At 33.9% G+C, this 60,948-nt stretch overlaps 5 protein-coding genes across 5 annotated transcripts; 4 read left to right on the forward strand and 1 right to left on the reverse strand.

Moving 5' to 3' along the window:
* Positions 1 to 13,108: 13,108 nt before the first annotated feature.
* On the reverse strand, positions 13,109 to 15,914 carry LOC133173885 (heat shock 70 kDa protein 12A-like). Its single transcript, XM_061308954.1, has 5 exons — positions 15,894 to 15,914; positions 15,143 to 15,424; positions 14,810 to 15,049; positions 14,367 to 14,490; positions 13,109 to 14,112 (listed from the first exon to the last, which is right to left on the reverse strand). Exons 1-5 carry the CDS (start codon positions 15,912 to 15,914, stop codon positions 13,109 to 13,111), a joined length of 1,671 nt encoding a protein of 556 aa, XP_061164938.1.
* A 1,765-nt stretch (positions 15,915 to 17,679) lies between these two features.
* On the forward strand, positions 17,680 to 22,390 carry LOC133173886 (mucin-2-like). Its single transcript, XM_061308955.1, has 6 exons — positions 17,680 to 17,716; positions 17,817 to 19,962; positions 21,667 to 21,747; positions 21,854 to 21,982; positions 22,093 to 22,167; positions 22,292 to 22,390. Exons 1-6 carry the CDS (start codon positions 17,680 to 17,682, stop codon positions 22,344 to 22,346), a joined length of 2,523 nt encoding a protein of 840 aa, XP_061164939.1. The 3' UTR covers positions 22,347 to 22,390.
* Positions 22,391 to 23,134: 744 nt separating this feature from the next.
* LOC133173156 (galectin-4-like) lies at positions 23,135 to 33,963 on the forward strand. Its single transcript, XM_061308097.1, has 7 exons — positions 23,135 to 23,239; positions 28,455 to 28,543; positions 28,644 to 28,845; positions 29,047 to 29,238; positions 29,389 to 29,477; positions 31,535 to 31,751; positions 33,623 to 33,963. Exons 1-7 carry the CDS (start codon positions 23,207 to 23,209, stop codon positions 33,737 to 33,739), a joined length of 939 nt encoding a protein of 312 aa, XP_061164081.1. The 5' UTR covers positions 23,135 to 23,206; the 3' UTR covers positions 33,740 to 33,963.
* Positions 33,964 to 42,853: 8,890 nt separating this feature from the next.
* Positions 42,854 to 46,182, forward strand: LOC133173455 (galectin-4-like). The gene is made up of 4 exons (XM_061308443.1): positions 42,854 to 43,390; positions 45,148 to 45,230; positions 45,492 to 45,702; positions 46,069 to 46,182. The coding sequence occupies exons 1-4, from the start codon at positions 43,130 to 43,132 to the stop codon at positions 46,180 to 46,182; spliced, it is 669 nt and encodes a 222-aa protein (XP_061164427.1). The 5' UTR covers positions 42,854 to 43,129.
* A 1,813-nt stretch (positions 46,183 to 47,995) lies between these two features.
* On the forward strand, positions 47,996 to 50,078 carry LOC133173887 (uncharacterized). The gene is made up of 3 exons (XM_061308956.1): positions 47,996 to 48,164; positions 48,563 to 48,750; positions 49,674 to 50,078. The coding sequence occupies exons 1-3, from the start codon at positions 47,996 to 47,998 to the stop codon at positions 50,076 to 50,078; spliced, it is 762 nt and encodes a 253-aa protein (XP_061164940.1).
* The last annotated feature ends 10,870 nt before the right edge of the window (positions 50,079 to 60,948 follow it).

Genomic DNA, 60,948 nt, shown 5'->3' on the forward strand with positions numbered 1-60,948 from the left:
TCTTCTGTCCAAGAGTAATGCCTTGATTATAACTTTCTAGACTTCAATTTAGTTTTTCACCTCAAATTCTCTGCACAGATGCGTTTACACCGACAGACAACGTGATTTAGAGGTGTGTTGACGAGTGTCTATCTGACCCCCTACGGAAAAATCAAAATTAAAAATCTCTCTACCAAGCATAGCCAATGACAGGGAAAATCGTAATCCAACCCAAAAAGTGAAAGAAATTCAATCCTTTGAAAAAGTCTAAATGCTACTTAAAAGATCAAAATGATAAACTTTTCATTCCCGGTGACTTTTCAGATATTTGTATTAATTTATAGCAATATTAACATTCAAATATATAATTATAAAAAAAAAAAGATAAGTTCAGCTTTAGAACGCCAAGCAACTCCACTAAACCCTCGAATGAATCTGAAGAGAGAAATTTTGTAATAATGCAATGGTTTGTCGAGAGAAAGTGATTTGTTAACCCCTGGTTTAACACAATAGTCTCTGTATCCACCGTCGCCAATCACAGGGTGTTGTCTTTCAGGTCTTTCTCTCAATAAAACTTGCATTTGACGCCACTTAAGGAGTCTGATTTCTAAACTCCACATCTGTTCTCCGGGATTGTATCGTAATTCTGTTTTGAAATATTTTTTTTCTTTCAGTCCTTGAGAAGTATAATTTGTTGTATAAATTTTATGAAGTACGAAACAAAGCACTGAACTATAAATATGTACACAATGTGCAGTGGCAAATATGGGGGGGGGGCAATCAGTTGGGGGTGGGGGCCATGGGGCGAAGCCCCCGATAGCTCTCAGGTTTTAGGATTTCTTTGGAACAGTTTTTTGAACAAATTTTAGCTATATTTAAGGTTTATTTAATACAATATCCTACACTAAAAACGATTTATTAATCTTATGTATATTTTTGGTCACAAAAAATGGGGGAGGGGGCAGCCCCCTCTAAATCCGCAAGTTATGTGCAAGCTTCATAAAACTTCAGAGTTTTAAATTGAGGAGGGAATGTTATATGAACATTCATGTCTGCTGTTCAATTCAAATTTGTGTCATAATAAATGAAAGTTTCTTAAATATTTTTAATTAGAATCTTACATAAACCATCTCCCCCTTTTTATAAATAAAATGATGCCAATGGTTTAATTTTGTTCTCTAGATAAATAGCATACATCAATCTTATACACAGGGTATAGGTCAAGCATGTAACCAGTGTATCCTTCACTTCTAATAGCATTGTTACATTATAATTTTTTTTCTCTGATACAAAACAAAATACGTATATGTAAAAGGACTTGGTGAAAGTTTTGAAAGAAAAAATCCGTCACCTTTAAAATAATTTACGATATAAGTAAGAGCTTACCTATGTGTTATATTTATATGTCGTACGGTTAACATACATGCATAGAGCATACAATTTTCAAACAGTTTGTTAGATGTAGTATCGCATGATGGAATTTTGGAAAAAAGAAAATCAACATATATTTTCATTGACATTTATTAAAATAAAATATAATGTATGTTCTTTAGGTAGGAGAATATTAATGTAGAACATTGAACATCAACTACTGCATTATGAAACACTTGTTTTATCATCCCAACCATGAAAAGGGGGTGATGCTTAAGAGGGAGAGGGTCCACGCGTGGGGAACTTGAACGGTTGGAGATTTTACTCGAATTGACTAGAATATAAACCAATTGCCTGAATAGCGACAAACGAACGAAGTGGTTTAGCTGCATGATCACGAGATCTGTTTTCCCGCTGACATCAATGATCAATTTTAAAGGAAATACATTATACTTAAAATCTCTTATAAAGGAAATCACACTTATCAGTGTAAACTAAAGAAATAAACGATCCCAAATACGCCTTCCTACATCCAAAACAAGTATTGATGCGTTACAATATTTACAAGTTGTGTATTTTATAACTTATGTATCACACATTATGTATACATTATGTATATATTGTTGTATGTATAAGTATAGAAATCACATTTTTTTTCCTTTATATGGAAATATACATTATTAGGTAATTATTAATGTAAATATTCATGTAATGGTGATGTGACATTTAAAGAAGAGGAGAATTAAAATACAAATGTAACGGGAAAACAATTTTGGCAGTGTCTGGGTTGGATTATAATAAATAATAATTCATTGGGGGGGAGGGGGAGGGGGCACATATTGTTTTAGTCTGTCTATGCAGGGGAGATCTTGGTTTTATCTAGGCAAAACGATATTAAATAAAAAGCAATTGCAGGTGCTTGCATTAGTGGACATACTTCTCATTGATTTGCAGATATAAAGATATTTGATATGAATTATACATGAAAAACCGAGATGAGTTAGCAATATACATTTTCACAACGGTGAGAATTCTTTAAATATGATAATCGCAGATGAACGAATTAATTTTAATGCTTATTTCAAAACATTTATAAAAGTTCCATTATATAATATTTTTTGTGCTCAAATTACACAAAAATCAAGTGCCTGGTTTAGGGATATAAAGAGGCCATTTACATTCTGCCGACAGGAAAGGAAAGAGAAATTCAGAGAATTCGCAGTACAATGTTACAATTGCTGTTGAGTTGTTTATTATTTCAGTGCTACATATTATATTTGGATATTTTTTTTCCATGCATTTTCAGAAAATCTCATTTACATGGACAGATGATACTCAGCCGGTATTTCTGACCTCTAAATTGAAAGCACGTGAAACATGCATTACGATGAAAATCTTCGGAAGGAAGACCCATGTTATAGTTATTACCTTGTGTGTGAAACATTAGTGCTCTTAGAAAAAAAAAAACGATACGATAAATGCATTAATATTTATAAAATTGATGTAATCTAGAAAGTTAGCAGATTTTTTTCCTCTTACATTTCTGCTTTACAGATGACAGAATATTTCACATTCCAGCATTATTGAAAAAAACTGCAACAAGTTGACAACTTCAAAAGATCTCTTATCTATCCGCTTGTCGTCTGCATCCTAGCAACTCGATCAGAATCGGGGGATTCAATTTCATCTCGCAATAAAATCCTATTTCTTTGTTATGTGTATCGGCATATATGGTCATTTTGTTCTTTTTTATGTTGAATACACAATGGATCTTGCAAAATAGTACAAGAGACTTCACAATCAAATTCGATAAAGCATTTGGAATTAAATAAATGGCTTAGGAGAGCCGGGTCCATGAATAGTATTATCGCTAAATGATGAAATATACATAGAGGGAATTTTAATAAGGCTGTCAATGGGAGGCTCGTTTTCTGGGCAGAGATGAAATTAAGGTGGAAAAATATAGCAGGAAATGAACCATCGAGACAGGTATTCGACATAAAGAAGATAGCGTCAAAGAAACACTTAATTATGACCGTTCTGATGTCTACCCTTCCAATGCAGTCTGTGACATAGAAAACTTTATCTTTAATTTATATACCAGTTGGATCTACTCACTTTACTAGAACACACTGAGCCCCCCCCTCCCCCCCCCCCAAAAAAAAAATCGGACAAGCAAAAGCAAAAAAAAAAAAAAAAAAAAAAAACAACTAATTACATGTAATCAAATTAACTGTCCAAATCCTGGAATTTGCCAGTGCTCGAACTTACAGCATCAAAAAGTGGGGACCTTTAGCAAAATACTGTACTCAGAAAAAAAAAGTGTGATCCCCTGCCCCCCCCCCCCCGCGTTCAACGGGCCTGTAAAAAATAGAGTAGAGAAACTTTTTCACTGTCGCATGCTGGCTCGTAGTATCGGGGGTGGGGAAGAAAGTGGGGGGGGGGGTTCTTCTCCCCCCACTTTTTTTCAAACATAATAAGTTACTGTTAATTTAGTATGGAAATTTTAATTTGAAATGCTCTTCTTTGTACTATAATTGAAATGAAATAATGCACGTAATGTATTCTCAAAGAAAATCTTTGTAGAAAAAGTTGGAACCTAACGCCCCACCCCATCCCATCCCCTCTCAGGGTATTAGAGGTTGAACAGCTTTGAACAACTTTACTTTTTTTGTTTGTCAAATATTTTTCATGCTGACCCCCCACTTTCAAACACGACACTACGTACCTGACATGTGCAAAATATTCATGGATAAAGTAAATATAACACCTCCCCCTCTCTCTATATGCAATGTTTCATGATTAAACATATGACGGATATTAGTTAACTGTGTGAATTTTAGTCTCGCTTCGAAACACTGTTGATATATTTGATGATTGTGGTTTCTAAACTCATTTGTGGTTTGATTTTGGTTACCTCTGGTCACCCTGCATAGTCACCTGTACTAAATTTTGATTTTGGTAACCCCTGGTCACCTCTACTTTGATTTTGATTACTTCTAGTCACCTGTACTTGGGTTGATTTTGGTACCCCCAAACGCTGATCATCTGTACCAAATTTTGATTTTGGTAACCTTGGTTACTTGTACTAAATTAGGATTTTGGCTACCTCTGGTCACTTGCACTAAATTGGGTTATCTCTGATCACTGCAGTAAATTTGGTTACATCTGGTCACTTGCACTAAACTTTGATTTAGGTAACTTCTGGTCACTTGTATTAATTCTTGTATTGGTAACTTCTTGTCACCTGTACTTAATTTATTTTTGGTTACCTCTGGTCACTTGTACTAAATTTTGATTTTGGTTACGCCTGGTCACTTGCACTAAATTTGGTTACGTCTTGTCATTTGCACTAAATTTGGTTACATCTGGTCACTTGCACTAAACTTTGATTTTGGTAACTTCTGGTCACTTATACTAAATTCTTACGTTGGTTACTTCTTGTTACCTGTACTTAATTTTGATTTTCGTTACCTCTGGTCACTGTCACTAAACTTGGTTACCTCTGGTCACCTGTCTAAATTCTGATTTTGGTAACCTCTTGTCACTTGCACTAAGTTTTGGTTACCTGTGGTCATTTGCACTAAATTTTGATTTTGGTTACTTCTGGTTACTTGCACTAAATTTTGAAGGCTGCATCTGGTCACCTGCGCTTAGGTTTGATTTTGGTCACCTCTGGTTTTTTATACTTATAATTTGATTTAGGTTATATCAAGGCAATTGTACTCAATATTGGTTACTCTGGTCATCTTTTAAATAAGGTCTGTGCATAATATTGTTTTGTTTGTTTGTGTTTTTTTTTTTGTTACCTCTGGTTACTTGTAAACGAAACACCCCTTGTCACTTGTAATTATTTTTTGTTTTGGATACCCCTGGTCACTTGTAATTAATTTTTATTTTGGATACCCCTGGTCACTTGTAATTAATTTTGATTTTTGATTCATCTGGTTACCTGTGCTTATGTTTGATTTTGTTTACATTTGGTCAAGTGTAATGTATAGTTATTTAACTAATTATTAAGAATTCATTTTGGATACATGTAGTCCTGGTCATCTGTACTTAATTTTAAGTTGGTTATTTTTTGACACTTTTATTTCATTAATATTGTTACTTCTGGTCATCAATTTCCACCGTTAATGATACAAGAGAATAATACGTGCATTTTGGAGAAAGTTCTATTTTTGGTACCCAAAGTACGATTGTCTTTCTGCGGCGAAGATTGTAGATTTTAGACACTTTCTGTGTACAAAAGGATCCACGACGAAATTGCAGAATGATTGTGATGCCCCTCTGCAAGTAAACGCTATATGGAATAAATGCTGTACTTAACGATTTTCTAACGATAGTTCTGTCAGTCAGAATTTGCTCAAGTATCCTAATCGTTTACCTTTCGCATATATTTGATATATGTAATTTAAACTGTATTACTAAGAAAATAGGAAATGACACAGGATTGAAAGCATTTAAAACCAATGATTCATTCTCCAGAACAGTTTTCCCTAGTTTAACCAAGTTTTATAATAAGAAAAAAAAATAAACATAAAAATAACGGGGCATTGATAAGGGTGCGTGGTATAGGATCACAGCTATGAATTGCCCCCTTTTTATTGTTTAGCTTGAGCGACAGAAGTGATAGACGCTGCATTTCTGAAGCAGAAAGGTGAACGTGGTGCTCTCAGAATTTGACACTTATGTTCTTCCAGCCGTCATGAGGATCCTCGACCTCTGACCCGGGAGATTGTCGAATCGCATTAATTGGATTAAAATGAAAGAAAGATAAGACACATATGATTTTCTCAACAATAAAAGCTTAGTCTCGGTTTCATACTGTATCGGACAAATAAATAAATTCTAATATACTTCCTGTGAACTTGGACAGGAAAACGCTTGGGTGGTTAGATGCCGTATCAGTTGGAAAGTCAGTGTTGATATCGTTTTCTTTTATAGTTTTGATATAGCAAAAGCTGCTAATTGGTATTTGGAACGAGCGGTCATTAAAATTATCAGAGATATGAATAGTATGTGTTGGAATTTCATAAATCATGTTGTTTTCCAAGCGGTAATTCAGATACAGGTGTTTTGTTAAATGTCGCAGAAGAGATAAATGGATAAGACTCTTAATTGCAGTTTTTTTGCTTTTTTATATTAAAAAAGAAACAACTTATATTTGTTTAGAAAGAAATAGAGGTTGAGAGAAAATCGTATTGTATTCCTGGATGATTTATGCAAACATGAACGATATAAGTTACAATGTAAGATAGACAACTCGTCTACTAAAAACTTGGAAATTATCAAATTTGAACCACTATAATGGTCGCTAGAAACTGGAACAAAATAGTGTACTATTTGAATTCTTATGTGACACAAATTTAGCTTTCAAACGTTCCTTCAACAAAACAGTGTTCTGTTTTTTAATTCCCAAAAGCAGTGAAAGAATTGACCTTTTTTTCTTCCAAAATTTAGAAATTTCATTATCTAAAACTATTTTTTATCCACGTATGTTAAAAAGTATGTATACTTAAAAAGCAAGCAATGGCCTACATACTTTTATGAAAGGAGATGGGTGAACAAGGCGCGCAGAATGCCTATAGCTTCAGATATATATTAAAATCATAATCAATTTAATTGTGATATTAGTATTTAGAGTAAAGTTTTCATTATTGACATTAATGAAAATATGATTAAAAAAACTTTTCTGAGGAAAATTTTATAGGCAAAAATTATTCTGTTATTAAAAAAAATAATGTAATATTCGTGGGGTTCGAACCCTAGCAATAAAAATCCTGAGTATCATTTTCCTTTGAGACTAACACGCTTTTTTTTATCTTTTTTTTTTTTGAAACTAACACGCTAACCAATAAGCTACACAACTCTTGAAGAATTGTGGCATTTAAATCATGTTTGTGATATGACCCTTTACTAAATGGGCTTCAAGTATTTCTCGGAAAGATGCGATCGAATGTTCTGTCATAAAAGTGTATTTTTAAGGTATAGTGGGTCTCTGCTCCATGTTTTTGTTGACCAAAAAATGTATATCTTTTGGCTAACTTTGAGGATAAACTTTGAAAAATATGGAGCGAAGACCCACTCATATCGAAAAATTTTGTTTTAGTATGAGAAAATGATCCTTTTTGCCCTCTCTAGTGTGTGTATGCTATTTCATAGGCAAATAATTTCAATCTTAGTGAGATTATTGCAAATTGTGGAGATTTTACATAAAGTATACTTGAATTTTAGATGAAATATCAAAGAAAATTTTGTTATAATTAAGATTTAATTTTTCACCTTCACGTTTGTTGCACTATAGGCATTACGCTCGCCTTGTTCGCCCATCTTTTTTTTCAATTTAGTTCCAAACTATATAAGTAGGAAATAAAGTAAAGGATAGATATCCAGGCCTGGTGCAACGGGGAAGGGGGGTGTACCTTTCTCTAATTTTTCGGTATATTTTTTTTCCAAATGCTGAAATTTGTCAGTGTTAGACCGTACAGAAACGAAACCAAAAAGGGGGGGTAGCTTCCAAATGAAAATTTATATAGTAATACTACATCATTAAAAAAAACTATTCTTAGAAAAAGGGGGCGTGCCCCTCTGTCCCCCCCCCCCCGGCCTCCTATTTTAAAAGAATCATTGTTCATAATTATAACAGAAACAGAAACTGCTGTAACAGAAACATACATTTTCAGTTTATTCTTTAAACTTGTACGAGTATGTTGGGTCATTGGGTCATAATGAAAGGAGCAACCCCCTCCCAACCTCCACCCAAATGACGAAAATTCTGAAAACAAACTTTATTTTAGGCTTAATAAAATGCAGCATAATTACATAAAAATGGGGGGAGGGGTTCAAATAAACATAAAAATATTTCAAGTGCAGTCCAACGTTCGAAGTCTTAATTCATGTTGGTAGCTTTACTTCGCATGTCATGATTTAGCTGGCAAACGGGAGATAACTCAAAGAATTCTAAATTACGTCTCTGATTACACGAATATCCGAAAAACATTTTTTTAATGCCAAAGAAAAATACAATTTTAAAATCCTTTTTATCTTTGAGTGATATACATGTATGTAAATTTTAAAGACATATTTTATAATTTTGCAGCATATGGACAAGATCGGGCCTGACTCTACGTCACGAAGCCTGTCGTCTGCCGTATTTGTACATGTTAAAACAGCTACCCAGCAGGACAAGGAAATCCGACGAGTGGATCACCAGCAAGCCCTTTAGCTAATGTTTCTAAACTAGTTAGTGACATTTTCATACAAAAGGAAAAAAGATATTACATATAATTAGCAGAAAAAGGCACAGCTGGGTGAATGAACTTTGTTCAGCGGTCACGAAAGGTGGAAGACACGTATTATCTCGAGGATCACTCAACTGTACGGCTTTTGGTGTATTAAATGAAATGTAAGTAACTTCATATGATGGACTGAACATATTAATATAGATTAAGCAATGAGATTTTTTCATTCGGCTCGAAGAAGAGCTGGACACAGAAGCGATTTCAGTAAACGCTCTGACAGTTCAACAAAGAGATGTAAACATGGGGAAAACCCGGATCGTGACGTCAGAGGTGAAATCGACATTGTTGAAAATGTGAACACACATAAATATCGACGCCGTTTAAAAGGCACTTGTCGAGAGCACAGATTTCTTTATACATATCTGAGAATGTGTTTTGAGAGAAATCTGGATGATAAAGAGTTAATAAATGATATCATCGTTGAAATTTTCAAATGCGAGGGGAACCTGCAATCTATTTTTAGCATTCTTCTTCCTGGACACGTGATTCGAAACACATGCCGTATAAACAACAATATACACGTGCTTTATCCAGGTTTGAAAGCAAAGGTTAGAAGACAGGGCATATTGGAAGCTTTTGAATTTTATCTTCGGCATATATGTCAATCTTCTGATTTAGTGTGTCAGCCATCCACTGTCGGATTTATTCTGAACCGAGAATTTGATGTGGGTCAATCGTTTACTCCTTTATTAGCAGCAACAATGAGGCGGGATCCTGAGTTGGTTCTTCTGCTTCTGCGGTATGGAGCAGACCCTTTTCACTGTGCGCAAGGGTTTGTCAACCCCTCCTTCTGCGACCCGATAGAAAATTTGATCGATGGACTTAATAGCATAACCATGTTTAAAAACTCAGAGTTTTCCCAGGAGACCAAAGAAGCCCTCTCTGATGAAGAGAATCGAGGGATGCTATGTTTGGAATACCTCTGTCGTGTTGTCCCCCACATTAACATGATGGAGAGTCGGGAATTCCGGCCCCAGGATCATACTGAGGATGAAGAGAATCAGAGCCTAGGGTCTAGGGACAAGGTGTATTACCTCCATCCTAGCCTGGCAAACTGTCTGGATATGACCCAGTTGTCCAGTCCGAGATCTCTACAGCACCTCAGCAGGTGCGTGATTCGCCGATCTCTTCAGGGGAGATGTGCATTCACATCCATCCTACCCGATATCATTTTCTCACTTCCTTTACCGAAACATATCAAACATTATCTAGACTTGTTGTGTGATTAATCACTTACCATATTAAGCTACCATTTTGCGAGATCTACATCTCTTGAAATCCCTTCATCACACTTTATCATTGAAGTCCCTAGACATCTGTATGATATAAATTTAATAATTTGATTAATTTATTAACTATTGATTATTGTATACATTTTTACTTGCTTGTCATCTATATAAATTATTTCATTGTGTAATAGAGATATTTTTACTGTTGATATTTTTACAATCAATATGTTTTAACATTTAATTTATTGGATCCAAATTTGTTTGACATAAATATATTTATTTCAATATCTGTATATGTATTAACAATTTTAAGATATTTACTTTAATTTATTCTTATTTATTCTAATGTCGTTTTTTTTTACCGCATGTGATAACCGCAGGATAGACTTTTGAAGTGAACATGTAAATTGACACCCTCAGTTGATTTGTAATAAACACGAAAGATTGAATTTTTCATATTTACTGTAAGTGCCCGCGTCATGAAGCTTTTGTACACTCTCTCTGGAATAGTTTCAAATATTTTAATATCGTAAAATCTTGATATTTAAATTGCAAAACCAATGTTATAAGAAAATAATTTTGTACTTATGTCTAAAAAAAAACATTATGAAAATACTCTTTAAAAAATTATTCGGAATACTACTTATGTCTGTGTTCATTTTAGAGAAAAAGAACATTTCCACACTTTTTAAAATATAATGAATGCATATAATGTATAAAATTTGTTCCTTTTATAGTCAGTTTCCCGTTTTGAACATGTTGATCGCACTTGAAAATTTACTTCCTCTTAATTTAAAGGAGAACCCTATAAATGTAAACGTATTTCATTTTGCATTGGCAGTTGTTGCTTTAAATACAGTGTATTTCCTATAAAAATAAAGGAATAAAATGTGCATGACTCTGAGGTAGTTTCGGAAAATTTTACCACCAAAAAAAAAATGCAGGTAGGAAAAGAAATTTATTCAACCCCAGATACAGATACATTGAAATGTGGAGATATCAAACAGTGATATTTAATCGTGCTCAGAAGCTAAGTTCAATGAAACGATAAAAATTGAAAGCAGAGGAAACAGAGACCCTAAAAATATCAGAAGTGAGATCAGATGTCACGGAGAAACAAGCATCCCCTTCGACCAATCACCCCAACCGTGAGGTAAGTCCCTTGGTCGTGATCTAGTAAATAGGAGTGAAACGGTTCACCGCGGTATCGATGCACCGCGGTATTTTTTCTCGGTTTGATACACGGTGCAAAATCTCTAATTTTCGGTTCGGTTCATTTTTCGGTCGGGATCGTTATTCAGTCGGGTTTGGCATAAGGTATAACACGTTACCATGGTTACTCAGAATAAATAAGTATAGAAAACGTAAATTTTTGATGACTGATAGCTTGTAAAATAATTTTTGACAGTCAAATAATTTTAATCAATTTCTTCTAGTCAATTTGCAAATAAAATTCGTAAAATATGTGACTAGATTTAGAAAAAGAAAGCATAAAACAACGTAGAATTTGTTTCCTTCTATCAAAATGTATCGTATCGAAAATAACCGAACCGAGACAAAATTATACAATACGTATCGAACCGTGAAGGAGGTGTATCGTTTCACCCCTACTAGTAAACTTAGAAATAGTTAGAAAATTCAGTGTGAAAATAATGGCCTAACAATTTGAATCCTAAAGTCCGTCAACATTCGATTTAACAACAAAAATATACTTGCGAACAAGGTCATTGTATCGACAATAGAGTTTGCGAAATATTGCACTCAAAATAGATATTAATGTCCTTGTATCATCTTGCATATGTAATTGTCAGTAGCCTGCCTCGGTTTAAATATTTTTACCCAAAACATGCTCTTGCGTATCGAATCAAGGAGACAAAAACACTATATGCAGCAGGTGATAGAATACTGGAAATTAAGGTTGGAAAGTGAATGATCACGTTTATCAGAGTTTATTTGTTAGTTTGCCATCAGTGTCTTTCTAGTAAAACATCCAAATATGAAACCGGTGTGTCAGACTCTGTAGTGTCCTTTATTTCGAGTTCAATGGGATCGGATCGGGTGGATCTACTGAATCAACGTATGAATGAAAATGAATATTGTTAATTGACAAAACTCGTCGATATACTAGTATCTACATGTATGTATTGAAATGTATGCCAAAGCAAATTATTTCTTTTCATGCATAGTGAATAAATTCTGCTTCATTGGAATACAAAAAACAAAACAAAACAGTTTTGCTGAAATAATTGAAGGTAAAATTGTTATTTTGCAAAATAGTAGAACTATTGACAAGGATCTCAGATCATTTTTTCGTCTATGAACTGTGAAGTTTTGCATTCAAAACCCGTTTCTCCCATTTCGTAAACAATCGAAACCACAGACATTTTATCTGCTTCATTACCTCGTTCCAAAATAATCTTGATAGTTTGACTTCACGTATTCAATGGTTCAGAATTTTCGCAAATACCCTAGGAAATCCTGTCATGATGTGTAAAGTTGATTTTGTGCATTTGTCAACAGAAGAGTTAATTACATATGTAAATCATCAATAATTTTTAATAACTAATTCATACATGTGACATGTGAACGCAATCGCAATCGCATCTTCTCAGACCTCTCTGAAAAACGGGGAATTATTGTTTTCCGCTTTGAAATAACAGCGAAATTACTGTTGGTGCCCCAAGTTTTATTATTTTTCTTTCACTTTGGATTTCGAGTTATTATGTAATTTTGAATGGCAGTAAATTCGCCTAAACATCTCATTTAACCTCTTAATAAAAAAAATTAAATAAAAAAAAATAATAATAATAAAACTAAAAATAAAAAAAATACTAGTAATTTTACAGAAGTTACAAGGATTTTTCTGTGTAGTGTCAAATGTAAATCATTAACTACAGTGTATAAGGTCATATTTTTGCTCTCGTTTAGATACAACAAGAGAACAAAATACCTTGCGTTCAGTGGCTTGGTTTAACTTTAGTTCAAATAAATCAGATTGGTAACTACATGCCTGTTTGATTTGCTCAAAAAACACAGGCAAATACATGCATTGTATAAAAAAAAATCAGCAAGTGGACCATACAAAATATTTTTTCTAACATAAACAAGAAATGTTTCTGTCCTATTTGGAATTCCTATCATTCAGTGGGGGAAAAACTGTAAAAATAAAAATCTCCAATGCAAAAATTTGAATACCTTCCCATCACATTTACTTTGTTATGGTAATCAAATCAAATAATCAAATACACATTCATCTTGTTTATTATTTTGATTGTCATACAGTTCTCCTTCAAATTCAGTTCCCGCTACTTTGAACCTAACTTTTCCCTTCACCTTCGAGGGCCATTCGCCTCCGGGAGGATACATTTTCATTTCACATAGTTTTTTGCAATATGGGTCATCCGTATACTGAGGGTTTTCTTCTTCAGACGAGAAAATATATATAACTATGGGCTCCTTGCGTTTAACAACCCTATCAGTCCCAAATTCATCAAACACTGGAATTTCCTTATAAGATTTATCGACCGTTACTCTTTCTCCCTTCTGGAACACAACCTTGAAGCAATCTTTCGCCATGGTGACTCCCCCTCTTTGATGTTTCTTTTCAATTTTGTGAGTTTCATCAAATTTTTTAAAAACGGCGAACCCATATGTACATTTACAAACCCTTTCAGTTATGAGAGATTCGTGTTGTCCAAAAAGTACTGCGCCATTTAAAACAGCCAGATCAGGATTGCCTGGGGTTATAATAGTGTATTTCGATTGATATTTCTCAAGCAAGTATCCTTTTACTCGGGCATCAACTGAAAATCCTCCGATGATCACAAGATGAGAAACTTGCTTACATATCTTAATTTTTTCTATTTCCGCAATTATGTTATCAATTTGCTCCAAAACTGGAGCTAAGAAACTTTTGTATTCTTCCTCTGATATTGTAACAGGTTGATCTGTCTCCGATCTACTTAATTTTTTTGAGACGTGTAAAATGAAATTTCCTTCTGACTTGCCATAACTTCTTTTCATAAATTCTATTTTCCTTTGGTGTTTTACATATTTTTTGGGCTCATTCTTGCGAAACATATCAATATTGTTGGCAAACTTTTTTTCTATTGTGTGCGTTAAACATTCATCAAGTGTTGTGCCACCACATGCTACCCCCATAGCTGGAATTAATTGTCGGATTTTGTTGTTCTGCAGCACTTCTTGAACTGTTATGTCAATAGTTCCACCTATAATACGAAATGTATATTAACTGGAATAATTTTACTGCACATATAAACCGAGTTCTGATTACATTAGGTAAACTTTAGAACATGTATATGATAAATTCATTCTTCAATCCTTCATTAAAAGTTCTCTATATATAGAAAATTTAGTTTGGTTAACAATAATATGACGTGAACCTAACCATTTATTGCAGAAAATGCTGTATGCATCGACTTCGAACTATTAGAAATGTGATGTTGCAATTAAAGAAACCCACCTCCTAAATCGACGAGGATAAATTTTGTCCCAGTAGGAACTTCCATTTTATTTTCATTCACAAACCACACAGCAGCCATTTCTGGTTCATATACCAAGGTTAGCTTCTTTCTAGGTATACCAGCCTGAAGTTTAAATGATGTAAATATACATTACATACATCTGCAGAATGACTTTATTTGTTATGTACTGGAGTAAAAAGAACATCACACATTCACCCACCTAACCATCCATATACTCATGTCGTTTACTTATTATTGAATTATTAGAAATTCAAATAATGAGTACACGACAATACTCATTGTTTTAATTTCTAATAATTCAATAATAAGTAATTGTAGCTTAAAAAGATTCAGAAGTTTCTGTTGCAACATGTTTGAACACGATCTATTTTACCATTTTATGAATCTGCATTTCTTTCTTATGTGGTCAAAATATATTAACCTCTTCAGCGGCTTTTCTCATAAAGTTCTTTGCCACATCTGACCAAATTGCAGGTACTGTTAACATCCAAGAAATAGTGCTTTCGTTTATATCGGATTCTCTGTCATTTTCTCTAATGGATGAAAGTGCTTGATTCTTCATATATTCAATGGCTCCTTTGAAAACAATTATTGCATTTACTTTTTTCGTATCTGTATGATCATTCAATTCCCACTGATTCCTTTCTTTCAAAAGCTTTTCCTAAAATTGATAAATTTTAATTAATAGTTTTAGCCAAGGAAAGTTAATTAATGTTTATACAGAGCATTATGAAATAGTTCACGTACCACTCACCTCTTCTTTTTTTAATTTCATTTTAAAACATTTGAAGAAGTACCAGTTTTCATGCTCATCCCTTGACTGGAGGTCTGCATACTTGTCTTCGCTCTTGTAGCCAAATGAATCAAACTCTAGTTTTTCATTGAATAATATGCATGTTGGAGTTTTGTGCCAATCTCTTCCCTCAGATATTATTGGCCATCTATTACACTCTATTTGTGCACCTGGGTAATTTTTTGCAATTGCAAATCCGGAGTAAGTGGTCCCAAAGTCTATGGCGACGACATAGTTTGACTTCTATTGGAGAAATCAATAAAAAGACCTATATTTTGTTTAAATATTCAAGACTAATGATATGCACTTAATCAAGTGTTTTGAGAGGTTCTTGAAAAAGACTTCAAAATAATCTACAACTTGGATTGCAATTTTTTTAACAATCATGTGATGCTGGCGGATGTCAAAATTTCATTACTGTACAAATTGCGTCAATAAATACCTAATAAAAACACTTTCATTACATGACTTAATACAAACGATATATTATATAGATATCTTCGAATTATTCTGTCTCTTTGTAAATGAAGTTATTATGTGGAGGAAATATTTTTTTTAAAAAATGCATGTTATTTTCATATAATTATCAAAATTTAAATTTTGTATTATTTTAACCTAAAAACTTAAAACTTACAGCAAGATAATTCTAATGTTGCAGGCTTAAATGACATTTTTTTGTGTGAATGTAAACTTAAAAAAATCAGGTACTTACTTCACTAAGTGCAAACGCCATTATTACTATTGTTTACTTTTTTAACACGAGGGTATTGCGTGTCATTTTATAGATATCATTCTCTTATCAAACAAAACTACCGGTAGTATTGACACACATAATCATAAATCATTTCAAAATAGGTAATGGAAAAAATGTTCTAGTGTTGCCCCATATGTTTTGTTTCGAGGGTGGTGGTGGTGTTGCTAGGTCTGGGCTCAGTTTGATTATTTCAAGGCCAAGGCAATGGTGCTACTGCATGTGGTACTTGTAATAGTCAATTTTTTATGAAATTATGGATTATATATAATACTCAAAATTGAAATTTCTAAATGTTTCACAACTAGTAAAGTTAGATATGCTCATATTTGATAAGCTAAAAAATACTAGTATTTCATTGCTTCAGAGTTCCAGTGAGATGCTGGACCAGATTTTATTCACAAGAAAATATCAGCTTTGATGCCTTCTTGTGCATTAATTTGATAACCCCGTTGTGCATGTCTAATCGGTTTAATATGCACATTGATTTAAAACAAGATCCATATTTGGTCAAATTAAGACGAGATGAACGAACAATGGGTTCATGCATAAAGGTGTAAGTGGTCTGAAGAACACGGAATAATGCTAGGGGAATCCCCAATTCGGAATTTTTATGGAAGTCTGGATAAAGTTAAAACAATCACAATTTAAGTCTCCTGTAATATGCTTTACATAAAAGATAAGGTGATATCGTTTCCCGTCTCCAGTGTTTAACTGGCGCATAAAAAAGTCACGTCTGTCATTGGCCCGAGTTGACCGTTACACTTACTCCACGGTTACGAGCTGGTGTCAACTACGCACTTCATATGCTTATGTTTAAAGATTTCACTTATAACATGCTATTGCTATGTTGCAATGTTTTTTCCCCAAAAATTTTCTTATACAGGGAAGATTTCACAGGGAAGATACTGTTCCCAACAGAATAACGATATTGATATAATAAGCAAAAGGCTAAAAGAATCAAAGACTGGTTAAGTTTTGATATGCATATGAATAAGAAATAACTTATAATTGTTATCTTGAAAAAAAAATGGCCAAAATAATGCAACAAATTGGATCATTAAAAATGTAAAGCATATAGTGCATTTTACCTGTGCCCCTTTTCAGGATAACACGCGCAAAACGAATTTAAAATAAGAAAGTTTTAACATAATTAATAGAATTGAATTTGACAAAAAATCTAGCTTTCTCTCACTGTTTTTACAGAGAGTACCGGTAAAAAGTTGCCGGATATTTACTACAGTGAAAATTTCAAAAGGAACGAAGAAGATAAAAGATACGATCATGATATATGAAATCTCATTCCCTGAGAGTGATCTTACGTAATGTTTTGTATGTACACTTAATTCATAATAAAAATGTATAAAAAATGGCATTAATATATTTTCCTGTCAAAAAATAATTAATTACAAATAAATTCTAAACTTTATGCGTTATAAGTATTCACAATAAACACTAAATCATCTTATTTATTTAATAGAGATACACATTCATAAAGGAGTTGGCGTAACTAATAAAATTATCTTAAGCGTATAAGCTATTTATACATATAAATACACATTATTCTGTGAAGTTCAAAGAAAACCTCGTAAATGTCAAGAAGGGATGTTGTTTTGTCTGGTCATTCTTGGGGGCTCGGTGGACGAGGGCGACCCTACTGACGTGGTGGCGATCACTGGTTGATGAAAAACTATAAAATAATAGCCTGTACCGAGGTCCAATGCATTCACTGCTTTAGTTTAGCACCATGGCGTGTTGGCTTACAACACTTTGTTTACTCTCTAGTAAGTTTATTTTGACATTTTCCCCATGTCTTTTCTATTTCTTTCTCAAAATTTCACAGTCTTTTTGATTTTGGTATCTTTTCTGTGCCTTCCTTTTCAGGTTTTGCTTGCATTTGGAGCGGTGTAATTCACACTGACTCCGATCTTGAAGTTGGTCACGGTATTACCTTGGACAACGTCGTCGACTCGACGAATGACGGTCTGGTGAATTTTCCTCAGGAAAATGTTACTTTACGAATCTCAGCAGAAACGAATGTTTCATCTACTTCATTAGAATCAGAAATCCATAGAAATGTTTCTGAAAATGTTACAGTTAATGAGAATATTCATGTCATTTCCAATGAAACTGAGGACCCATCTTCAAGTTCAGGATACTCCGATACAGTCAACAAATTAATTGTGTCTGTGAAAAACTTTGAAAATTTGATAGACGTGAACTCTACCGGAAGTGTTTCTATAGCTTCCGAGTCGACAAGAGATAACACCACTCAGACCTCGACAGAAATCAAGTCGACAGAGAAGTTCTCCTCACAAATCCCTTCTGATTCCCCTACACCCACACTAAGTTCAGTGACCAACTCTTCCCTCGTTGTCAAAGAATCGGTGACAGAGGCTGAACGAGTCAATTCGACTACTGCGTCGTCCAATATTGACGTTAACGACACAATTCTTCAGACGGCCCAGCCATCAAATACAGACGTTCAAACCACTGTTTCATCAAACAATTTGCTGATCACAAAAACTGAAGAGAACGGGGTTGTACTAGATGTTATATTGGATAATTTTACAACCACAACTTCTGCTGCAACAGACATTTCATCCTCTTCCTTTATCCAACCAAGCGCTGATTCAGGTCATGTACAAGATTTGAGAATGTTATCGAATTCAACCGATGGTTTTGATTTAATAATGGACAGTACAATTGACTCCTCTGTCGATATCGGTACTGTCAAAATGGAAGTCAATAGCACAGATCCTACTAAAATAACAAACGATATTGTCACTGTGACGAATGTCCTTGATACTGTCTCTATAGATGTCGCGTCTCTCAATTCAGGAACAAGTGGAACTCCACAAACTTCAACAGACAATGGTATAACACCAGTCTCTTCATCAACTGGACAATTCAAAGGTAATTCTCCAGGAATCACTGAGACTGTCACATTCGAAACAGCAAGACGAACAACTTCATCAACAGCCATCCCTTCCATCTCAGTTGAGACAGAAAATAACAGTGTAGGGTCTTCCGTATCAACAGCAATGGAATCTGTGTCAGAGACAACGACATCTATGGACAAAGTTATCAACCCTCAGATTCAAATCACAGAGCAGGTTACTTTACCAGCAGTCACTGCGTCTACAACCACGAGTAATAGTTTACAGGCAACAAACAAACCAACAGTCCTAATCACTGATTCCACACCTGAAACAACAAACAAACCAACAGTCTCAGTCACTGATTCCACACCTGTAATAACAAACAAACCAACAATCTCAGTCACTGATTCCACACCTGAAATATCAACAGAAAGTGTTTTACCTCCCATCCATATTAAATCAGTCTCAACAGAAACTGACGATCAAACTTCTACCCAAAACCAAATAGAGTCAACAAAAAATAGCGACAAAACCACGATGGTTAATGCAGAAACGACATCAGAAGTAGAGGGAACAAACTCCAATTTAAGAGCTACTACAGTAATAAGTCAACACCTGAAGACAACAAACAAAATGCAAGAGCCCCTGGAATCAACGACAGTCCCAAGTGGGTCATCTTTATTGTCTACAATAGAAACAGGGGTCTCGAGTATTGACATCGAAAATTCAACAATTTCTGGCTCTGAAGCAGCCTCTCTAATCGTGGAATCAACGGCAAAAGCAGGTGTAACAGGAGAAACAACAGAGGAAAACACAATACAAATGACAGTACAGTTACCTGGTATAAATACAGAGACAACTAAACCAGTGACAGGTACAATTAGGATGACAACAGCACAATCAACAACAGACAACAAAGTAGAACTATCTAGAGCAATGACAACAAGTAGGGTGACAACCAAGGTCGAGACTACAGTTCCAATGGCAACTGATCCAGTAAAAACAACAACAACAACAACAACGTCAACAACAACTCATGCTCCCTCAACAACAATAGTAAACACTACACCGAGGCCTTGTCCAGAGTACCAGTCAAAGTATAACCGTAACGATCTCATAGTGTCTACTGATCCAGAAGGGTGTGTCATGTGAGTACACACTGTTCATTTAAATATTTTTAAATATCCCTTGCTATATTTGGCAACTATTAGGAATATTTTTTTAATCTATTTCACAAGAATGAGAAAATCACAGTGCTTTATAAAGACCTGCAAGGATTTCACAATGTTCGGGCCATCATTAAAAATATCTTTGTTTCCCCTAACCCGACCCAAAAATCTCAAGTTGGGTCGGTAGGTAGGTAAATTATTTTTTTCCGACAGCAGGTTTGGGAATACATTCTGAAAAATTGAGTAATATCTTTATAAATAAGAAAGAACAAAAGAAACCAATTTTTAAACCGAATATCATACAAATGAAGCAACATGTATGGTAAATTAATTCACAAATATTATTCATTTGAACTTGTAAAATATCTCAGGCCAGCGTAAATTTATTGAAATCGAATATTTACAAAAAACACAAGATTCGCAAATTATGAACCATCGGACATTCGAGTACATTTTTCAAACCTACTATCATCTTCGAGTACTTACAGACAAAATGTCAAGGGCCTCGCGTGGCACAGTAATTCTAGTATTTCGTTTTGGAGTCATGACGTAATTCGGGAGCTAATTCTAAGTCACAGGTCCCGATGTGGGACTTGTAGAACGGTCAGTCGAATAAGACCATAAAAAACTTAGGTCCAGTGTCGGAGTATACATGTTGATGGCACGTAAAAGATCCCTTACTGATGCTTAATGATCAAAGGCCATAAGTGCCGAGTAAAAGTCTAAATTAGGAGCCCTCCACCGGCCCAACAAATTTTAAAGGTATTTTAAAGCAAAGAAACAACCTGTTTGCAAGGGCCTAACTAAAGAAAAATAAACTGGACGTTTCAGGAAGCCGTATCATAAGCACATTTTAAAGATTTCAACACTTTCTGGAAATAGTGTACATGTATAAACAATATATAATTCAACCAAACCATATCTAAAATGATTAAAGTTTCATATATCTAATTTTATAGTCACGGAGTCAATACCCCATAAATAAACGGAATAAAGAAACGACATCTGAATTATATTTATCAAATGAAATAATCATACAAAGACATATTTACAACCCCTATGGTCCTATGTAGTAAAAATAGGATCCTACATGAACTGTTTACTAGATCGAAATGAATCAAATGCAGTGAAATTTATTGATATGTATTCACAAGGAGCGCCCCTCATCTACTCATGAGGCAGGTTTTGCTATGCTTACTACGTACGTTAATTTAAGAAAACACATTTTTAAATACCATCTTAACACTCCTTAGTCATGGAACATTAATTCACGAGATGTCTCAAGAGTGTAGGATTCTAATAAGTTAAAGATATATAAGATTGATACGTCACCATTGTTTTACGAACACGAACTAACCCTCTGTGGCCACATGTTGTCGGCACCAAATGAGAGTAAAACAAAAGCCGCCGTTCTGATAAAAAATGGATTTTCGTGAAATTGTATTTTATAAATTGATAATAAAAAAAAATATTTAAATAATCTTATTAAAAAAACTTTTCAGTCGGCACGATTTAAGTGGGTCGGTCGCGTTAGGGGAAACAAAGGTATTTTTTATTTTGGCCTCATAAACAAAACATTACAACTCATATCTTGACCAATAAAAATGCATCATATAACTTTTCTATCTTGATCTGGCAATTAGTAGAATGAGGAGTATTGTACTGTTTTTGTTTTCTTCCTAGGATTGCCAAGATCGTGGACCTGCGAGGTCGTTTCAGAGGACCTAACAGGATGATCTGGAGGAAAATGCACGCGGGACTTCGGTATTTGTTAAAAACATTTTGAAAAATAATTCATTTTCCTTAGATACGCTCTCTTGATCCATATTTCGCGAGACTGCAATTACACTATTTTTTTTTTAATCTTTAGCGGACTGCGGTACCCAAGTGTCTCCTTTACGTACAGGGGCTCAGAAGACGCGGAGGATAAGTGTCAGATGCCAGTGAAATCTGTGGGACCTTATATTGTAGTGGACACCATTCCGGGACGTTGTCAAATGTAAGACCAACTATATAACAGTTAATTTATATAAAAATATACTTGTTCATTTAAATAATTTAATGAACTTTTCATCTTTCTAATTAATGTCGTATTTTTTCTTTGGACAGGGTGGTTGGTCTGCGGAGCGTGAGAGCACCTGTTAACACACCAGGAAAGAAGGGACAACAACAGCGGAGGTTTAGGTATAATTATACCCGGTACAATATTCTGAGGATTAAATCTATTATTGAAATAAAAGTGTGTGATAAATATAAAATAATGTTATGCGCGAAATGACAAGACTGTGTACATTTTTTCTTTTTCCAGATTTCGGCTAGTCATGCGTCCAGTCCTGGAGTACCTAGAGGGCACTCTACTGTGACAGGGCAGATGGACATTTAGAGGAAGAATATGGGCCTTGTTTTACATACGCATTTTGTTGAAATCCATACAAACAATAAACATTTTAATAATACGTATACTCAGTACTTTATTTTTTCATTTTGAATAATTTGTAAATAACATTAAGCTTAAGATGTGCATGTTCGAGTTCTGTACAAGCATAAAAATAAATAATTAGATGAGTAAAATAAAATTACATGAATAAGACCCCCCCCTCCCCGAAAAAACGTATTTCCTTCAGAGTGCAAAAAAACAAACAAACAAACATTACTAAAAAGGGTACTATATAGAGACAAAATGCATCGATGTCTCTCTTTGCACTAGACAAACTGTTACTTAATAATTAAATCTGTTTGGGGTGTTAAAAATAATTGGGAAAACATAAATGGGTCAAATTTTCTTGGCTGAAGAAACTGTACTCTGAAGGAAAGCCATCCGTTTTCCTCAAATATTTCTTTGGGTACTTGGACAAGACTGAAGTCTTTATTTGTCACAAAAGATGTTGAGTGGGTCAGTGGGTATATCCCCCCCCCCCCCCAAGGATCCACCCATGTGGAGGTGATCGAATTTCAACCGAATCCAAACACACCTCTTAGAATCTGAGTTAGTTGTAGTTAAGATATAGAACGTTCTGCTTCTTTCGTTAAATCGATTTTGTCCGCTGTCCACAGATGAGGACTTTTCCGATGTATATGATAACTCTCGAGACTTTCCGAACACATTAATATGAAATAAAACGAAAGTAGAATCTGTCCCTTTTCAAGGAAAACGTCATAGAATTAGAAAATCTAGGGCAGCTGGAGAAAGAATTGGAATACTGCGTATTTCCCAGTTTACAATATGACACAAACAATAGGAAGAGTTGATAACCCGGTATGTATGAAATCTGTATATTAGATGTCATGCTCTCTTAGCTGTCTAAGTACCTAAACCTCCCAAGAGCTGGTTATTGCGTCGATTAAAGTGATATCGGAGAAGATTCGAGTTTGTTGATATTTTGGCGGGCCATGTTTGAGGATTTTCTAAAATTGTGTTTATAATCTTGTAAATTTTCACATTATTTTCCATTTACTTAAAATAAATTGAATTGAATTGAAAATTTACTTATTTGAATCATTTTTTGAACTTTACAGAATTCAACAGCTGTTAAAAATTTACATGAAAAAAGTAATTTGAATATAGTGGAAAATGAAATACATTTTTTTTTATAGATTAATAGAATATAGATTGTCGTTTCTACAAAGAAAAAAGAATCAAAATTCTAAATGAAGCACAAAAACATAATACAAATTTTAAAAACTTAGATAGTAAACAAAAATATTTTTGGATCATTAGGCCAAAGTAAAAAATAGGTTTGTTTCCCCTAACGTGACCGACCCACTTAAATCGTGCCGACTGAAAAGTTTTTTAATAAGATTATTCAAATATTTATTTTTATTGTTTATCAACTTTATAAAATACAATTTCATCAAAATTCGTTTTTTATCAGAACGGCGGCTTTTGTTTTACTCTCATTTGGCGCCCACTGCATGTGGCCACAGAGGGTTATTTAGTGTTATAAAACAACGGCGATGTATCAATCCTAATACATCTTTAACTTATTAGAATCCTACATTCTTGAAACATTTCGTGAATTAAATATACCATGACTAAGGAGTGTTAAGATGGTATTTACAAATGTGTCTTCTAAAATAAACGTACATAGTAATTTAAGCATGACAAAGCCTACCTCATGAGCAGATGACGGGCCCACTTTGTGTATGCATATCAATAAATTTCACTGCATTTCATTCGTTTCGATCTTAAAAAAAAAAAAAAACGCTTCATGTATGATTCTATTTTTACTATATAGGACCATAGGAGTTGTAAATACATCTTACCAAACTGTATAATTATTTCATCTTAATAAATATAGTTCGGATGTCGTTTCTTCATTCCTTTTATTTATGGGGTAAACTTCGTGACTAAAACATTAGATAAATGAAACTTTAATCATTTTAGATATGGTTTGGTTGAATTCAGTATTGTTTATACAGGTACACTCTTTTCAAATAGTGTTGAAATCTTTAAAGTTGGCTTATGGTACGGCTTCCTGATACGTCCACTGTATTTTTCTTTTCTTTAGTTGGGCCCTTGAAAATAGGTTGTTTCTTTGCTTTAAAATACCTTTAAAATTGCTGGGTCGACAACATTTGAACATCTGCCTGGTAGAGGGCTCCTAATTTAGACTTTTTCTTGGCACTTATGGCCATTGATCATAAAGCATCAGTAAGGAATCTTTTTCATGCCAACATCTACATGTATACTGTGACACTACATGGCCCTACGTTTTTTACGGTCTCATTCGACTGACCAGTTTCCATGCCCCACGTCGGGACCTGTGACTTAATTAGAATAAGCTTCTGAATTACGTCATGACTCCAAAACGAAACACTAGAATTACTGCGCCACGCAAGGCCCTCGTCATTTTATCTGTGTAAGCACTAGAAGATGGTAGGTTTGAAAAAAATATACTCGGAGGGCCAATGATTGGGTATTTGCGAATCTTGTCTTTTTGTATAAAATCAATTTCAATAAATTTACGCTGGCCTGATCAGTTCAAATGAATAATATATGTGAATTAATTTACCATACATGTTGCTTTTAAATTTTATTTGTTTGATATTCGGTTTAAAAATCGATTTCTTTTGTTCTTTCTTATTTATAGAGATATTATTCAATTTTCAGAATGTATTTTCAAAACTGCTGTAAAAAAAAAAAATTATTTATATACCTACCTACTCAACTTGAAATTTTAGGGTCGGGTTAGGGGAAACAAAGATATTTTTAATGATGGCCTTACATGTGAAAATATTAATGTCTTACTTCAACTGCACCTCTGTAATAATTTAATATTTACATAATGTGAAACACAACAACTTGCTTAGTATGTAATTTTACTTTTACACAATTTTATTTTGTCTCCTTATTGATAACTGCCTTTTTATTATATTTCAACAGTGAAATACTGTGATTTATTTATTGAATAAAAGTGATATTCTCTCACAGTGTGAAAGGATACCAAAGTGATATTCTGTCACAGTGTGAAAGGATATCAAAGTAAGTAAAAAATAATTTCTGGCCTGTCATAAGATACAGATAGTAACTAAACTATCTTGATAGAGACTAAAACTGCCAGTTTCTTCCCAATTATGTTGCTAAAAGGAATGTTACAATTTTTTCAATCTCACAACTGCAAAGCTAAGATGTCTCAACCGCTCAACTATGATGTCATGGCCTATGACACTGTGTTAAGAATAGACAGAGGCAAAGGGAAAATCAAAGAAAATGTAATAAACAAAAACATTGAATATCCTATGCATTCATTTCGATCATATTTAGTTTCATTAACTTACAAGCCGAAACTCTATGCATCTTGCTTTTATTCTCATTCCGCTAATAACTCACATGCACTTGTTTTGTATATGGGGTTACCCCCTTCTTTTTCTTTCCACAAGGTACCTAACTCAATTTCAGGCACCCCTGCTTCAAGCTCATATTTTGTTAATATATCAATCATCAACCTACTTTAAAATGACATTGTTCGCTTCGAGAGACTTTTTCCTTGTCAAATAAATTGTTTCAGACATCTCTGGTCAAGCCTCTTTATTGTAAACCACTTACATTAATATCCCTCGAAAATTACCTCGATACATATTATTGTAAGAAAAAGAAAGGGGTGACCCCAATATACGAAACAAGTGCCTGTGTAATAACTTCTTGATTCTTCAACACGTCTTTTTCTTTTTAATGATATTTGTTTTTTGATGTACAGTAATTTTTTTGTAGCTGTAGTAGAAAATTTGATGCAATACATAAATGTAGAAAATTACTAGAACAGATCTGAAGTCAATATACTTGATATGATTGAAAAGATCAAGGTATTGTTATGATGGCTGCTAATATGAATTCGTTTTTTAACGTTAATGGTTACACATCATGAAGTGCATAGTGGACATAACGACTTCTTTTCTTTTCTTTGGTAAAAAAATGCTTGATAATGATAGGAATAGATAGCGGTGTGTAAATGTAAAAGAGGAATTCTTCTGTGTGCAGAGTTTAAGGTGCTTCAGAAGTCTTAATTATACCTTGTACAAAATTATGTACATTGTACATACAAACTTAATTGAGTGAATCTAAGCCTTATGCTATGGTGGCATATTTCTGCCATGTGACTTGTCAGATAATTATGTCAACTTGTCAGATACATATGTTGACTTGTCAGAGAGGGCTGGGACGATATATCGAGATATCTATAATATCGATTATGTGTGAGGACGATACGCATATCAATACGTATGAAGAAATATCGAAATATCGCAAAAAAATCTGAATTATGTTTTTCTTTGTTTACTTAACATTTTGGGTTTAATTTATAAAATAAATATGCTAAATATGAAATGCATTTATAATTAATACCACTTGTGTAAAATAATTTTGTTTTACAACAGATATACAACTTATTTGAATAAATTATTCTTATTTTTGAAGACAGGTTTTGTTCATTTCAATACAAAAAAGACATTTTATGATCAATTCAACATATTGTGATACATATTGTATCGTGGCTCAAATATAGTGATACGTATTGATATAGAAAAAGTTGTATCGTTTCATCCCTATTGTCAGATATTTATGTTCACTTGTCAGATAATGATCTTCATGTCTAGGAACTCTGTACATGTATCTTGATATTTAAGCTTGTTAATGCAACTAACTGATACATGTATCTGACAAGTCAGTATAATTTTCTGATAAGTTGACATAATTATCAGACAAGTTGACTAGTGTCAACTTGTCAGATGATGATGTCAACTTGTTGGATGTTTTGTTAACTTGTCAGTTAAATATGTTGATTTGTTGTATTTAAATGTCAACTTGTCAGATAATTAGGAAGACTTGTCAGATCCTATTGTCGACTTGTCATTAAAATATGATGTCTACTGAATGGCACACACTGGACATGGATACATTTTCATGTTGAGTTTTTAAACAAGTGAATAAATGACAAGTCGACAAAAAGATCTGACAAGTAAACACAATTATCTGACAAGTCGACATAATTATCTGACAAGTCTACATAGTAATCTGACAAGTGGTGGCGGAAATATGCCACCATACTTATGCCAAAACAATTATATGTTTGTTTCCTGTAACATTAAAAAAAAAAAAAAATCAAAGGGTCAGTTGGCAGGGAACTTTTTTTCAAATTTTTTTTTTAATGAAGGAGATCACTCATGAAACACCCAATATTGTCAGAAACGAACTCAAAAATGCATGAAAATATGATAGATGATACAATTTTAAAAATAATGATTATTAGCTTTGCCTTGCCAGGTATAAAATTTACTAATCAGTTATCATCCTGTACCTGGTCACTTAGTGGTGTTCCAATCATTGATTATAATCGAAAATCAGTTGATTGCTGGCATAATCCAAGCACTCGATTACAAAATTTCTATTCTGATTAATCGGGTTATTTATTTTATTTTACAAGCGTAATAGTTTTTAAGCCGAATTTTCCAGCTGCGACTTGTCTATTAACTTATTTGTGCATCGCAATGGCACAGACAAACATACATTTTATTCATACCCGGGTAACAACGCTCATTCCTAGAACGTACTTTGGATTCTACAAAATGAATGATGAACCAGATGGACTAGATAGAACGTTCTATCATTAAAATATATTATCCTAAGGACTAGGGCTTGTCCAGAGATACAGTTAGATTATTCTACCTACAGCTGGACCACCACAAAAAGTAGTTATTCACCCATTCTTTCCATTTAATAAACTAAATGGACAGACTTTGTAAATGTCCGATTATAATTGATAATTAGTTAGTTACAATAGCCTGATCATCGATTATGAAATTCTTACCGATTCCCATCACTATGGTCACTACAAAACTGTGTAACTAATATGTTTCAGCCATATTGTTACACCCCAACCTAAGCCAACAAAACCCTCAAGTTTTAGATCTTTTCTTTACAGCCAACAGAGTGAAGTGACACAGTAACATCTCCAGTTTTACTTTTGTTATTGTAGCTCTTGCCATTTGATGGAGACATACCAGGGGGGCTTCAGTCAGGAAAACAAGTCTTCATTCAAGGAAGTATTCCCTACACAGCTGATGGGTAATTTACCCCCTGTCTTTCAATAACATTAAGCTTATTAAAATTATATTTTTATTTTCTAATTGGATATAACTCTTGACTTGTTTACCTTTTTTGTCAGATTTGCCATTAATTTTAAATGTGGGAGTGGTGACAGTGCAGACATAGCCTTTCACTTCAATCCACGTGTCAGCCAGAACTGTGTTGTACGGAACACATTACAGAATGGCCATTGGCAGAAGGAGGAGAGACATGGCGGAATGCCATTTCAAAAAGAAAAACCATTTGAAATCATCTTTTTGGTTCAGGACAGTCACTTCAAGGTATATTTTATGAAAGGTGCAAGTTGAAATAAAATGTGATATGCACATGAGATGTAAAATTTAAAATAAATAATTTGTAGATTAGGACACAAGGAAACTTTCTGATATTTTTTTTGCATGTTTGCTTTATTTTTTTTTTCACCATTAGTTAAATCATTACACATATCATGTAAGTTTGTAGTAATTGTCATTGAAATAAAGGTAGCAGTGAATGGGAAACATTTCACAGAATATCAACACAGAATCCCATTGCACAGAATACAAAGACTTCAGATTCCACCAGGTGCATCCATTTTCTTCATCAGATATGATGCTCCTTATTCACCACCCAGTTTGAGCTACCCTTCAAATGCCAGCTATCCTTCACAGATGCCAGCTCCTATCTACAACCCCGTGAGTTGTACATTATTTCTTTATAAAATTAATTGATATTTAGCACCACTGTAACTTAGTTCCTTTGGACGATTTTTTATTGTAACTTTATTGTATTTAGATGAATCACTAGAGAATGCTCTATGCTCTAACCATGTTTGTATGTTTCAGCCCATCCCATACCTAGGCCTGATTCCCCCTTGTGGACTTCAAGTGGGCAGACTCATCCTAATTTCTGGAATAACCAGAGCAGTAGACAGGTGCTATATATATGATCTCAGTAGACAGGTGCTATATATATATAAGATCTCAGTAGACAGGTGCTATATATATAAGGTCTTAGTAGACAGGTGCTATATATATAAGATCTTAGTAGACAGGTGCTATATATGTAAGATCTCAGTAGACAGGTGCTATATATATATATGATCTCAGTAGACAGGTGCTATATATATAAGATCTCAGTAGACTGGTGCTATATATGTAAGATCTCAGTAGACAGGTGCTATATATATAAGATCTCAATAGACAGGTGCTATATATGTAAGATCTCAGTAGACAGGTGCTCTATATATAAGATCTCAGTAGACAGGTGCTCTATATATAAGATCTCAGTAGACAGGTGCTATATATATATAAGATCTCAGTAGACAGGTGCTATATATAAGATCTCAGTAGACAGGTGCTATATATATAAGATCTCAGTAGACAGGTGCTCTATATATAAGGTCTTAGTAGACAGGTGCTATATATATCTCAGTAGACAGGTGCTATATATGTAAGATCTCAGTAGACAGGTGCTATATATATAAGATCTCAGTAGACAGGTGCTATAGATATAAGGTCTTAGTAGACAGGTGTTATATATACAAGATCTCTTTCACAGGTGCTCTATATATAAGATCTTAGTAGACAGGTGCTATATATATAAGATCTCAGTACACAGGTGCTCTATATTTAAGATCTCAGTAGACAGGTGCTCTATATATAAGGTCTTAGTAGACAGGTGCTATATATATCTCAGTAGACAGGTGCTATATATATAAGATCTCAGTAGACAGGTGCTATATATATAAGATCTCAGTAGACTGGTGCTATATATATATAAGATCTCAGTAGACAGGTGCTATATATATATAAGATCTCAGTAGACAGGTGCTATATATATATAAGATCTCAGTAGACAGGTGCTATATATGTAAGATCTCAGTAGACAGGTGCTATAGATATAAGGTCTTAGTAGACAGGTGCTATATATGTAAGATCTCAGTAGACAGGTGCTATATATATAAGATCTCAGTAGACTGGTGCTATATATGTAAGATCTCAGTAGACAGGTGCTATATATATAAGATCTCAGTAGACAGGTGCTCTATATATAAGATCTCAGTAGACAGGTGCTCTATATATAAGGTCTTAGTAGACAGGTGCTATATATATCTCAGTAGACAGGTGCTATATATATAAGATCTCAGTAGACTGGTGCTATATATATATAAGATCTCAGTAGACAGGTGCTATATATATAAGATCTCAGTAGACTGGTGCTATATATATATAAGATCTCAGTAGACAGGTGCTATATAATATGTAAGATCTCAGTAGACAGGTGCTATAGATATAAGGTCTTAGTAGACAGGTGCTATATATGTAAGATCTCAGTAGACAGGTGCTATATATATAAGATCTCAGTAGACAGGTGCTATATATATAAGATCTCAGTAGACAGGTGCTATATATGTAAGATCTCAGTAGACAGGTGCTATATATATAAGATCTCAGTAGACAGGTGCTATATATGTAAGATCTCAGTAGACAGGTGCTATATATATAAGATCTCAGTAGACAGGTGCTATATATATATGATCTCAGTAGACAGGTGCTATATATATAAGATCTCAGTAGACAGGTGCTATATATATAAGATCTCAGTAGACTGGTGCTATATATATAAGATCTCTATGATAAATTAATTTCTGATCAGGTAAAAAACATGAATGAAACATACTGTTGCTTGACCTCAAAAATGTACATTCATGTATCAGTAGAACAGAACACACAATAGGAGGTACCCAAGTTTAGAAATCTCTACTTTTCTTCCATTAGAGATGTAATTAAAATCTTTTGATTCAAGTTTTAGGAAGTAACTGTCCCAAGGGCAAGGGTGTGGTCAGAACAGATGATCAAGGTTTTACTAGGGAATAAATAGGAAAAATCTTTAAAAGTCTAGATCTTTATCTCAAAAACAGCAGGACCATGATTACTTGGGTGAGCATTGCGGCCCAGGAGCCTCTTATTATATGAATTTTTTTGAAAGGTTCACAATAAACATCCAGGAAAGCCCAGCAGGAGCCAGTGACATAGCATTTCACTTTGATGTCAGATTTAACTGCGGAAATTGTGTGAATGAGATTATTCGCAACAGTTTGAGCGGAGGAACCTGGGGGTCAGAGGAGAGACATAAGCCATATTTCCCCTTCAGACCACAGGCCAATTTTGACTTGATGATTCTTTGTGATCCTCATGCATTTAAAGTAAGTCATATTTGCATGTTCTATTGGAAACAGACATTTTGGCTTTAATACCCAGAAGTAGCATAGCGTAGAATGATGTACTTGTCTCTGGTTAAATTTCACTGCATTTTGTATTTTCATGTCTTGGAAAAAACAACGAAGCTAAGTCCAACACTGAACAAGAAGTATTAATTTTAACAAGTTATTTTTTAAAATCAGAAATGCATGCATTTATATTTCTGTTGTCTGTAGTCCATTTTTAAACCACACAGTTTACCTGTACTGTCACCTTTACACTTTGTATGCTGTTAAAAATGTGTAAAAAATAATAAAAAAAAATACACAGGTGCAAATAAAATACATCTGCAGTATAATAAAAAGTAACTTCTACATGTAATACAGTATAGTTTATTTCACAATATTTACATTTCCAAATATTTTTCCTTAAGATTCTTTGCAAATTAGAAAAAGTTCACATGTAATACAGTATAGTTTATTTCACAATATTTACATTTCCAAATATTTTTCCTTAAGATTCTTTGAAAATTAGAAAAAGTTCACGTTCTCATGAACTACCATGGAATATGAGTAAGAATATTTCCATTGTGATGTAATTGGAGTAAAAATATAGTGCAATTTTTTTTTTCAAAAATGATTGTTGAATAACAAAAATATATGGCAAGTCATCAGAAAATAATGTATAAAATATAAGATATGAATTTAATTTTTTGAGAATTCCTGAGGTATATAAACTACAGTGCTTCATGCCTGCATATTTATCATGAAGTGCTAACGAAATATGCCTGTGTGAAGCATCATAGTTCGATCATGTCCTCATGAATTCTCAAAAATCAAATTCACTGATCTGTTTACTCTTACGATTTCGTATTTTGTACAGATTTTGAGTCCAAAATACGTCTCACGTTTTGCTATTATAAAAATACGGAAATTGGAAATCCGTCCGTTTGGATTTTAGCTGTTAATTTTAGTTATGATCTGTCTTAGTTTGACACTTTTTAATCGCTAAAAAATGAGATAGATTTCAAACACTTAAGTGATGTCAGGTTGCCAAATCGCAGTGTTTTCAAAAAATGACAGACACCCTTCGCAAGAAAGCAATTTCTGATGTTTTTCTTTGTTATTAAACCATGTTTTGGTAATCAGAATGCACATATACTTGTTCTCTAGTAATATATGTAAAATCGATGGAAAGTGAAATCTTACGGGCAAATGCCAAATCTCACTGACAAATCTAATAAAAAATACTCAGAGTCAACAAGATGGGTAAACAGGTCTGAATTCATATCGTAAAGAGACACCCTGACGGAAAAATTGACAAAAGTAGAATTTTGCAAGATACATGCAAATTTTATTCGATTCTTGAAAGTGTTAGGTTTCAGAAAATTACAGGTTTCAGAACCTAAAAAATCTATTTTTATGGAGAAAAATAAAAGTAAAAATAATTTTAGTTTGCTCCAACACAAAAATATTGCTTCACCTCTTCCTCTTTAAGGTATGCATGCACAGAAAAGTTGAAGTTATCATGGGGTCAATTCCATAGATGTAAATGTTGGATGACCAAGTATTTTGATATAATCTTCATAAAAGATGATCAGAACTTATTCCTCACTTCTGATTGTTCCAATTCAATGTTGTTTACAAGTTTCATGCTAAAAATAAGACGCATGACCTTGACATTGTTGACAATAACCTCGCCATAGATACATGTACAACTTTTCTTTTTCCGGTACTTACATTTTGCAGTCTTTTCTTGCTTTTACCATGCAGTTGAGATTTCAAAACTCTGCCTTATTCATATTTCTCGTAAATCTTTAGCTTTATATATATATATATATATATATATATATATATATATAGTTAATTATACACAGGTTGCCATAGATGGGAAACACTTCATTGAGTACCAGCACCGTCTGCAGCCTTTAGGGCGTTTTCAGTATCTTGGTATCCTTGGTGATATCAAGGTCACACAGATCCGATTTCAGTGATCAGCAGAAGAGACCTTGCTAATGATCAAGTACAGTCCAAAGAAATGGTGATGAATTCTCCACAAAATCAGTCAAAATTTAGTACATGCTAGTTCATTTTGATTGACAATTTAAGATCATTTTGCAACTTCATTTTAGTCATTTAAATCTAGCAGATTATAATATTGCTTCCTTGTCCTTCTTGCTTTTTCCATGTTTAACCACATTGACCTTTACGTTAATTATACATGTATAATGGTTTATTGGATTTTGTCTGCATGTTAAAAGATTTTTTTGCTTATTTGTATTGTCATTTCTTGCCATGATATAACTCTAACCATTTCTGCCATTGATTACTGTGTAACCTTTTCTTGAACTTTGTATATGGGACCATCATCAAACATAATATCATGTAGCTGTCTCAATGTTATGTTGAAACAAAACTATTATTAAAGTAAGATTTGAAAATATTTTATCAAATTTTAAATATAATGTTTGATTTTTATATATAGTATTATATACATATAAATGTAAGTAGTGAGATACTTTATTGCATTTCTTATGTTTTCTAAAGTAGAAAGGCTGTGACAAAGTGGACATTGTACTTTTATATTAATTTTATTATTAATGGCATTTTATTTCTGCAATGCTAATTAATTTTGTTTTGTATATTCATAAAATACATGAAACACTGGTGTAGAGGCATTCTACTGCGGTAATTGATTATAGAAGTGTTTTTTATCTGTTGGAATACTTTAGCTACATGTAGGTTGTAAGAATTGGATTTTTCTATAGAAAAGCTAATTATGATTTCTTTAAGTTTTATGATAATGAACTTTCATTATTTGCTGTAATGAATCATAGACACGGAGCAGCGTATGCATTGAAACAATGGTCTTCGTCTATTTGTCTAAACAACTTCTCAAAATGCTACTCATCCTAGTTTTTTCTGATTGAGATGAATTTTTAAACTGCAGTGGTCTACTTCATAAAGATACATGTTTTAAATTTCAATTAAAGTTCTTGATGTAGATACTAAAATTAAATAAATAAAATTTAATTTTATCTTTTTAAAATGCTACTCCTTTTGAGGATTTAATTGATTTGAATAAAAATTGTGCAATGTAAATGTACATTCATGTGGATACAATTTTTCTTTACATGCAAATTTGACTGAATTTCAATAAAGCTTATTAACGAGGTTCGCTCCTGAGCTTTTGAGCAGATTTTTATCTTAACCTATATTTCAAAAATTCTGCATAATGTTTTAATTCTTACAATAAATTTGGATTCTACAATGCCAATTTAACTATATTCAGTTAAAACTACACGATTAAATTCCATACCAAAAGCATTAACTGAGGAACTATATTTTGTGGCGGAAGGTTTTCTTAGAAGAAAATGATCATTTTTTCTCTTTCAAAGTATTCAAAGTATGTTAAGTTTGGATTCCTTTTTTTACATGCAGTCTGCACACATAGTTATTTTGTGCAGTGGACTGTTTTATACTGGTCCTAAATTATCTATTAGATAAACTGTCATGAATTCTATCATCATATTTGATAAATATAGCAAATATTTTGTGAAAATGAAGAAAAAAAAATAGTCCTAATTTAAGCTTAAAATTAGCACTATTTTAGTTATATCTAAAAATTAACATCACAGACCCTCACTTTCAATTTTCTTTTCTGAATATATACGATACTTTTAACCATTAATCTTAAATTCAGTAAAATGTCATTACTTTCAGATGATTTTTTTGCTTGTTAAATTTTTAATGCCAGAAAAATGAAAATGTTATAGTGCAAAAAAGTCAAATAATTGAACATGCGGAGTAATTTGAAAATTTCTTCATTGTCACAAATTTTAATGTGTCTATTTCAGATGAAATAAGACTGTTTTTGTTCCCATAATTTATTTGAACAAAAAATATTGGAGGAAAAACTTTAAAAATTGATTTATGTGCAAGACGTATTTACAGTGCAAAAAGGTCAAACTAAATGCTCTGTAGCGCCAAAGGAAGTGCATTGACCCCCATTTTTATACCCCCCGCAAACGAAGTTTAGGGGGGGTATATTGGAATCGGCATGTCCGTCTGTCTGTCCGTCTGTCTGTCCGTCTGTCCGTCTGTCTGTAGACGAGATTTTGTCCGGACCATTTCTTGGAAACTGTTGGAAGGATTTGTCTGAAAATTTGTACACTTATTATTCACCATATGAAGGTGTGCACCTGGTATTTTCATTATGATTGGATAATTATTTTGCATTTTACAGGTGTTTTTTTCATTTTTATTATGAGGTTTTGTCTGGATCTGTTCCCAGAGACTATTGCATAGATTTGTATGAAAATTTGTACACTTATTATTTACCATATGAAGATGTGCACCTGGTATTTTCAACATTATTTGATAATTTTTCTGCATTTTACAGGTGTTTTTTTTTTAATTTTATTTTTATTGACTTAGTCATTTCGGGTTCATGTCTATGGTTTCAGACATAGAATCTAGGACATCTGTACAAAAATGTGAACTACAGCTTAAAACTACTCATTAGAACTAAAAAAAACAAACACAAAGTATTAAAAACAGTTTTTACATTACACAGCAGATAGTGTAAATCCATTTGTCCCTTGGGAGTAATGAGTGGACATGCATCCAGTTAAAGATTAATTAATGAGTTCAGTGTGGGAAGCTGTTAGGGCATCTCTGATCAAGCAGGTCTTATCTATATCTCGGGGGAATTGGGCAGAAAGAAATAAAGATCTCTGTTGTCTAAGTCTCTTAATTGTAATTTATGTCTGTCAAAATACATAGTTACTAAAACCAGCCTTTTATTTTTAAAATGAGTTTGATATAAAGGTATTAAAATCAATTTGATTTTCTATAATTAATTATGATATTTTTTTTCAACAATCAATTTGCAGTGTGTCATGTCTCACGAAGATGGCAGATAGTTGCAAACTTTTTTTTCAATGTAATAAAAAACACTGTAATTATTAGTGTTGATGTTTTATTAGGCTGCACCTTAGTTTCATTCATTTAATAAAGTGCCCCACCACAGCATGATATGCCCATCAAATATTGTTAAATTATCAGAAACAGTTTAGATTCAATTGTTTGAATGACATCTTTGCGAGACAAGGCAGTCTGCAATTTGTTGTAAAGATATAAAAATTCAAATAAAAAATGTACAATATAAAATAATTAGTTTAAATTATATTATACAATATCATATAAGTTTTAATTATTATATACAATATCAAATTAGTTTTAATTACATCAAATTTATCTTGAAAGTAAGACTAGCCAACAAGAACAATTCAATACAACAAAAGCAATTAATTAAGAGACTGATTCCTTTTGCCCATTTCCCAAGAGATGTAGATAACACCTGCTTGATCAGAGATGCTCTGCCAGTTATCTCCTCACACTAAACTCATTAATTTATCTCTAATTTGACATGCAATTTTCTGCTATCAAAATTTTCCTTGACCAGTGCCTGATCATTACACCCATGGGAGAGGTGGAATTTTTGTTGTTACAGATTGCTGTAAAGAACATAATGAAAAAAATAAGACTAGTATTTTCTTGATTTAACACTTTTTTAATAAAGATACTGCAATACTCTGACATCTTTTGGGATTGTGTAATTTAAAAATTAAAAGACATAGTTTTTTGATTCTAAGTCTAATGGTTTTCTAGTTATGATTTTTCCATATTTGGCCATAGTGTCTTTATTAAAAGGTCAGAACGACATGGTTTTAATGTGCGACACACCTACCCTAGATGTATCAGCTGACAAAGTTTGATAATTCTAGGCCTAATAGTATTAAAGTTATGAGCCAGACATGAAAAAGCTAACGGACGGACAAACATGAACGCTATAACATAATACGTCCCGTCGTAAATCATATTTCTCTTAGTGATTTGGTACTTTCTCTGAAAAAATCCAGCGGGGGGTATTTGTCCCTTTTGGACAGTTCTAGTTTGTTTTGATTTTTAATAAAGCTATGTGTATAAATTCTAAAAATATACTTGATAAAAAATTCTCATTACTTTTGATGGCAGGATCCAACCTCCTTAAGCACTTTTGGTAAAATTAGAATTAACTATCAGATTGATTTAAATGCTTCTGATCCTTAATTAGAATATTGTGCCCCCCTTTTTTTTTTTTACATCTTGATACTTGATTCTGTGCATCAGGTGTAATGTTGATGAAAGGCAGTGCTACAATTACTTAAAATATTGACAAAAAATTTCATGTCAAAAGTTCATGTGGGTACTGTTATATGCACTTACTATCTTTTGAGGATCTTTTTAAAGCCTAAACTAGTAGAGTTGCTATTGTAGCCTATATTTTTGATTTTAATGATTAAAGTTACTGCCTATGTTGACTATCATATCTAGCTTTACCTTCGAATACTAGTTTGATAAAATTTGTGTGAAAGTCATTTTTTTTTAAACATATTGTATATATATTACAATCATTTTGAAATACATGATCTGCCATTTTACTGTGCAATTGCAATATGAATCAAAAACCCACTAGAAAAGACTATATATTTTTATCTTCTTTAGTGGAGAAAGTGTAGAAATGTGATGTAAATGGACGATTTTAGTGATGTATTCCTATCATTGTTCACTATTTGTCTCCGTTTTTCTGTCCTTCATATAGACTTTTTAAAAAAAATACAAAGTAGTCGGGGGTTATTGGTGTAACAAATTTATGTCTAGGTACTATGGATTTTGTTTGTGTTTATGCTTCTGAACTAAAATCTTAAATGTTGTAATTTCATCCAAAAGTTTTCAGAGCTTGCTAATACATGTAGTTAAGTGTATTGATTATATTTGTTATATATGTGTTTCCTGGTTTACACAGATAGTGAATTGATTAAACAGATTATAATTTAAGTCTCTTGTTGTGATTTTATTTCCGAGAGTGCAATTCAAAATAAAGGAAATGTTAATGTGAAAAAAGCACTATCGATGGTATAGCAATAAAAAGCAATAAATCAAATTAAATGATTGATTTCTCAAAGGATAAAACATCCCACCTATTCTGCTATCAAAGATTATGATTTAAACAAGAAAGTGAAAAAAAAATATTTGATGAATTTAAATGGAATATGTCAAAATCTTTTAGAGTCGGTTTTGTAGTCGTGCATGCAACTTCATGAAGACATGAGAAGGAACACGGTAACTACAGACGTAGAATAGTGTGTTTACAGAAAAAAAAATATTGTGCAAATATGTGATAAAAACTTGCAGAATCTTAATAATAGATTTTTTTTTTTACCGAGTATTGCAAAATATGCCCGCCCGTGGTCTTTGCGCGGTTCTTCAGGGAACTGTGCTAGGTCCACTGCTATTCCTTGTGTATATCAACGACCTACCTACACAAGTGAAGTTAAAAGCTCGTCTCTTTGCAGATGACTGTCTCCTATATTAGAAGATTCAGGCGCCAGTAGTGCTACAACGGGACATAGATAATCTCCAGGAATGGGAAAGAAATTCGTTAATGGCATTTAACCCTGACATACAATGCAAGGTTATTAATATTCGCAATACACGGAAAAGGAAAATCATCCAGGGAAACTATGTTATCGACAACCAGGTCTTGAATATGACCCGAAAAGCCAAGTACCTGGGTGTAACTATTACCAACAATCTTAGCTGGAATCACCACATAGACCAGGTGTGTAAGAAGCCAAACTCCACCACAGCCCTTCTCAGTAGGAATCTTCCATCATGTCCTCGGAAAACCAAGGATGTGTGCTACACATCAATGGTCAGACCTCAAGTGGAACATGCTTGTTCTTTGTGGAACCCCCATATACAGAGCAACATCAATAAGCTGGAGAGTTAAGCGCAGGGCTTCAAACGACTGTGCTGAATGACTGCCAGACCACCAGAAGTGTCACCACTATGATTCAGCATCTGAGATGGGAATCACAACAACGCAGACAAGCAGCAAAAGCAGTGTTGGTATACAATTAAGATCTTACACTCTCTGGTAGCCATTCAAACTTTACCTTTCTTCCATCCCATTGGCGCTGCTATAAAAGGCCATCAGCATCGACTGCAGATCCCTTTTGCCAAAACAAACGCTTTCAAAGGATCTTTTTTCCCAACACATTGCCACATAGTGTCACAGGAGCCTAGTCCCTTGACTTGTTCAAGTAAGGGTTGGCAAAGATCAGTAAAAATTAGATAACAGTACTTTTAACCAGTCATTAAATTGTAAATACCGGTAGAGAACTTCCCCCTGCGCCTGTGTCCCTTTTAAACCTAGAACTAGTGCGATGATGCCCACAAGGCCCGACAAAGGAAGAAGAGAGCGAACTGACGCTTGTGAGGCCCACATCCGCGCAAAGTGGAGAAAGTGTAGAAATGTGATGTAAATGGACGATTTTAGTGATGTATTCCTATCATTGTTCACTATTTGTCTCCGTTTTTCTGTCCTTCATATAGACTTTTTAAAAAAAATACAAAGTAGTCGGGGGTTATTGGTGTAACAAATTTATGTCTAGGTACTATGGATTTTGTTTGTGTTTATGCTTCTGAACTAAAATCTTAAATGTTGTAATTTCATCCAAAAGTTTTCAGAGCTTGCTAATACATGTAGTTAAGTGTATTGATTATATTTGTTATATATGTGTTTCCTGGTTTACACAGATAGTGAATTGATTAAACAGATTATAATTTAAGTCTCTTGTTGTGATTTTATTTCCGAGAGTGCAATTCAAAATAAAGGAAATGTTAATGTGAAAAAAGCACTATCGATGGTATAGCAATAAAAAGCAATAAATCAAATTAAATGATTGATTTCTCAAAGGATAAAACATCCCACCTATTCTGCTATCAAAGATTATGATTTAAACAAGAAAGTGAAAAAAAAATATTTGATGAATTTAAATGGAATATGTCAAAATCTTTTAGAGTCGGTTTTGTAGTCGTGCATGCAACTTCATGAAGACATGAGAAGGAACACGGTAACTACAGACGTAGAATAGTGTGTTTACAGAAAAAAAAATATTGTGCAAATATGTGATAAAAACTTGCAGAATCTTAATAATAGATTTTTTTTTTTACCGAGTATTGCAAAATATGCCCGCCCGTGGTCTTTGCGCGGTTCTTCAGGGAACTGTGCTAGGTCCACTGCTATTCCTTGTGTATATCAACGACCTACCTACACAAGTGAAGTTAAAAGCTCGTCTCTTTGCAGATGACTGTCTCCTATATTAGAAGATTCAGACGCCAGTAGTGCTACAACGGGACATAGATAATCTCCAGGAATGGGAAAGAAATTCGTTAATGGCATTTAACCCTGACATACAATGCAAGGTTATTAATATTCGCAATACACGGAAAAGGAAAATCATCCAGGGAAACTATGTTATCGACAACCAGGTCTTGAATATGACCCGAAAAGCCAAGTACCTGGGTGTAACTATTACCAACAATCTTAGCTGGAATCACCACATAGACCAGGTGTGTAAGAAGCCAAACTCCACCACAGCCCTTCTCAGTAGGAATCTTCCATCATGTCCTCGGAAAACCAAGGATGTGTGCTACACATCAATGGTCAGACCTCAAGTGGAACATGCTTGTTCTTTGTGGAACCCCCATATACAGAGCAACATCAATAAGCTGGAGAGTTAAGCGCAGGGCTTCAAACGACTGTGCTGAATGACTGCCAGACCACCAGAAGTGTCACCACTATGATTCAGCATCTGAGATGGGAATCACAACAACGCAGACAAGCAGCAAAAGCAGTGTTGGTATACAATTAAGATCTTACACTCTCTGGTAGCCATTCAAACTTTACCTTTCTTCCATCCCATTGGCGCTGCTATAAAAGGCCATCAGCATCGACTGCAGATCCCTTTTGCCAAAACAAACGCTTTCAAAGGATCTTTTTTCCCAACACATTGCCACATAGTGTCACAGGAGCCTAGTCCCTTGACTTGTTCAAGTAAGGGTTGGCAAAGATCAGTAAAAATTAGATAACAGTACTTTTAACCAGTCATTAAATTGTAAATACCGGTAGAGAACTTCCCCCTGCGCCTGTGTCCCTTTTAAACCTAGAACTAGTGCGATGATGCCCACAAGGCCCGACAAAGGAAGAAGAGAGCGAACTGACGCTTGTGAGGCCCACATCCGCGCAAAGACCGAGGACGGACATATTTCCCGATATTCAGTCAGTAACCTTTATTACATATTTTAATGCAAGTACACGTTTTCTACTCTTATTTTCTCTGCATTTCTGGTCATAAACATCCTTATGAGTAAAGGATATTTGTAACGTCAAATTTAACTGTATGTGATGTGATCAATGTGATGGAGAGAGAAAAATATATTGCAATTGCAAACGCAAAAGTAGTCCCCGGGCATTTACATGCACACGTGGGCTGATATGGCTTTGTAAAAGCCCGGGTTATCTCTATATAATATATTGAGAAATATATCAAAATATTTAATGACGTGTTGATCATGTAAATATGAGTATATATGTACATCGTAGTTCTGTTCATAACGTTATGTGGCACAAAATGTGGTCACTCAGAAAGTTTCAACTTTTCATCGGAAAAGTTTCACATTTGTTCCTTTGAACTTTCATATTCATATAAAGTATTCTGCCGATAATAGACCTTTATTTTTTATTTATATATTTTTTTAATGTTACTTCAGACTTCACAGACCTCATTTCGAAAGAAATGAATGTGTATGAGAGAGTGAGAGAGAGAAAAAATTACATCTCAATACTGATGTTACCTACCGGTATTTTCCTAAATATAAGCAATCTACGGGAAATAAAGGAAACTATATATTCCTGTGTATTGTTCTCTGTCGAAATACAGGCAAAAGTAAGGAAAATGGATAGGCCTAATGAAAAAAAAATTAATGTTGCAAATGCACATACATATATAATGCGCTGAGGATTGGAGACTTTTTTTTATCAAAAGATATTGTACATGTTCTTGAAACATATGCAAATTTTACGTTATACAGTACAAAAAGTTCGTTAATAAACTTAATAAATAAAAATCTAAAATCATGATTGTAGTATCAAGATGGGATAAGATACCTTTAAACCGCTAGTTGCACTAAGAAGTTCGATTAACGACCCAACACTATTCATCTTTAAATATCTCCATTCTGTGTCAGTCTTTACAACTTTACAGATGTACATTCATTGGGTATACAAATACAACAATGAGATATCTACGTATTAATAAACTTTACAGTATATAAACATTTAATTTGTCCTACCTTTGAAGCCAGGGACGAGAAGGCATTGATTCAAAACAAAGTGACGAGGCACGCATGTTTAAGTAAATATTCGAGGATACCTTAAAAATGTACAGTGAAGGAATTGAAATGACTCGTCAAATTTCTCCAAAAAGAACAGAATGAAAAAGCAAAAGGTGCACTACCCGGATGGCCCAGAAATTCAGGAATTTGACGATGATCTTCCAGAAAGATGGCAAACGGATGAGGACGGTTCTCCGGAGCTTCCAACAGACGATAGTTACCCGGATGTATCGTATCCAATGTCTCCTGTACCACTTGATTCAGCCTATGGGTACCCAGCCTCTGGATTCCAGCTAGGTTACCAGCCGCCGCCAAGGCGACCCAACGAAAAGAGACACTCCTTTCATATCTACAGACCGGTAAATATTGAATTTTATTTTAAGAAATAGTGAACTCATAAGCAAAAATAAATTCGTAATTGAAACAAATGAGTTACAACAACCTTGCATAGATCTTAAGTCCTTCCGTTACCTTAAAGTTTTTATCCCTAAAACTAGCTCAAAGACATTGGATACTAAAATATATGCTGTAGAAATTTGTTAAACAGCTTGTACAGATTTAGTTATTGTTTAAACACATAATGATATTTATCAGAAATGTTCCTCTAAAGCCATCCTTGGTTTGCATTCTCCCCAAATATATCTTTATGTTGAAATTCAACCAAAAAAAAAATCGATGTCCCCCCAAAATGAATATAGAACTATACTCTAATTTTACAGGCAACGAATTAATTTGAATCTGAAAACGATCGAAATACAAGAAGCTATGATAAAACCCACTTCCTCCGAAATTTGGAGTATGGTTGCCTACGCTAAACGAATAAATTAGACAGCAGGCCTATACCGTAACAATCCCAACCCATCTCAGGCATATCGATCTTGCGGGCATAGAGATTATGCCAGGCCCGTAGCGGTTTCAAAAGTGTGTGTTTGTGTGTGGGGGGGGGGGGGCAACTTCCCCCAAAAATCTGACAAGCCAAATAAAAAAACCTAAACTGACCAAAAGTGGGGGGGGGGGTCCCAAAATTATCTGAAAAGCAGAAAAAAAGCTAATTTACTATCCAAATCCTGGAATTTGCCAGTGCTCGGCCTTACAACATCAAAAAGTGGGGGGACAGCATCTAAAGGAAATTTTACTATGATAGTAAAATGCTATACTCAGAATAAAGTCCCCTCATGCCCCCCCCCCCCCCGCCTTCTATGGGCCTGTATGCATGCAAGTCAAAAGTTTTTTGTTAAGTAATCGTCAGTAAGAAATGATAAATGATACCAAATCTTTACATTCGTCGAACTGGATTAAAATATGAGCAAAAGGCCAATGTGAGCTTTCCTGAGAAAAAAATTGTCCATTTTCTTTTGTCAGCGTCGTAGTAAACTTTCCACAATTTCTTCTTCTCCAGAACCACTGGGCCAATTTCAACCAAATGCGACAAAGAATTCTTTGGTAAAGATGATTCAAGTTTGTTCAAATGAAGGGCTACACCCTCTTTCAAGGGGGGTAATTTTTTAAAGAATTAATGGAAATTTAATGGCATCTTTAAAAAATTAATCTTCTTCTCAAGAACAGCAAAGGCATGGTTAATCATATTGATATGGAACTATCCTCAGGTAGTGTATATTCAAATTTGTTCAAACTATGACCCCCGGTTAGAGTGGGGCCACAGTGGACGATCGTTATTTTACATGCGAAATAAAGGAATCAATCTTTAAAAATATTAGTATCAAGATCATCAAAGGCATGATTAGTCCTATTGATAATTGAAGCATCCTCAGGTACATGTAGTTTAGTTTCAATTTTGTTCAAATCATGACCCCCGGGTAGGTTGGGGGCATCAGAGGACGATCAAAATTTTACACACAAAATATAAGAATCAATCTTTATAAGTCTTCTTTTCAAGAACATCAAAGGCATGATCAGTCATATCGATACTGAAGTATTAGATAGTGTAGATTCAATATTTTTTCAAATCATACCCCCGGGGTAGGGTGGGGCCACATTAGGCGATCAAAGTTTTACAAAAGAATATATATACATGTAGTTAATAAATCTACTGTAAACATCAGAGCCATTCTCATGTGAGAGTTGTGGCCCATGGGCCTCTTTTTTTTTTTATTAGGCTTTGCCATTCTCAGCCATGGTTCCTGGAGGGGCTACAGCTGGGAGACGCATAACTATTGAAGGCGTGGCGGGTCACCATAAGTAAGTTCGCCATTTTTAATCGAATAAGACATTGACCGTATTTACTTTAAAAAACTGCAACTGCTCACAACTGTTCAAATAATTGAAATAAGTGTCTTTGATTCTGGATTTTCATTTTGAAACTCATTCACAATATTCAAAGTGAAGGCGAATTTCTTGAAAAATAGAGTTTTAAATATCTGAAGAAGTTAAACAATATGTGGCACCATATATATCTTTACAACATCCTCCTGCTCAAAATTCTGTTGATTCATACTTTAGATTTTCTGTCCAGTTAACTGACTCTTCACAAGTGGACGTGGGACTGTTTTTCAACCCAATAATTCACTGGGGAATGGACTCCGGCATTGTCATAATGAACATTCGTAGTTTCGGTTGCTGGGGGCAAGAGATTAGAGAAAAAGACGATTTTCCTTTTGAAGCAAACGAAATGTTTACAATGGACATCATTTTCAGGGAGGATCATTATGAGGTAAATATTGGAGAGAGAGAGAGGGGGGAATTTTAGTTTATACACTTGATCAAATAGTAATATTATATATACTTATTCATTTTAAAAACATTCAAATCAGTTTACAGTAGTTATGTGTACATTGAAATGAACGGATAAAAAAAAAACTATATAAAATAGTTCATCTCAATTGATCAAAATCTTGATGGGCAGTTACTGTTAACGTCTTATTCTTTACGTTTCTTGCAATTGATTGCCTTCATGTTCATTCACGTTCAAATACTAGTAAACGAATGACTTTTCATACGTTTCTCACTTAGGAATAAGTCGGTTTTGATCTTTCTTGTGCTGACATTGTTTAATTGACTATGTGCTTTTATTTTTCAGATAATTGTAAATAAACATACATATTTATTTTACCATCGACTTCATCCAAACGAGAGATTCCAGACTCTGGTTATAGAGGGTGATGTTAAGGTTGACCACGTACAATTCTTATAATGAAGATATTATGCTACATGTACCAGTATGCCTTAAATGTTCAGAATCCTAGTGTACTACCTACCCAGTACATTAAGTGCTGCTGTACTTGGATAATTGAGACAAAAGGACAAAAGTACTAATTCAAAAACAAACAAACAAAAACAAAAAACAAAGCATGGGCCCTGGCAGTTAATGCACTAATTTCCCCGGCAGTTAACACACTAGTTCCTCTGGCAGTTAATACACTAATTTCCCTGGTAGTTTATACTCTAATTTTGTGGAAATCTGATCACTATTTGGATGTATTTGAAAAAATAACTTATCGGACTCAATATGTTAATGATAATACACTCATATATTTAGATACTTCTGTAGTAGATTTATTAAATTGAGATTCTTCTTTCAACTCTGCAAAATTTTTGCCTTTATTGTTATCATTTATAAAAGACACCTGACTCTTTAGCGTGGCTCTAGTTGCAGGATGCATAATTTGACATCGAGTCTTTGGATACAGTGATTTCCTGTAAGAATTTGATGTCGACGAAGATGCTAGACCTGGTCATTGTGTTACATTAGTAAAAAGTTTCCATTTTATCAATTTAAACTTATCTATAAAAATCTTGCTGTAGATATGCTTAAAATGTGAGATTTGAAACTTTTAATGTAACAATTAGTAACTTTTTTTTCTCAAAATTAACAATTGTCATTTAATGTTCAGTTGGTGCTGGTGGAGACCGTTCTGGTCTAAATCATTCCTGCAAAACAAATTCCACTGTTTTTAAATTATCACTTATGTCATACGGCTTTTCAATTATATATTTATAGTTATGTTCAATTTTACTTAAAACCTAGAATTAAATATGGAATTCAATCGTCTTATATGTTGGAATTTAAAGTTCTCAATGTAAGAGCATAAGAAAGTAAACAATGATGCCTCTTATATTGACTACATATTTTATGTTGATGATCCCTCTTTAAGTTCTAATCTAACACATAGGAACAACTGCCAATATAGGTATACCATATATTGGTTGAGTATTCGTCAATTAATGTGAAGATTACCAAAAGTTACGGGCAATGCACTGCTGCAGTAAATCTGCCAACAAATATGAATTTTAAATTAAAATAGGTTATTATTGTTAACCTCAAAGTCTTTCAGTGAGAAGGACGCGGGAGAAGAACAAACTGCACTAGAGCAGAGGAGATGAATATGTGTTACAGGAATAAAAAGGATCAATTTTTCAATCCCTTGCAGAATGTTCAGTTAATATGCCACATCCTTATCTGATTTGTTTTTATCAGAATATTTTAAGTATATCCAACACTACATGCATTTTTATATTACCATTGTAGTGTTTTGTTCTGTATTCCATTGTATGATTTACTCTCCTTGGTTCGCAAACATTGGTTTTGAAAAGATTTCTTGAAGAAACACGCCTATAAAGCATCTATAACTTGAAGAACTTTCAGGACTTTCAAATGAACATATCTATAATCCAAATCTGGTGGCATCGTTTGCGAAATTCCCACTTGTTAAAATCAGGAGTAACAGATGTTTAGTGGTTAGACTGGCTGAGTAAGGGCCGGTACACACGGTAAGGCTTGCCTTACAAGTCATGAAACTTAAGTTCTAGCCTTACCGTGTGTACACGCTTAATACACGTTTTTCCCAGCCTTACAAGTCTGACTTACGAATAGAGCACTGCTCTATTTCTTAATACAAGATTTAGCTGACCTTTCCTTGTTAACCAATGAAAATCATTCACCCAAGTGTCAGCCTATTTTTATCAAACCGAACACGTGGCTAGATTTGGGGTATTCGAAAGATACAATGGCCGTCTTTACAAACGAGGTCGTGGGAAAACTCGTTAATTTGTGGGAAGAAGAGGAAAGTCTCTGGAATGTATCTAGCGAGGCATGTCATAAGAAAGAATCTAGGAACATTTCCCTTTCTAGAATAAAAGAAAATCTTAAAAAAGACATGAAGATGGATTTTACAGGTGTGCATTCTTTTATTTATATCTTTTTTCATTTCAAGATTTACAACAGCAAAACTGCATTCAAAGAGAGCTCACGGGACAGGTGATGATACTGATAATGATGGACAATTTAGATTGATTATCAGTCATTTTAAATTTGTTTACTTGATTGAGGAAAGCAATAGACGGGAATAAAAGCTCGATATGTAAAAAGACACAAATCTCTAGTTTATATATTTTGTAATGTGAACAATTAAATAGACTCAAATTTATGTAAACCCTCCATATATATATAGAGAGAGAAAGAGAGAATACCAGAATGCTTTATTTGTTTTATGAATTTATATTATTTTACATTGTGGGTTATTATCATGGTTTGAAACATTAAAAAACTATATTGTTTAATTTCCTCATTATAGTCACTCAAATTAATTGCAAGCTGCAGAGCCTGAGATGTTACTATGCCAACGAATTAAAGAAAATGAGGTCAAGCAAAAAAAGTGGATCTGGAATTAGTGATCTATACACGTCAAAGTGGCCATTTTTTGCAACCTTGGACAGCTTCCTAAGAGAACAAATCACTCCAAGACAATCAATGAGCACATTGGTAACAATTGTTTTATTACCTATATCTTATAGAAATCTATCATATATTTACATAAATTGACTCAATTTGTCTTATCCCACTGCCAGGCCACTTGTCCGTTTGTGAAGAAATAATCGCAAAATTCGTCACGAATTTCCCTTGTCCCTATACTTGTTCTGTTTCCACCTTGACTTGACAAAGCAATAAAGTTACCTTGGGGAACTGGACCCCTGCGCCAATCACCTTGAATAATATTGCTTTTTTCAAAATCCTCACAGTCGGTACTTCCTATGGGCATATATACATCCTGAGACTTTGTTCTTAAAAAATTATGAAGTGCACATGCTGCCAATACAATAGCCTCAACTTTTTCTATGTCCAGTGCAATAGGTGTCTGAAAAATTGCAAACCTGTTAGACAGTATGCCAAACACGTTTTCTACTATCCGTCTCCCTCTAGAAAGTCTATAGTTAAAGATTTGCTTGGGTTCATCAAGTTGTCGTGATGGATAGGGTTTAAGTAAATAGGGCTTGAGGGGAAAAGCCTCATCACCAACAATAACATAGGGTACTGCATTCCGACGTCCTGGCAGTGGCTTTGATGGTGGTATGCACATTTTAGAAGCTTCCAGGCGTTCATGAAGTGAGCATCTTGCAAAAATACCCCCGTCACTTATTCTTCCGTTGCAGCCAATGTCTATATAAATAAATTTATAATCTGCATCAACAACAGCCATTAACACTATACTATAAAACCCTTTGTAATTAAAAAAGCGGGATCCGCTCCCCACAGGATTTCTGATGGTAATGTGCTTGCCATCAATAGCCCCGATGCAATTCGGAAAGTTCCATTTGCTTTCAAAATCCTCGGCAATACGTTCCCATTCTTCTGGTGTTGATGGAACCTAAATGAAATTTTAAAAATTGACAAAATTTGTTTTGCAGGATATCAGTAATACCTCCCAAAACAATGATGAAGATGATGAAAAAAATGATGACAAAGAACTAGAAACTCCGACTAAAAGAAAGAAGAAACGAAACCTGCCCGAGGAAGTCATGGAGAGGGCTGTTTCTGCTTTGTCAAGCATTCAAGAGCGAAAAACAGATGTTGAGGATGAGGACTCTGTATTTGCAAAACTTATTGCGAATGAGCTCAGGAAAATTAAAGATCTCAGAAAAAAATCTTTGTTGAAAATAAAAATTCAACAGTTAATTTTTGATACACAATTCAGCAATGTTACTTCTTCAAATTTAGCTTCTTTAAATTCTTTTAATTCCTCTTCGGATACAAATACAATGAATCCATTAACTCAGATGACTTCATTAATGGCCACAGAATTTGATGAATAAAAGAATTGTACTTGAATTGAACTTTTCTTATATAAGAGTTGTGTTTATTCTGGCAGAGGGGAGATATAGAAATGGTGTCCAACAAGAACATCATATTTAAACCTAATGACTCTACGGTCAACCAATTGTTGAGTATTACAAGTGATTTTTATAAAGCTGTTGATCAAGGAAAGGAGGTTAGAGTTCTGTGATATTAGTAAAGCTTTTGATGAAGTGTGACATAGGGGCTTTCTATACAAGTTAGAAAAAATAGGTACACATGTACATGTATCTCCGGAAAATTGCTTAAATGGTTTGAAAACTATTTATACAAAAGGAAGCAACATGTTATGATAATTGGAGCGAAATTGGAACTAAAATATATTAAAGCTGGTGTTCCCCAGGGGAGCATTCTTGGTCCACTCCTATTTCTTATTTATAAAAATGACCTGGTAGTAGATATAGAATGTATAATAAAACTTTTCGCGGATGATACATCGCTTTGAGTTTTTGTGGGAACGCATATTATTCATCTAATCTGATTAATCGCAACCTTGCAAAAATCAAGGAGTGGTCAAACACCTGGCTTGTAGCCTTCAACCTTTCCAAAACTGAGTGTTTAACAATATCTAGAAAAAACTCGAAAACCATTTCATCAATTGCTTGTATTTAACGATGTTAATTTAAGAGAAGTAGATGCGCATAGGCATTTGGGAGTCATATTTGCTAGTAATTTATCCTGGAAATTACACGTGGAAGAAATTATAGGTAAAGCTTATAATCGCCTGACAATGATGCCTAGAGCTAAATTTATACTGGACAGGATATCTATTTTTCGTTTGTGAGACCTATACTTTAATACGCCGATATAGTTTGGGATAATATACCAGACTATTTAGTAGCTAAACTTGAACAACTTGAAGCTGCTGGAATAGTTACGGGATGGAATAGAATGGCAGGTAGATTCCTGTTTTACAAAGAGACGGGATGGGAAACCCTATCAAAAAGAAGAGAAAATCATCGTTTAATTCAATTCCACAAAATACATTATAAAAAGTCCCCTGATTACTTAGTTAATATTGTCTCCGATTATGGGAATCATAGACAAAGTTACAGCACTAGACAAGAAAAATCACTACAAGAAATTCAAACTAGAACTCAACTGTATTATAATTCCTTCTTTCTCAGTACAATACGTATTTGGAGTAAATTACCTTTGGTGATTCAAAATACATGTAATCCATCCCTTTCGAGTCTCAAATCATACTTAAATTCTAAATTATCTAGAATACCCAATTATTTATTTGTTGGGAGTAGGCTTGGTCAAATTTTACATACGAAACTCAGACTCGAATGCAGTTCTTTGAATTTACATATGTTTCGTAGATATCTTTTTTATTTCTCCACTATGTCCATATAGTGAGACTGAAATTATCGAACAATTTTTCTTCCATTGTAATAATTTTATTGCGTAATATAACTATTCTTACAATACCTCATCATATAACTGTCGATATATTACTTTATGGTTCACAAAATCTTTCAGAAAGGGAAAACCAAAATATTTTTCTTGAAATTCAAAACTTTCTGATTGAAAGTTTTAGATTTTAAAAACAAATCACTTGATATTTTTTACTACAAGACATTATTCGTCTCATCTTTGTTCAGTTGAAATTCTATTTGTGATGTGGCATGAATGAGTGAGGTAAATTTTTACTTTGTTATGTAAAAATTGGAATTTTTGGAGATTTAACGACTTCAATTCCCGTAAACTATTCACAATATGTATATGTATGAAACGTTTTCTTTCTGAGTACTATATTTTGTTTCATCTCTCACGTGTTGAATTTGCAGAAAGAAGGATTAATATAAGCCTTATGGCTTGTTTCCCCAATTCTATTGTATTTATTACTAGTGTATTTGTAACTTTGTCAATTTCGTCAATAAAATATTGTTTAAAATAAACTAACATCAGTTGTTGAATAGCTGTGAAATCCTTAATTCCTCAAATGATATCTACTTTCAGCATATACATACAACTGTGTACACCTATAAAGAAAAACTTACTTTCAAATACTTTTTCTTTAAAACATTATAAATTGCTGTACATGTTTCTGGAATTATTGTAGACAAAGTCTGCTTTGGAATTCTGTACAAGTACTCGAGAGATTGATAAGTGTCGCCTGTAATATAATATCATGAGATTTATCGATTTCATTTCTTCAGAATACTAATACTTGTAGAGAAAAACTAACAAATTTATAGCACATTACAAGTATCTTTGTACATTGTTTAACAAAATTGGTAAAATTTTCAAAAAAAAAAAGTAAATAAATAAATAAATAAATGCTGTACTTATTGATTTAGAGATGGAACATTTCATGGAACATCTGTAAAAATAAATTAAATTGTAACCTGTTGCAAGAAACCTTAATGTGATAGAGAGTCTTTCTGCCGGTGGAATTGCATCTCTCATGACTGTGTTTCGTCTCTTTATGTGTGGAGTTACTAACTGTAATACCTCCATAAATGAGTCTTCATCCATGCGGAGGAAGTTTCTGAAGGCGCCGGGGTCTTCTAAGCTGAGTTCTTGCAAGAGTGCATTATGTGCGCCATGCAGGGATCTCCTCTGTATCCAGGGGCGCGTCCAAATGCGTCTATTTAACCTTTTCCTTCTTTTAAGCCGCACGAATGCAGTTGCAAGTAAAACTACTGCTACTGCACCAGTAGCGTCGTCTTCCATGTTGAAAATTGAATGTATTGTTTTGGACTAAAAACACGTGGAAATTATGGTAATGTTGTTTATAATCTTGTAGGGTTTGCCTTAGCGTGTGTACATGACAGCCGTACGGCTTGCAAAACGTAAGTTTTAAGACTTATAAGGCAAGCCTTACCGTGTGTACCGGCCCTAAAGAGTCGATTTTTATGTCGCGTGTTCGAATCCACTGCGGAACGTGAAGACCGGTCCTTCTGATGAGATCGTATAAATGGAGGTCCGTTTTATGCCCTGTTCACACGGAGAGTTTAATTCGAATTAAACGTAAGTTACTGCGAATTAAATTTGAACCGCGTTCACACGGAGAATTTAATGCGAATTAGTTAATTCGAATTAATTTACTGCGCATTAAATTACTTCGCATTAGCTCCGTGTGAACGCTAAGCGAAGCTAATTCGAATTAAATTTTGACGCATGCGTAAGGGCAGAATTAAGTCAAAGACCACTTATAGTAACTTGTGCTATTTTTGAGTGGAAAACCAAAGAAAATTATGTTAATCAATAAAATGTGTACAGACACTATGACATTATGTAAAATGTACCTGCTCTGCACAATGTGACGTGATTTGAAAATGACGTCATAATAGGCTTACAGAATAGCCTTAAGGTGCGGTCACACGATGCGATTTTTCATTCGATTTTCCATCCGATTTTTCCATTCGATTTGCTTTCGACTAAAATCGTACCGTGTGACCACCCAAGTCGAAAGTCGAAAGCAAAATCTGAAAGTCGATTGGAAATCGGATGGCGTCAGATTTTCAATCGACTTTCTGGTGAAAATCGTGACGTCACAATGACATTTCCCCTACGCGAAATGAATAGTCGTTATTTTTGTCATCTATAATGAATGTATAAATTATTAATTGACAAAATATAAGGATACCCAGTAAACGGCAATTATTGGGTACAAATGGCTAATTATATAAAGCATACAAGTCATAAACTATTATTTTATTATCGTAGTTTGCGAGGACGGAGATTCATGTGTTTGTAGAATGCCAATTTACGATTAAAGATTTTTTTTTGAATATCAAAGATTTAGCTTGATTCAAATCATCGAATTTATCTTAAAAAAAAGAAGTTTTAGCTATTACTTTTAAAACCAGCACGGATGTTTATAAATCTAATTAAAATTAGATCTTTCATGTGCTTATGTTGCTGAAAATTAAGATCTGCGGTACACACCATATCAGTACTTCAGTATGCTAGGGGTTCACGGCGAGATACTTTTGACTTGACGCCGCGTAAACACCCTAATCCTATTAATAATATGAACAAGTAGTTTTTTCAAGTATTTACACGGATTCTAATTTATAAGCGTTCGTCAAGAGATTCAACTTATTTCATGTATATATACATGTATGTAAACGTGTAGAGTAATTTAAAATGGTAGATTTTAATTTTCTAGAACTCACACATTAAAGTACTAAATGAAGTGGTTAACTAGATTAGGTTTTTAATTTTTACTCCTACAATAAGAGCCTCTGTAACGCCCCTACTCTCCTTATATACGGAACTACTAAAAAAAAAAAAAAGACTGAAAAAAAACTATTCGTGATTATTAGGAGAAATTACGTTGCTGTCTTTTCTCCTTGAATTATCTTCCTTATTTCTTTTCGCTTCGACGTGATGTAGCATTGTACATGTACCTCTAACTACTGTATATATGTTTGTATGTTATTAATTTTGTAACTCATGTACCAATACTTTGGTTTGAATGAATAAATTGAACTTGGACTTGGACTCCCCCCCCCCCCCCCCCCGAAAAAAAAGATTCAACATTGAATTCTTTAAAAATATTAATGTTTAGTTTACATATCATCAGGGAAGTTTTTAAGTCTAATTTTTATTTATTTCATTATTTTTATTTTTTAGGAAGGTAACATTCTTTACTTACCTACCAAAAGTTACTTTTATTAAAATTTTGATTAACTTAATTATTGGAGCGTCTGATGAATTTGATTTACAGTGTACCCAGTCACGCATTTTAAATATACACATAGTAATCAATGGGCTGTAAATATTTCACTAACAGTAATTTGTGAAAATAACAAGAGGCCCATGGGCCTTGAATCGCTCTTCTGATAAACTGTACAACCTATCACTTCTATTTGAAGCCTCAAAGTATCCTGTATATTTACATAAACCCTTGAAATTCCAATTCACACTCTGAGAACCCAAGATGATTCTAAGCCAATTAGTACCTGAGAGTTGGTCATGGTGACCTACTTATCACTTGTCATTCTCTGAGGACCCATCAACTAAGTTTGATGATTCTAAGCCAATTAATACCTAAAATATTTTTTAAAATTATAATCATAAAATTTTATAAGTAGGTCAAAGTGACCTACTTTTCAATTGTTTTACTCCAAGGACCCAAGATGCATCAACTGACAAAGTTTGATGATTCTAAGCCAATTAGTACCTGTAATATTTAATTAAAGCCATAAATTTTCAAAAGTAGGTCACCGTGACCTACTTTTCAGTTGCTGTACTCCGAGGACCAAAGATACATCGACTGACAAAGTTTGATGATTCTAGCCAATAAGTACCCAAAATATTTAATTACAGCCATAAATTTTCAAAAGAAGGTCACAGTGACCTACTTTTCAGTCAACCTACTCCGAGGACCAAATATGCATCAACTGACAAATTTTGACGATTCTAAGCCAAATAATTCCTGAAAATATTAAATACAGCCATAAAATTTCAAAAGTAGGTCACCGTGACCTACTTTTCAGTTGTTGTACTCCGAGGACCCAAGACGCATCAACTGACAAAGTTTAATGATTCTAAGCCAATTAGTACCCGAAATATTTGATTAAAGCCATAAATTTTCAAAAGTAGGTCACCGTGACCTACTTTTCAGTTGTTGTACTCCGAGGACCCATGACGCCTAAACTGACAAAGTTTTATGATTCTAAGCCAATTAGTACCCGAAATATTTTATTAAAGACATAAATTTTCCGAAAGTAGGTCACGGTGACCTACTTTTTAGTCGACCTATTCCGAAGACCCATGATGCATCAACTGACAAAGTTTGATGATTCTAAGCCAATTAGTACCCGAAATATTTAATTAAAGCCATAAATTTTCAAAAGTAGGTCACGGTGACCTACTTTTTAGTCGATCTACTCTGAAGACCCAAGATGCATCAACTGACAAAGTTTGATGATTCTAAGCCAATTAGTACCAGAAATATTTAATTAAAGCCATAAATTTTCAAAAGTAGGTCACTGTGACCTACTTTTTAGTCGACCTACTCTGAAGACCCAAGATGCATCAACTGACAAAGTTTGATAATTCTAAGCCAATTAGTACCCGAAATATTTAATTATAGTCATATAAATTGAAAAGTAGGTCACGGTGACCTACTTTTCAGTTGACCCAAGATGCATCAACTTACAAAGTTTTATGATCATAGGACTTAAAATGTCCAAATTATGCCTCTAAAATGCTTTGAAATCGAATGCCTGCAAAGTTCAAAAAGTAGGTCACTGTGACCTACTTTTTAATAAATATGTTTTATGGCCCCAAGATGCATCATCTTACAAGATTTAATGATTCTAAGCCTCCCCGTATTCGAATTATTGACCTTAATTGTTTTAAAAAAGATTAGCCATAAAATTCAAAAAGTAGTTCAAGGTGACCTACTTTTTAGTTGACGTACTTTGAGGACCCAAGATGCATCAACTAACAAAGTTTGATGATCATAGGCCTTAAATTGTTCAAAATATGCCTCTAGATCATTTTGAAAAAGAATGGCCGCAAAATTTAAAAAGTAGGTCACCGTGACCTACTTTTGAGTCAACATGATATGAGGTCCTTAGATGCACCAACTGACAAGATTTGATGGTCCTAGTCCTTATAGTAAGCAAAATATCAACATTTTAATAAAATGTAATTTTTGGTCAACTTTGAAGTGACCTTGAGACCACGCCCTTTGCCCCAGGGTAAATCCCCGTGCAAATTTTAATCTACAACATATCCTCATCCTTTTGTGTAAGTTTGGTGATAATCTGCCCAGTGGTTCTTGAGAAGAAGATTATTTAACAAACCAGTACTTTTGTTTCTATTTTCCTAATTATCTCCCCTTGTTAAAGGGTCACAACCCCAGTTTTAGTATAAAAGGGAGCCCTTGGGCCAAGGATACCCTGTGACAAATTTGACAATAATTGGCCAAGGGGTTCTTGAGTTATGGCCCATATTCTAAAAAGTTTACGCACACCGCACACCGCACAAATGGCCATAGCATTAGCTCTTTGAGCCTTTGGCTCAGAAGAGCTAAAAAGGCGATATTTCAAATGTTTTCAATAATATTGTTTCGTCAACTGCTGGTCAACGGAAAAAGTTGAACTTTTGCGACGTAGCTATTTTACATTTCTTGTTAGTGAAAGTCTAGTGCAGGTTCTTTTTTTTTTTTTTTTTTAAATCTTTTTATGCCAAAATGAAAAAAAATACATGTATTTTCCTTCAGTAGTCAGTTTAAAAACCCTGGAAAACATCAGAAACTTCGGACAAGTTCTTTACATGCGGTATGTTTTCTTCAGACATGACCTGTAGATTACGTCAACATCAGCGTCATAATGGGGCAAATGACGTAATATAAAACTGAATGAAGGGAAAAAAATATTTTCATAATGATGCTTTTTAGTTTATTACAAAATCAGAACAACTTCAAACTAAAAAAAAACCCAAGTATCTGCCCATTTCTTGTCAAAATCGTTTGTAAATCGAATGTAAAATCGTATCGTGTGACCACCCCTCCAATCGACTTACCTGAGCAAGTCGAATGAAAATTGAATGAAAAATCACATCGTGTGACCGCACCTTTACTGTAGAAATATAATTTAATGCCCTGTTCACGCGGAGAGTTTAATTCGAATTAAACGTAAGTTACTGCGAATTAAATTTGATCCGCGTTCACACGGAGAATTTAATGCGAAATAGTTTAATTAGAATTAGTTTACTGCGCATTAAATTACTTCGCATTAGCTCCGTGTGAACGCTAAGCGAAGCTAATTCGAATTAAATTTTGACGCATGCGTAAGGACAGAATTAAATCACAGGCCACATGTCGATGGTCAAATATAGGTACTTGTGCTATTTCTGAGTGAAAAACAAAGGAAAATTACGTTAATCACTGAAATGTGTACCTGTAGACACTATCATGACTTTATGTCAAATATGGATCTGCTCTGCATAAGGTGACGTGATTTGAAAATGACGTCATAATAGCCTCACTGAAGAGCCTTGTTGTAGAAATAAAATAATAATTTGCATTAGTTTACTTCGCATTAGCTGTCGTGTGAACGCAATTTAATTCGCATTAGTTTAATTCGCATCATTTTACTTCGCATTAATTTACTGCGAATTAAACTCTCCGTGTGAACAGGGCATTAATTCGCATTAGTTTACTTCGCAGTAGCTCTCGTGTGAACGCAATCTAATGCCCTGTTCACACGGAGAGTTTAGTTTGCAGTAAATTAATGCGAAGTAAAATGATGCGAATTAAACTAATGCGAATTAATGCCCTGTTCACACGGAGAGTTTAATTCGCAGTAAATTAATGCGAAGTAAAATGATGCGAATTAAACTAATGCGAATTAAATTGAGTTCACACGACAGCTAATGCGAAGTAAACTAATGCGAATTATAATTTTATTTCTACAACAAGGCTTTTCAGTGAGGCTATTATGACGTCATTTACAAACCACGTCATATACTTGTGCAGAGCAGATTATACATTTGACATCTCATAGTGTCTGTACACATTTTAGTGATTAACATAATTTTCCTTTGTTTTCCACTCAAAAATAGCACAAGTACCTATATTTGACAATCGACATGTGGCCTGTGACTTAATTCTGCCCTTACGCATGCGTTAAAATTTAATTCGAATTAGCTTCGCTTAGCGTTCACACGGAGCTAATGCGAAGTAATTTAATGCGCAGTAAACTAATTCGAATTAAACTAATTCGCATTAAATTCTCGCAAAAATTCTTCGCAAAAACGCGGATCAAATTTATGCCCTGTTCACACGGAGAGTTTAATTCGAATTAAACGTAAATTACTGCGAATTAAATTTGATTCGCGTTCACACGGAGAATTTAATGCGAATTAGTGTAGGTCAAGCAATTTAATGCCCTGTTCACACGGAGAGTTTAATTCGCAGTAAATTAATGCGAAGTAAAATGATGCGAATTAAACTAATGCGAATTAAATTGCGTTCACACGACAGCTAATGCGAAGTAAACTAATGCGAATTATAATTTTATTTCTACAGCAAGGCTATTCAGTGAGGCTATTATGACGTCATTTACAAATCACGTCATATTGTGCCCAGCAAATATACATTTGACATAATGTCAGTGTCTGTGCACATTTTAGTGTTAACGTAGTTTTCCTTTGTTTTCCACTCAAAAATAGCACAAGTACCTATATTTGACCATCGACATGTGGCCTGTGACTTAATTCTGCCCTTACGCATGCGTCAAAATTTAATTCGAATTAGCTTCGCTTAGCGTTCACACGAAGCTAATGCGAAGTAATTTAATGCGCAGTAAACTAATTCGAATTAAACTAATTCGCATTAAATTCTCCGTGTGAACGCCGATCAAATTTAATTCGCAGTAACTTACGTTTAATTCGAATTAAACTCTCCGTGTGAACAGGGCATAAGAACTTTTGGTGCTATCAGTGTTATTAAATGTGATATACCTTAGAGTTTAATGCCCTGTTCACATGGTGAGTTTAATTCGAGTTAAATGTAAGTTACTGTGAATTGAATTTGATCTGCGTTCACACAGAGAATTTAATGCGAATCAGTTTAATTCGAATTAGTTTACTGCGCATTAAATTACTTCGCATTAGCTCCGCGTGAACGCTAATTCGAATTAAATTTTGACGCATGCGTAAGGGCAGAATTAAGTCATAGGCCACATGTCGATGGTCAAATATAGGTACTTGTGCTATTTTTGAGTGGAAAACAAAGGAAAATTATTTTAATCACTTAAATGTGTACAGACACTATGACATTATGTCAAATGTATCTGACGTGATTTGTAAATGACGTCATAATAGCCTCACTGAATAGCCTTGTTGTAGAAGTAAAATTATAATTCGCATTAGTTTACTTCGCATTAGCTGTCGTGTGAACGCAATTTAATTCGCATTAGTTTAATTCGCATCATTTTACCTCGCATTAATTTACTGCGAATTAAACTCTCCGTGTGAACAGGGCATTAATTCGCAGTAACTTACGTTTAATTCGAATTAAACTCTCCGTGTGAACAGGGCATAATTTGCATTAGTTTAATTCGCATTAGTTTACTTCGAATTAATTTACTGCGAATTAAACTCTCCGTGTGAACAGGGCATTAGTCTTTAGTCGCTAACAAAGAGTACGTCATTTATGTTTAATCATATCTTTAAAACACACGAATTTGTTTACAATAATTTACTTGTACATTAAAACCACATTCAGAGAAAGAAATAGAACTAGAAAGGTCATCGATTAAATCATTTTATCAAAATCTTGGTAGACAGTTACAGTCATTCTATTTATTTTTTGGTTTCTAAATTAAAAGTCTCTATTCACATCAAAATAAACGAATGACGTCGAGTTTTCATAGTTTCTCATTTAGGAATATGATCTTTCTTGTGATGAAATTGACTACGTACTTTAATTAATATTTCAGATTGTCTTAATGAAATAATGTATTTCTCTTTCTTCCTATTTTCTCATCGACCTTATATAAACCGAGAGATTCCACACTCGGATTATAGAAAGTGACGTTAAGGTGGACCACGTACAATTCCTGTGAATATAATTATGTTGCTATTCCATACATCTTTAAAATATTAGTGGACTATAAACTACACCTAGCCTAAAGTACTGCTGTACATGTATGATTATATGAGAAGGAACACAAGTACAAATCCAAAAACCAAAACATGCATCGGCCCTGGCAGTTTATACACTAATGATCAGTCACCCACGTCATTGACTACACGGATGGATATCGAAAAAAATTACTTATAGACACCATATATTAGTGATAATACATTTATCTTTAGGCAGTTCTGTAATAGATTTACTAAATAAGTTCTCTT

Source organism: Saccostrea echinata, unplaced genomic scaffold (assembly GCF_033153115.1).
Source record: "Saccostrea echinata isolate AGI-Se365-2 ecotype Australia unplaced genomic scaffold, CSIRO_AGI_Sech_v1 ptg000056l, whole genome shotgun sequence".
NCBI lineage: Eukaryota > Metazoa > Mollusca > Bivalvia > Ostreida > Ostreidae > Saccostrea > Saccostrea echinata.

What these genes read in the sequence shown, in the direction of transcription:
- LOC133173885 (XM_061308954.1), bottom strand. Translation starts at nt 15,914, where the DNA reads ATGGCGTTTGCACTTAGTGAA. An exon ending in TGAGAAAAGCCGCTGAAGAG is followed by an intron (nt 14,491 to 14,809) that starts GTTAATATATTT and finishes TTTAAACTTCAG; the next exon opens with GCTGGTATACCTAGAAAGAA. An exon ending in TATCCTCGTCGATTTAGGAG is followed by an intron (nt 14,113 to 14,366) that starts GTGGGTTTCTTT and finishes TTCGTATTATAG; the next exon opens with GTGGAACTATTGACATAACA.
- LOC133173886 (XM_061308955.1), top strand. Translation starts at nt 17,680, where the DNA reads ATGGCGTGTTGGCTTACAACACTTTGTTTACTCTCTA. An exon ending in AACACTTTGTTTACTCTCTA is followed by an intron (nt 17,717 to 17,816) that starts GTAAGTTTATTT and finishes CTTCCTTTTCAG; the next exon opens with GTTTTGCTTGCATTTGGAGC. An exon ending in GATCCAGAAGGGTGTGTCAT is followed by an intron (nt 19,963 to 21,666) that starts GTGAGTACACAC and finishes TTTTCTTCCTAG; the next exon opens with GATTGCCAAGATCGTGGACC.
- LOC133173156 (XM_061308097.1), top strand. Translation starts at nt 23,207, where the DNA reads ATGACACAAACAATAGGAAGAGTTGATAACCCG. An exon ending in TAGGAAGAGTTGATAACCCG is followed by an intron (nt 23,240 to 28,454) that starts GTATGTATGAAA and finishes TTGTTATTGTAG; the next exon opens with CTCTTGCCATTTGATGGAGA. An exon ending in GTGATCCTCATGCATTTAAA is followed by an intron (nt 31,752 to 33,622) that starts GTAAGTCATATT and finishes AATTATACACAG; the next exon opens with GTTGCCATAGATGGGAAACA.
- LOC133173455 (XM_061308443.1), top strand. Translation starts at nt 43,130, where the DNA reads ATGAAAAAGCAAAAGGTGCACTACCCGGATGGCCCAGAAATTCAGGAA. An exon ending in GGCGTGGCGGGTCACCATAA is followed by an intron (nt 45,231 to 45,491) that starts GTAAGTTCGCCA and finishes TTCATACTTTAG; the next exon opens with ATTTTCTGTCCAGTTAACTG. An exon ending in TCAGGGAGGATCATTATGAG is followed by an intron (nt 45,703 to 46,068) that starts GTAAATATTGGA and finishes TTTATTTTTCAG; the next exon opens with ATAATTGTAAATAAACATAC.
- LOC133173887 (XM_061308956.1), top strand. Translation starts at nt 47,996, where the DNA reads ATGGCCGTCTTTACAAACGAGGTCGTGGGAAAACTCGTTAATTTGTGG. An exon ending in CATGAAGATGGATTTTACAG is followed by an intron (nt 48,165 to 48,562) that starts GTGTGCATTCTT and finishes TCCTCATTATAG; the next exon opens with TCACTCAAATTAATTGCAAG. An exon ending in GACAATCAATGAGCACATTG is followed by an intron (nt 48,751 to 49,673) that starts GTAACAATTGTT and finishes TTTGTTTTGCAG; the next exon opens with GATATCAGTAATACCTCCCA.